The 72,089-nt window shown below is 41.1% G+C and overlaps 1 long non-coding RNA gene and 1 pseudogene across 2 annotated transcripts; one reads left to right on the top strand and one right to left on the bottom strand.

The window, feature by feature from the left end:
• Positions 1-33,257: 33,257 nt before the first annotated feature.
• Positions 33,258-36,676, bottom strand: LOC112446999 (uncharacterized). 2 transcript variants are annotated; one of them, XR_003035023.2, is made up of 3 exons: positions 36,583-36,676; positions 34,811-34,927; positions 33,258-34,234 (listed from the first exon to the last, which is right to left on the bottom strand). It is a non-coding gene; the product is annotated as an uncharacterized lncRNA (long non-coding RNA). The 2 variants fall into 2 exon arrangements; XR_003035024.2 differs by having other exon boundaries at positions 34,811-34,984; positions 36,583-36,673.
• A 6,589-nt stretch (positions 36,677-43,265) lies between these two features.
• Positions 43,266-44,148, top strand: LOC101906426 (FUN14 domain-containing protein 1-like; annotated as a pseudogene).
• Positions 44,149-72,089: the final 27,941 nt, after the last annotated feature.

The following is a 72,089-nucleotide window of genomic DNA, read 5'->3' as shown; positions in this document are numbered from 1 at the left end:
TAATGAGGATGCAATGTTTGCAGTTTGCAAACTCAACATAGATAACATTGAGTACAGTACAGAATGGAAGGTACACTTGAGCTTCATGTCAAAGACCTTACATGTCATGTTTAGAAGTACAGATTTTTTTTCCTAAGGTGATAAGCAGTCACTGAAGGTTTATTGGCAGGTGTGTCAAATGAGATTTAGAGGCAAGATAAACACACACAGAAATAGTAAACACTCTAGCTTAAGGTGATAAAAAAATAATTTATTATTCAATGTTGAGTAGGGCAGAGACATTCTGGAAAGCACAGAGAGTCCAGACTTGCAGGCTTTGCCCAAGATTGCTCACCTCTACTGAGTACATACTCCCGCAGCCACACCAATGAACCTGGGCAGTAGTTGACCAAACCTCCACCAATCCTTTCAAGAAAGCCTATGACCTTGGACAGAACTGAATTCCACACAACACTTCCCTTCTCACATTATTGTCTTTCAAACCAAAGTCTCACACATATTCTTCTGAATGATGGAGCCCAAGTCACATGCCAGCACCATATCTGCAAGGGGGACTGGAAAAATGAATCTCTAGCTTCCATTTAGGCGGGAAGGACCCGTAATGTCAGAAATGCCCAAACCTACAACAGATGTTCTAAAACAGCTTTAGTTCAGTTCAGTTCAGTCACTCAGTCATATCCGACTCTTTGCAACCCCATGAATCGCAGCACGCCAGGCCTCCCTGTCCATCACCAACTCCCGGAGTTTACTCAGACTCACGTCCATCGAGTCAGTGATGCCATCCAGCCATCTCATCTTCTGTCGTCCCCTTCTCCTCCTGCCCCCAATCCCTCCCAGTATCAGGGTTTTTTCCAATGAGTCAACTCTTTGCATGAGGTAGCCAAAGTATTGGAGTTTCAGCCTCAGCATCATTCCTTCCAAAGAACACCCAGGACTGATCTCCTTTAGGATGGACTAGCTGGATCTCCTTGCAGTCCAAGGGACTCTCAAGAGTCTTCTCCAACACCACACTTCAAAAGCATCAATTCTTCAGCTCTCAGTTTTCTTCACAGTCCAACTCTCAGATCCATACATGACCACTGGAAAAACGATAGCCTTGACTAGGTAGAACTTTGTTGGCAAAGTAATGTCTCTGCTTTTGAATATGCTATCTAGGTTGGTCATAACTTTCCTTCCAAGGAGTAAGTGTCCTTTAATTACATGGCTGCAGTCACCATCTGCAGTGATTTTGGAGCCCAGAAAAAAAAGTCTGACACTGTTTCCCCATCTGTTTGCCATGAAATGATGGGACCGGATGCCATGATCTTCATTTTCTGAATGTTGAGCTTTAAGCCAATTGTTTCACTCTCCTCTTTCACTTTCATCAAGAGGCTCTTTAATTCTTCTTCACTTTCTGCCATAAGGGTGGTGTCATCTGCATATCTGAGGTTATTGATATTTCTCCTGGCAATCTTGATTCCAGCTTGTGCTTCTTCCAGTCCAAGTGTTTCTCATGATGTACTCTGCATAGAAGTTAAATAAGCAGGGTGACAATATACAGCCTTGATGTACTCCTTTTCCTATTTGGAACCAGTCTGTTGTTCCATGTCCAGTTCTAACTGTTGCTTCCTGAACTGCATACAAATTTCTCAAGAGGCAGGTCAGGTGGTCTGGTATTCCCATCTCTTGAAGAATTTCCACAGTTTATTGTGATCCACAGAGTCAAAGGTTTTGGCATAGTCAACAAAGCAGAAATAGATGTTTTTCTGGAACTCTTACTTTTTTGATGATCCAGCGAATGTTGGCAATTTGATCTCTGGTTCCTCTGCCTTTTCTAAAACCAGCTTTAACATCTGGAAGTTCACAGTTTCACGTATTGCTAAAGCCTGGCATGGAGAATTTTGAACATTACTTTACTAGCATATGAGATGAGTGCAATTGTGCAGTAGTTTGAGCATTCTTTGGCATTGCTTTTCTTTTGGATTGGGATGAAAACTGACCTTTTCCAGTCCTATGGCCACTGCTGAGTTTTCTAAAACAATCAGTTCAGTTCAGTCCAGTCGCTCAGTCGTGTCCGACTCTTTGCGACCCCATGAACCGCAGCACGCCAGGCCTCCCTGTCCATCACCAACTCCTGGAGTTCATTCAGACTCACATCCATTGAGTCAGTGATGCCATCCAGCCATCTCATCCTCTGTCGTCCCCTTCTCCTCTTGCCCCCAATCCCTCCCAGCATCAGAGTCTTTTCCAATGAGTCAACTCTTTGCATGAGGTAGCCAAAGTACTGGAGTTTCAGCTTTAGCATCATTCCTTCCAAAGAAATCCCAGGCTGATCTCCTTCAGAATGGACTAGTTGGATCTCCTTGCAGTCCAAGGGACTCTCAAGACTCTTCTCCAACACCACAGTTCAAAAGCATCAATTCTTTGGCGCTCAGCCTTCTTCACAGTCCAGCTCTCACATCCATACATGACCACATGAAAAACCATAGCCTTGACTAGACGGACCTTTGTTGGCAAAGTAATGTCTCTGCTTTTGAATATGCTATCTAGGTTGGTCATAACTTTCCTTCCAAGGCGCAAGCGTCTTTTAATTTCATGCCTACAGTCACCATCTGCAGTGATTTTGGAGCCCAAAAAAATAAAGTCTGCCACTGTTTCCACTATTTCCCCATCTATTTAGAGACCACAAATCATGAAACTGTCCCTACCATAGGGAAGAGCATAATTAGACTTACATCATAAAAAAATTTTTCAGTGTTGGCAGTGGACAGAACAGAGTAAACAGAATACAATATTCTACAGAGCAAGGATTTGGTCTGCCTTCTTAATTGCAGAAATAATAATGATTCCTTCCACATAGAAGGTACAAAACAAATTATTTTTCTCTTTGTAAAATTAAGAAAAATTTACATACAGTAAATTTCACCTTGTTTGCAAATTTTGACAAGTACATCCTATAGTATAACCACTACCACAATCAAGATGTAGACTGGTTCCATCACTCCCAAAATTTTCTCATGCTGCTCCTCTATAGTCCGTCTCTCCACCCCAACTCCTGGCAACCATATACATGCAGTATGTAGCCTTCTGTGTCCAGCTTCTTTCTCTTAGTGTAATACACTTGCGATTCATCCATGTTGTGTATATCAGTAGTCCTTTTTATTGCTGAGTGGTATTCCATGGTATGGGTGTACTAAAGTTTATCGATGCCCCAGGTAAAAAAAAAATATTAGAATTGTTTCCAGTTTGAGGGATTACAAATCATTCACGCTTTTTCCATGAAGATAATTTTTCAATTCGTTTGGGTGAATACCTAGGAGTGGGAGTGCTGAGTCACATGATAAGTACATGTTAAACAATAAAAAATTGAAAAACTCTTTTCCTAGTTTTACATCTACATTCTATGTTCCCATCAGCAATGTATGAGAGTTGCAGGTGCTCCACACCCTCATAAGCCCTTAGCATTGTCATTTTTAAAGCCATTCTAATAGGTGTCTACTATTAATAGTACCTTATTGTGGTTTTCATTTAATTTTCCTAAATATTAGTGACATAGAACATCTTTTCATATTCTTTTTTTTTTTTTTTTGAAGATACAATAAGATGGAGGGGGAGAAGTGAAAGGAGAGAGAAAGGCCTCTATTATAGGGATTTCTCCTCCACTCTGAGGAACTCTGAGTTTGAACATTTGAATTCACTACAGCATTTAATTTTTAAAGTCATTTTATATCCACAAACTGCCCTGGTTTGCCCAAGAATTCCATTGCTTTCTTGAGTACAGTGAAGCTGCATCAAGGTCTAATTTAGCGCAGGCTTGCAAGTTTGGGAGACTAAACCCACCCACTCTCCCCTGCCCCCGCCCTCCGAGATGTGACTCCGCTTCCTAGTTTAAGCTTAGCAATCATAATCAATCTGTAACACTGCATTAAGGTTAGAAAGGCTCAATATAAAAACAGGGTTGACTAAAGCCTGTAGGCTGTCAGGGTCATTTTGGGAATGCCAGCTCATCCCCGAGTCATACTAAGGTTTTGATGGTGATTTTAAAGACAGGTTGGTTTGAATTCCTCAGAGCTGCACACCTACTCTGTTCCTCCTCACAGTGGTTCTCATACTTGAAGGTACACAAAAATTACTTGCAGATTTTAGGCACAAAAACTAGTAACACTGTCCTGTATGGGTGCATTAAGGGACTTCCAAAGTTAATTTTGTCACCTCTGTGCTGACTTGACACCCCAAGCCCAGGGAAACTGTGTCCCCAAGGACACTGCTTGTAGGCCTATCTTTGGGATTAATAACAATAAGGCAAGTGCAAAACCTTGCTCCATTCCTCACTCAAAAGAAGAAATTCATGAAATGTCAGTGTCTAAAAGATTTCATAAAATATCCCTTTATCCATGTCTCTCATCCCGGTTCTCTGCCCTGCCCTAGGAGGTGGGAAAGGGACACAAAGAAACTACTTTAGGAAACTTTCCCAGGATTTGTTTGAGGTTTACTGAGAGACTTAGGCATCTTCACTATAGATTTGTTATTCATCTGAGCACATTTTACTGTATTTAAGAGCTTCATTTTGTCAATATTTACAGAACTGGATGGACAAATGAAAGTCAAAGGCTCTAAAATATGGCTGGAGTCTTGAAGTCCCAGAGTCAGGGCTAGAACACATGGTGGCAAACATTGGTAAATTTGCTAAATTATGCATAGAATTCGCAAGGCACCCAACACTGGCCAGCTCCAATAAAGTCCTCCATGAAATACCAAAGGGCTTGGTGGATGAGGGTCAGAGGGTGGTGAATAGTCTGTGAACAGGTGTTAAACCACTTATTCAAGCACTCCTCCAAATGGCCTAAAAGATTTTCCCACCATCCTCCTGCTCTCGATGAGTCACTGTGGGAATAGCAGTGAGGTTTGGAGTTGAGTTATAACCATTCAGTGAAGCATTTCCCTTCAGATGAACTCATACTATAGGTCAGGCACTGAGCTCCTGGAAGGATGCAGTGATGTGTAATATCAGACATGGTCCATGACTTCATGCCACTTACAAACTGATTCCAGTAGACCAAAGTTTGAACACACCAGTTTCCTAGTAAAGGACATTCACCTCCAATGTAGGACAAAAAAAGCAAAGTGGAGAGTCAGCAGCAGCTCTGCATCCCTTCTCTGTTCTTTCTTGAAAGTGCACCCTCTTTTCATATTCTTATTTGCCGCTAAGATACCTTTTTTGTTAAAATGTTCAAATATCTTGCCTATTATTTTTCAATAAATATTTAATTAATTTATAAATAAACTGATTTAGAGATATTTAGAAAAATAAATATATAAAGAGCTTCCCCAGTGGCTCAGTGGTAAAGAATCCACCTGCAATGCAGGAGGTGCTGGAGATGCGGATTCAATCCGTGGGTGGGGAAAATGCCCTGGAGGAGGGCATGGCAACCCACTCCAGTATGCTTGCCTGAAGAATCCCATGGACAGAGGAGTCTGTCAGGCTACAGTCCATAGATTTGCAAAGAGTCCATCGGGTTGCGAAGAGTTGGACACGACTGAAATGATTAAGCACAGAAAAATAAAATAACCTCCACCTGGTATAACATGACATTGCTAATAAGATAGAAAGACTTCTCAGGTGTCACTGAGGTTAATGAAACCACCTGCCAATGCAGGTGACTTAAGAGATGGGGGCTCAATCCCTGGGCCAAGAAGATCCCCTGGAGGAGGGCATGGCAACCCACTCCAGTATTCTTGCCTGGAGAATCCCATGGACAGAAGAGCCTGGCAGGCTACAATCCATATAGTCTCAAAGAGGCAGACACAACTGAAATGACAGCACACAGTGAGACAGAAAGGAGGCATTGAGGATGATTCCAAACTTTTAAGGTGAATATTGGTTAAGAAAGTTTAACTGACTGACTTAGCAAGCATAACCAAAGGTGGCTATTTCAATGCCCTCCAATTTGGGGCAGTAAAGAATCTGCCTGCAGATGGAGGCTCAGACAGTAAAGAATCTGCCCGCAATACAGGAGACTTGGGTTCGATCCCTGGGTCCGGAAGATCCCCTGGAGAAGGAAATGGCAACCCACTCCAGTATTCTTGCCTGGAAAATCCCACAGACAGAGGAGCCTGGTGGGCTATAGTCCATGGGGTCGCGGAGAGTCAGACAACTTAGCGACTAACACTTTATAGGCTTCCCTGGTAGCTCAGCTGGTAAAGAATCTGCCTACAATGTAGGAGACCCTGGTTTGATTCCTGGGTGGGTAAGATCCCCTGGAGAAGGAAACGGCTACCCACTTCAGTGTCCTAGCCTGGAGAACTCTATGGACTGTATAGTCCATGGGGTCCCAAAGAGTTGGGCATGACTGAGCGACTTTCAATTTCTTCAATTAATTTTTGTCTTTCAATAATTTGCAGTCAAATCTAAAATACACAGAATAATGTTCTTAAGTTTGGGGCATCTGCAAAAACAAGTAAACCTCAATTGTTTTTTATCTTTTGCTTGTAAGAGAAATAAATAAATCTCAAAACCCAATCCCATATCATCCCCCAGGAAATCCTGGAAGTGGCTCATTATTTCCCCCCTCTGAAAGAGTTCTAACTTAATACCAAACCAGGAGAAAGAGGAATGTGAAACAGAAAGCTGTGGGCCCTGGAAGTTAATTAAATGGCTGATCCTTTGTAATCACCTTCTCTACAGTGAAGAATGCTGAAAAGCAAGGTTGGGAGATGGTACTATTTTGCCTCCTGAATCACAGAAGGACCAAAGGCTCTTAGACAGTAGGGGGTAGCTGGTAGCTGATAGAGGAAGAGTTCCTTTCTTTCCATGGAACTGCCAGATTGTGAAACTAAAACTGTGAGTTGCATCTGAGCCAAGACAAATCAACACTCCATGGGGTCAACTGCTGCTGAAGGGGTGAAGCTCACCCAATGGCCAGAAGCACGTGACCATCGAGGGAAGCTGGAGCCATAGGGTGCACATAGATCTGCCAGGACTGAGGGACTTCCTCAAGGATCAACTAACCGTGGTCTCCAGTTCACATGGTTCTGATAGAACTTTAGACACCAGGGCAAACCAAGAGAAGAAAACAAGTTATTGAATAAGCAACAGAACATTACTTTAGAGAAAAACATTGGCTGAAAGAAATACACTGTGCCTTGAATAAGCCCAAGAAATACTCTGAAAACTGGTGGCTATAGATTCTCTCCAATCTCAAGTGATTCTTCCACTGGGGGAAACAATACGGAGAGGACCTCAGTGATTCCACTCCACCCCTTCAAAAATACAAATGACAGGTCACAGACAGGATTTATGACTCCCCGATACATGGGAAGTTGCTTAGTGGCATCACCAGAATTAGAACTTAGATCTGGTGATTCTACTCAGCCACTCTGTCAGCAATGTCAGCTGGGAAGAATGAAGCCTGAGCAGAGATTCCATATCTGGCACTTCCCAAAATTTTGTTCAGGGCTTTTGATGAAGCTTTTGCGTTACTCCCACTTCATCTCTGCTACCAAAAAATAAATGTTATCAAAGAAGTTATTTAATAATTTTTTAAATTTTATTTATTTAATTGAAGGATAATTGCTTTATAGAATTTTGTTGTTTTCTGTCAAGCCTCAACATGAATCAGCCATAGGTATAAAACGCATTTTCTACTTAGTATGATGAAAGTCCTATCAATATTTAGTACTAAGGGAAGAGAAAAGAAAGAGAAGAAACAAAATTAATGGAAAAGAGTCTCTGTAGCTCTGTCAGGTGCTACACTGTACACTACAAAGTACAGAATCTCTGTGCACTGTAGCACAGATGACTGCTTGTGTCCTAGATTTGCCACATGTCAGCTCATGAACTTTGGAAAATTATTTACTCTTCCTGAGGTTCAACTGGTCTGCTTCTAAAATTGATGTAATAGTGGGCTTCCCAGGTGGCTCAGTAGTAAAGAATCCACCTGCCAATGCAAGAGATGTGGGTTCGATCCCTGAGTCAGGAAGATCCCCTAGAGTAGGAAATGGCAACCCACTCCAGTATTCTTGCCTGTAGAATCTCAAGGACAGAGAGCCCGGCAGGCTACAGTGCAAAGGATCACGAAGAGTCAGACACGACTGAGTGACAAAGCACACGTACACACATTAGGGCTGTTTGATGGCTTCTCTGAATCTCTAGGATTCAGAGGCCCATACCATCTGAGCATAGAATCAGAAGCACCTGCAAGAGAGAAAGTCCCCTCTACTTAGAGCATCTGTTTTATTCTATATTAAGTAACTTTAATTATTATGATATATCAAAATAAATACACAGATAATGGATACAAATGCAAAATTCAGAAGAATTTTATAAATTATAGGATTTTCAAAAATTTGGAGGTCACAGCAAGTCACTTGGACGTGCCCTCAGACGTATTCACTCTCCAACAATAGCGAAAAAGAAATCACACTCCAGTGGAGTGCTGGTGGCCGTTTAGGGAGAGGTTTGGGGAAGGAAACACTCTGCTTAGTGTGTGGCATCCATATGGTTTCTTTACATCCTCTTGCAAGTTGTTCTAATGTGGGGGACCAGATGTCATGCATGAATTTGACACTGCTTGGAAATTATACAACTAATCAAAATTTCAAAATGACAGCATGAATGGAATGACAGGCCATCAGAGAGCCACAGAGGTGAGTGGGTGCCGTGGGGCCGGGACCAACTGAAAGAGAGGTGTGGTAAGCTTTGCAGCTGCTTTTGGACTGCAGTGGGGACAGAATTCACAGAGAGAAGCCCATACTTGGTGCAGAAATGACAGTTTTAAGATCTACAACAGCCCCTTGTTACTGAGAGGGCTTAGTTTCATATTCACAAGGGCTTGTCCCTGAACTAGATAACTGTCCACATTATTCTTCTTCGGTAAATCAAAGCCATCAATTACCACCTCCTAGTGCAGCTGCTCCAGCTGCTGTAGGACAGACAGGGTTGAAAAGGAAAATCAGTGACTGTGCATGGCTCCTTTTGGAATTGTTTGCTGCCAGTGATGGTGTCAGACAACTGCTGAAGGCACTGTTTAATCCCTGCCCCATCCTGAGCTGGGACCCCAACCGAGCGCTTACCAGGGCCTGCTATTCATCACTCGGCTGCAGGTGTCTGGACCCGGAAGACCTCTACAAAGCCTTCATGGAGGTGAAGAAGCAGGATTCCCTTGACCTCCTGCTGGTTTTGCAATAATTAAAGCTTCATTCACTACTTCCCCCATTAGTCTCTTGGTTTTAATGATACTACAAACACAGGTAGGTATAATGACCAAACTCAGAGTATATGGGCTCCTACAAACCCCAAAGGACCCAGATTAAGCTAGAAATTTCTAGAAGATAATTATGCAATGAAAGATTAAAAAGATATAGTTTTGTAAGTAGAGGTTTGAATTGTTTACAAATAGTTGTTAGTAACTATTAGAAATCATTTATTCAGACAATAAGTATTGGTATTACTACTTTAAGTCAGGCTTCCTGGCTTCCCTGGTGGCTCTGACGGCAAAGACTCTGAACACACGAGACTGGGGTTTGATCCATGGGTGGGGAAGATCCCCTGGAGAAGGAAATGGCTACCCACTCCAGTACTCTTGCCTGGGGAATCCCACGGACAGAGGAGCCTGGCGGGCTGCAGTCCAGCGGGTGGCAAAGAGTGGTACATGACTGAGTGACGAACACTTTCACTTTCACTTGAGTCAGGCATGTTTCTAACCTACACCCCAACACTCTTTGAAGATTGTGTGTGGGGACTGAACCTGAAAGAATAATAGTTTTATAAGTAAGCAATTTGTACATGCACGTAAAGAATAGGTACAAAATACTCGAGAAAATGAAAAGTATGTCTTCCCCATGACCATCATGCTCATCCCACCATTAGTAATCTATTAATTCCCCAGTAAATTTTCTCTGTGTGTGAAATGTGTGTTTAAATATAAACTAAATGATATTTTTTTCTTTTGACAAAATGTTGTTACACATTTACTTAAGTTTTTCATTTGATACTATATTGTGGACATTTGTCCATAAATCATATATATCTTTTTGATTCTTTTATAGCTATATGATGTCACAGTAAATTAATTTAGCATATTCAATTTCAGTTTCCTCTATCAATGCAAGTTTTAGCTGCTTCCAACTTTTCCCTATTACAAATAAGTCATCCATGAGCACCTTGCATTTATAACTTGTGCACTTGTGCGACTATCTCGGCTTGATGGTTTCTAGAAGTGAAGTTGTTGATACTATGAGTATACATAATTTAAAATTATTTTGAAAGGTTATACAAAGAGTTCTAAATTGTCCCGCCAAATACCATACAAATTTATACTCTGACTAATATTATATGGAACAGTTCAATTCCTCCCACCCATTTTAACATTGGACATTATTCATTTTATGAAATTTTTGTCAGTCAAAAATTATTTTAAAATACACGACTTAATAAGCATTTTTGTTGTCCTAAAATAATATTTCCTAATCACTATTGGAAGCTGATCATTCTTGCATTTTGTAGGCCATTGTTATGTTTGTTCTATAAATTGTCAATCCATATGATTTACTTAGCTCTTCCATTGGGCCCAGCTCCAAAGAACAAAGCTTTATCTTTTCACATTGATTTGCAGGAGCTCTTTGTAGAAATATTTACCCTTAGTCTTCCAAACATCTTTCACAAGTTAGTTTTTCTTTTTTCCCCTATTAATTCATTTTCTTCTTATTCTCTCTTCCATGTTGTGTACTTTCAATAATGTTTGCTCACCATTAACTGTTCTTATTTCAAAACAAGTCATTTAAAAGCAACTAGAAGCTCCGGTGGCTTCCCTGGTGGCTCAGTTGGTAAAGAATCAGCCTGTAATGCGGGAGACCTGGGTTTGATCCCTGTGTGGGGAAGATCCCCTGGAGAAGGAACTGAGTACCCACTCCAGTATTCTGGCTTGGAGAATTCAATGGACTATTCCATGGGGTCACACAGAGTCAGCGGATACAGAGGAGTGGAGTTCACTGAGAGATCCTAAGGAAAGCTGCTTCGGAGAATCCCAACTGTCAGTGCCTTCAGACCTTTTCTCTGAAGCTGCCCAGTTTTTCCAGAAAACAGTCTGTCTCTGCCTGAAAGAATTGGTGAGGTCAAAGACTTTCACAAGGGTCCTGGAAGCCCATCCAGAGAAGTAGGCTTGAGATTTTACTTTTCAGTATTCAGATTTTCATCCAATTCCCCTGTTTTCAGCCTGGGACCAACAGAAAAAACTCTAAACTGGATTCAATATACAGGCTTTGGTTTTGATTCTGCCAATTATTAGCCTGTATTTTTAAAGATACTCTTAAGGTGCTTCTGCTTCAGCAAAAATGGAGTTTAACTCCACAAGCACTTCTGTGATGGATATTTGAATAAAAGATGTTGAGACTGGCTGCAGGATGTTTCTGGAACACAGGGCAGTTTCCAAAGAAGGAAGGAACTCACAGGGCCCTGCCGTTTAAGACGCTGTTTCATACGGAGGCAAAACGATGCAGTAGAATTTGGGAATTTGGAATCACCGAGCCCTGCATTCAAGTCCTTGATTCATAAAACACAGCTATGCAATAGTTATGCAACTCCTGACAATTTCATTTTCCTCACCTTAAAATATAATTATAATATTTTACAGAAATGTTAAGTAGATTGAGGATCAAAATATCTGACACATAGTATATAATTGGTAACAGTGTTTGTTTATGTTTAATGTATCCTTGCTGATTGCCGCTTGGAATTCTCCCTGTAGCTACTTCTGAACAACTTTTCTGATACACCTCTGCTTTCTGAAGCCTGAGATTCTCTCTCTGTGGCCTGATGCACAGGAATCCAACCTAACTCAAGTTGGGAGCTTGGTTACAAGGTATGCTGGAATCACTAAAATATTTGTGCTACTAGATAACATGGAGTGGGGGGCTGGGAAACAGCAAGTCTGTTGGCCTGGAGGTAAAGAAATGGATCTGGTGATAGGGCTGCCCACTGGAGGTCAGCATCCAAAGGCCTTGACCAATCTGATTGTTCTTCTGTCAGCATTGAAAGGTCCAGTTCACTAGGTGAGGCACAGCTGCAGAGGTACAGATGATGCATGAGCCGTGGAATCAAGGGTGCAGAGACTTGGAGTAGGCAAGACTATTTGGAGCAGTATCAGTCTTTCTCCTAATGCGGTGACTAGGGATTAAAAAATCAATGCCTGAAGAGAGAGCAAGCAAGAAGAAGGCAGAAGGCCAGGTCCCAGCCAAGTATGCTGAGGCTATGAGGACAGGGTTGTGGTTGTGACAGGAACTTAGAAGTTCAATAAAATAAACTGAGGCAGAAAGCCAGCCAATCAGGGTGGGCATACAAGACTGGGTTAAAAGACGATGATGGCACATTATGCTTCCATGTGTCCAGGGCACCCAGCAGATCCATTTCGTAGGGAACACGCAGCCAGGATTAAATGCACTTCCTCTGGGTTCAGTGCACCGCCTGCCTGGCCCTGGATGTTTCATTCGCAGTACAGGGCTATATCTATCACCTGGACGGCTGGGCTCGGATGTGTCAGGCAAAGGACAGGCAGAACCATTACACCTGTATTGATGTTCCTGCTCAAAGAAAGCTCTGTGCTGTGCTTAGTCACTTAGTTGTGTCCGACTCTTTGTGACCCTATGGACCACAGCCCGCCAGGCTCCTCTGTCCATGGGGATTCTCCAGGCAAGAATAATGGAGTGGGTTACCATGCCTTCCTCCAGGGGATCTTCCCAACCGAGGGGTGGAACCCAGGTCTCCCGCATTGCAGGTGGATTCTTTACCAACTGAGTCACCAGAGAAGCCCAAGGATACTGGAGTGGATAGCCTCTCCCTGCTCCAGGGGATCTTCCTGATCCAGGAATCAAACTGGGGTCTCCTAATTGCAGGTGGATTCTTTACCTGCTGAGCTACCAGGGAAGACCCAAAGAGAGGACAGCAATAGGTGATTGTATTTTACCAGAAACCAAGGGAGGATCCAGAGAAAGGACTGTGACTCTTTCAGGTATTGCACAACATACTTGAAAGAAAATTGTTACAGGAGACTTCTTCATGCTTATCTCTTGCCTAGTAATTCTCTTCCCGGAAACAGAAGTAGCTAAATGAAGAAAATAGCTAGCTTGGTGTACTCCATAAGAAAACCTCAGAATTTGAAATTAGGAGAATTTCTTGGAAGGCGTGATCCCTGGCTTTTTGAGTTCACTGAGTCTAAGCTCAGAAGCAGCCTGTCTGTCTGGGACCATATCACAGGCTCCCAACGTGTAGTTTTGTGGACATCAGGCTTTCAGTGGAAACAGAAAAGGGCACCTTTTTTTTAAAAAAAGAAAGTTTCTTTTAATGTTGGTAATCAAGTTTATTAACATTCTCAAAGTTCATTTAACAATGAAATTTCAAAGAGCTGCTTCTTTTTCAATTACTCAAGCTGACAGGCCCATTTTTGACGTGTCGTTTCTGATGGATTAGGTCAGTCAAATTGCGTTAGATTTTGAGTGTGGCTCAGCACAGCATTAGTCATATAATTGAACAGGACATACATATCGGTGATGAGTATACCAGAATTGCTGTTTTTCTGGAAGACTTATGCATCTAGATATCTATTTCTCATCTCTGATTGCTTTTCTCAAACTTCATTTTCTCTGAGGTTTGCTTTTTCTCATATTTCTCTTAGTTTCTTGGGAGCATTTTCCTGCAGACTTGGCTTCCTCTAGTTTGTCCACCCTGCAGAGAGAACTGATTAGGGAAAAAGCTTCTTTTCTTAGCTTACCTTGCTCAGGCTCCATGTGAACACTGCAGGAGAAGAGGGCATACATGTGTGGCTTGATTTACCTTGTCAAAACTTAAATAGCATGATTGGAGATTCCAGAATTTCTACTGCTAATCAACTTCAGTTCAGGTTATTTCCCTTTAAACAACAAAAACCTATTCTGGCATCTCTTTTAAAGAAAAACCTAATGATATAATATGGGCTAATTCACAGCATAGAAAGGACAACTAAAAAATCAGTCTTCAAAAAGAACCAAAGACCTCTTGTGGGGAGATTGACTCCCATTGTGGGGATATGACTCTCATAAGAACTCCAGCATTTTCAGGCGTTGTGTTTCCTGCTCTATGTATCAATTCCAAGGGAGGTCTGATGGTCCTAATGAGTCTTTTCCCATCATTTGGCTAAGGGTGAAAAAAGCTTGATTCATCATCCTACCAAGTCTGTACTCATTGGAGGACAGGTGGCTCCCGAAGTGGTTGAGACAAGATGCTTGATCTGCAAACTTCCAGATATTCACTGCAGCCCCAAAGGAGCTGATTCCCATGAAGCCAGATCTGGTAAACAAAATGCGCTAGAATCCCAGTAGTTTTGTCCCACGTGAAGCCAGTGAAGCCATTATTAAAAGTACTAAGTGATAAGAGAAGCTGAGGATGAGAGTCAAGTCACAAACTCCAAATGAAGGAGATAACAATACCTACTTTTATAGAGGACGTGTGAGGAATACATGAGATAATGCCAGCATGGTGCACACTGTAACACCCGATACTTAGTAAGCAGTCATGTGTGCTATCCTCCTTGATACAGTCCCCAGATTGTCAAGTGAACTTTATTTCCCTGCAGCTTATTCCTTTCTGATGTTTTTATGTTCTTACTCCATCTCTCCTAGCATGGAAGTTTTTCTGCATAAGAGAAGCTGTACGCAGGAGACACTGTTAGACATCTGCATAGTTAGGTTTGGAATATAAAAGCAACAAAATTGTTCATTTTGCCCCCTCTACAGAAAACCTGACCATCGCCATGCTATATACACTTCCCTCCTGTCTGTCTTCACTCTGGACTTCAGGGCACCATATAGCGTAAAAATGTGGAATAAACATTTGACTGAAGTGGGAAGAGGGGAAGGAGTAGAGGAGAAGAAAAGTGGATGAGATCAGGAGTGACATGCATGATGAAGCTTTTTGAGAGTCTGCAGATTCTTAGAAGCCAAGGGGGAAAATAAACCTACTCAAGAACGCCCCTCACCCACAATCCTTTAGAGTCTAGCATCCTATGGTCAGGAATTTTTAATGAGCAATTGTCTTTGAAGGCACCAGACTTAGAGGACCAAGACATATGGAGCTTCCTTGCTGCCCAGTTTCAGCCTAAAAACTCTGGAGAAACGCTTGGTTCCTCAGCCCCAATTAGCTTCAGGCTGTTAAAATTCTCTCTCTGCTGATTGGAGAACTGCTAACAACTTTCTCTTCTCCAAAGGCCATTTAAGCTTTTAGGAGGTTGTTTTTCTACTAGGTCAATATTAATTGGAGCTGGTGCTGACATCTGTAGATATCAGAGTGACAGGCATTGAAATGACTGCTGGTCTTCCTTCTGATCTTATCCAGAAACATCTTTCCCTTGTGACTAACAGTTCTTACCTTCTCTTTCTCTATGACTGATTATAAAATTTAGCTCATTAATTGTGTTATATGGTGCTGTAAAATATCTGGGGAGAAAGTTCATATTATAGCTTGTCTGAAACCCAAAGAATATAAAGCACTGTTACTGGCAGAGGAGAGATACAATTATAGTGACTGAATTCAGGAGACAGCATGTTTTTCATAGCCTAGGGAGAGAGTACAATCTTAGGCTTTATGAAATTTTAATTAAATGAATATATAGGAGCAAATAATATATAGCAGACACAAAGCATGCAGACTTACAATTGATCCCCACTGAATTTTCTGTTCTTGAGATGCCAGAAAGGGAAATATTTGATAGATGGGCCATCTATGCGACACACGAGGCTGATACCCTCAATTTGTTTTACATACTACAGAAAAGTTGAATCTGAAACTATAGTTATATGTATCTAACTGACTATGCATAAATTTATTTAAACAATATGTTTACATAATCAAGAGAACCCTAAATACAAGGCAGTTTTTAGACCTAAATTCCTTAAATGTCCAGGATTTAATGTGCAGCTTAATTCATAATAACATTGCTATTTGAACACTTTTGGTAACCTGTTTCATAGGCTGCATCTTATAACTGGATTATAGATATCAAAACTTGGCAACTGTTATATCTAAACAAAATCTCTAAATGAGGATCAATTCCATTACCAACAAGAAAATTGGGTTTTTCCCAAATTTGTATAGTCTACCTGAAATCTTTCAGAAGACTGACTTTAATAATTAATTAGACATCATGAAGGCAATCTAGTCTACAGAGAAACAAATATTAAACTCCAGAAATACTAAAGACACTGCTTATTAATCACTATCATTAATCCTCCTGCTTAAAAATGAAAGACATAGCCATATGTTCTGGAAGCCCTATTGCTTCCAAACAGGGGTTTATCAAAAAAGTATCTGGACTACTGAAAATGTCACCTTTTGTCCTAATATTTTGGCACCAGAAAGATAACCTCACATGATATACTCTGCAACTGCATCAACCCTGCCTCATTTCAGAAAGAGTATTTGATCAGAAGTTTGAGCCTCACTCAGTCATGGCTCTGGCTTCCACTCCCAGTCACTTTGGATAAATTAATACTCCTCATCTAGGCCCTGCTTCCTTCAGCTCTGAAGGGAGATAATAGTACCTCCTCTGCTAAACCGATTTATGGTGTAAGAGCCAAAAGTGATCATAGATGGAAAAGCACCTGACAGTGATTACAGACGGTAAAACAAATGAATCTATTACACATTTGCAACCACAGTTCCTAGCTGTTGCAAATCTCTCTAAATTGTCTGGCTACCCTATTACCATCCAATAGTGAGTGTAAAGCCTTTTGGTTTGAAAATCTCTTATCGTTTTTCATTTTCTCAAGAGATAATCTCTCCAGTCTTCTTGGTATGGCTAACCAATGGAATTATGACATTTCCTGGTGTCCTGGTACACAACAGTGTACCAAGTTTTATGAGGTTATCTCCCAAACAACATTGACTTCTTTGCATCTTGCTCCTCCAGGCCCTGGCCCTCCTTCCTCTCAAATATCAATAGAACCTCACAGTTCTCAGAGAGGGAAAGCTGTCAGTGCTTTGCAATAGCTCAGGAGTCACAGTCACTTTATGTGTCAATGTGACATGTCTAGACATAACTGGCTTTATTGTTTGGATCTGCCTTGGAGATGGGGCATTGAGTGCCTTCCGGACAGGTGGTAGGTGTTAATGAATGAGATGGTTGCCATGCAGATAAACTAGGCTGGCAGGGAGAACAATTAAAATGATCTTGCTGCAATGCCAATGTTATTTTAAAATTTAATCATGCTGTAGGGTGGCTTAATGGGAATTTCTTTTCCATAATAAAGAAACCAAGCCAGATGCCAGTGCTGTGAATGAGTGTCTATCCACATGACACAAAGCAAAATGTTGTTTTGGTGATGAATCACATTGATTCATAAATGTAGACAGTAAAGCAGCATAATTCAGAACCCAAGGTTGGGTTTTCTCACTCTGATTTAAGTTTGTACTTTAGCGAAGCCAACCCAGTAATTACGAAATGTCTTCACTTTTACTTACAGACTCAGCCTAAAGAGGATTATACAAGGGTGAAAGAGATACAAACACATGGGAGAACTCTAAGAAACCAATTGATCAACTTTTAACTTCGAAACAAAAGAAAATAGTCCTAATAAGCAGTAACTTCTGATCATAGTAATTAGCATGGTCCTAAGTGGAATACGGGTTTCCCAGCTGGCTCAGTGGTAAAGCACTCACCTGCAATGTGGGAGATGCTGGTTCAATCCATGGGTCAGGAAGATCCTTGGACAAGGAAATGGCAACACACTCCAGTAGTCTTACCTGAAAAATCCCATGGACAGAGGAGCCTGGCAGGCTACAGTCCATGGGTCCGCAAAAGAGCCAGACACAGCTTAGTGACTAAACAACAACAAAGTAGAATAAAAATTAGTTATCTTTATTAGGTAACACCGTTAGTATAAGACTAACTGATTTTTCACTTTTCAGTCTGTGCAAGTGAGTAGGAGCACAGAGGCTAGGATCTTTCCCTATAGAACAGGAGTCCACAATCTGTGTGTGTCCTGAGGGCCAAGTGTGGCCTGCTGATTGTTTTTATATGGTCCATATGTTTAAATAATCACTACATTTTTAAATGGTTTTTAAAAATCAAAAGAAAATAATATCTTATGACAGGTAAAAATTACATAAAAATCAAGTTTGTGTCTGTAAATAACAGTTTATTGTAAAACAGCCACAGCCAGTCATTTATGCCCTTACTGTCTGGGGCTGCTTTTGCACTACAGCCGTTGAGTTGAGTAGCTGCAACAGAGACCACATGGCCGGCAAAGCCTGAAATATTTACCATCTGAAGATTTGTAGAGAATGGTTGCTAAACCAATGTCCTAAAACCATCCTGCATATTGGCGTGCGTTCTCAGTCATATCTGACTCTTTGCGACGCCATGGACTGTAGCCCACCAGGCTTCTCTGTCCATGGGATTCCTCCAGGCAAGAATACTGGCGTGGATTGCCATGGATTCTTTACCACTGTGCCACCTGGGAAGCCCTAAAACCATCCTGCTGAGATTCAAATCCTGCTCTCCACTGATTGGGTGGGTATTCTTGAGCAAGTTAGACTTCCTGTTCCTTAACTTCCTCATCTGTAAAATGAGAATTACATTAATGCTGCATAAGTTATTTGTGAGAACTAAGTAATTCAAATGTGTAAAATGTGCTTAACATAGTAAGAATTCTATAATCATTATTTGTCATTGCTATTACATTTTGTCTTCTACAAAGTTCAATGATTACAATTTATGCAGGTCTGGAAATTGTTAGGAGAGTCTTTATTAAGTGAGAAAATAACTGAAAATGCAAAATTGATTATAAACATACTGTTTTACATAAGTTCCACAAATAACAATGCATAGGAAAAAATAGTATATATGTGTTTATTATTCATGCCATCACTCAGAAATGTTCTTAGCCAAAAGTCCTAGTATAATTTTGAAGACCATTGATCAAGACTGAAAATATAGTTAGGCAAAACAGTTGCATTTGAGCATTGGCTATATTCCTTAGAGATAGGATTAAGGCTCTTGGAATTATTTCCCTAATAAAGTACATAATTAGGTATTGATTACTTGGCTAAAACACTAGCTGCAATTTAAACAGTTATGATCAATTGTATCCGCTCACTGTTACCTTAAATATTATAAAATACAGAACAAGTGCCTTGAAAACTAAATATATTTTAATTTCAAAATTTTGCACTAGAGGGCTTTAAACAAACACTGTCTATTCTTCTATCTTGAAGCAAATTTAATATAGGTTGAAAATATACATGTTTAAGAGAAAATAGCAAAGTAAAGGTGATGATAGAATATAATGGTCCACACAAATAAGTCCTTTGAAATTATTAATGAATGGAAAGTTAAAACTGGAAAGAGAATATGAATACAAATGTGGAGAAAGAATTCAAATGGTAAATCAATAAAGAACATAAGTGGTAAATAAATGAAAAATCACTGTTTTCATGATTAAATTAATTCTGATTAACATAAGAGATATTTGCTTATGGACTGGAAAATATCTTTTCTAAGTGATGTTAGTGCTGGGTACAATAATTACACAAAAGATTGATGCAATGTTTCCTGGAGACCGTATTGTCTTCTATATGTTTTATACATATCAACTCAAGTCAACCTCAGAACAACCACCTAAATTCTGTATTATTATTAAAGATATTCTAACACTAATTTACTAAAATAGAAATGAGGGCCCCAAATCATATATCTAGTTGGAGACAGAGCTGGCATTTGAGCCCAAGCTGTCTGGCTCCACAGTTGTTGCTTCAAACCACTATGCTATTGGTAAAATGATATGGATACACTCATACTTTTTCAGAGGAAAAAATATATACATTGTGAGTTAAGGACAGGTAAAGAGGGGAAAAGATGGTCTCCATTGATTTCCTCTTCAACTTAACCCCTTCTAAGAGAATATGTGCTCTTAATTTACAGTTTGTCCTGGGTCAATGGTAAATATGTTTTAAATGATATTTTTAAGACAATATAGCAAAAGTCTTGCCACACATATAGTAGTAGTTTCTGTCAAGTCAGACGTGCTACACAAATATGCTCAGGTTTAGGGTCAGAAGAGCAATCATGAATTAAAGTTACAAAAGAGTTTTTTGTGTGTTGATATGCAAAAGATTGGAGGGACAAATATTTTTGGAGGATTTGCCAAGTTCTGAGAGTTTAATGTGTGTGGACTTATGGTAACCTCATAACTCCATGAATTGAGTTATTAACTCCACTTAAAAAAAGACAGCTCAGATTAGCTGAGTTATTTAAACTTAACTAAGTGGCACCCCACTCCAGTCCTCTTGCCTGGAAAATCCCATGGGCGGAGAAGCCTGGTGGGCTGCAGTCCATGGGGTCACACAGAGTCGGACACGACTGAGTGTTGTCACTTTTCACTTTCATGCGTTGGAGAAGGAAATGGGAACCCGCTCCAGTGTTCTTGTCTGGAGAACCCCAGGGAAGGGGGAGCCTGGTGGGCTGCCGTCTGTGGGGTCGCACAGAGTCGGACACGACTGAAGCGACTTAGCAGTAGCAGCAAGCTCACACAGCTAGAAAATGTCATAACCTGGTTTATCTGAACCCAAGATCTCTACTCTTTCTGGACACAGCATTGCCTGCTCTCTAATGATTATTATCTCACTTTAATCTCTATACCATGAGGAAGTGGAATTCTGATGTGTGTTGCTGGGAGCTAGGGTATGAAACCAGGAGAGTGTGAAAGGAGGAACAAATGCAAGAGCTGGAAAGAGCATTGGAACAGAAAAGGGAGACGAGAGCCTGGATAAAAACTGGGGTCAGGAAATAGAGCTCACGGTTGGTTTTACATGTTCCTTTAGCATGACATGTGAACAGAGAAGATCAAAATGTTGAAGACAAGAAACATTGCCTAAAATGTGTCATTAATATGCTGGGAAGCAGCATAGAATGATTCCTGTCATTTGAACCACTCTACAGCTAAAACCTGATGAAAATATACAAAGAGAATGGCAATAAACACCCAGCCACTAGACAGAGCCATAAATAGAGGAGGATGCAGATGTTCAAGAGGGGGTAAGACTCCGCATGTGGTCAGAGATGGCTCATTAGTAAGTCAGGCTAATGGTGGGAATCCTGCCTAGTCAGCACAACTGGGAGGCAGGCCCAACCAGCAATCAGTGCCAGAGAACCTGCCATGAGTGGCCAGGATCCCATGATGGCAAGAATTTGGGTACAGATAACAGAACAAGAAGAACCAACTCATTGAAAAAGAATTTGATGCTGAGAAAGATTGAAGGCAGAAGGAGAAGGGGGCAACAGAGGATGAGATAGTTGGATGGCATCACTGACTCAAGGGATATGAGTTTGAGCAAGCTCTGGGAGATGGTGAAGGACGGGGAAGCCTGGTGTGCTGTAGTCCATGGGGTCTCAAAGAGTCAGACACAGCTTAGTGATTGAACAACAATAAGAGGTAAATGAAATCGCAGGTTGATTGTTACAGCTCTCTTAAGACATTTTAATAAGCTCTGTCCATATACAATGACGTGTCTGGACATATCTCTCCCACTAGACTAGGAACTCTTAGAAAGCAGATGCTATGATTTATCCCAGAGAAGGCAATGGCAAGCCACTCCAGTACTCTTGCCTAGAAAATCCCCTGGATGGAGGAGCCTGGTAGGCTGCAGTCCATGGGGTCGCTACAAGTCGGACAGGACTGAGCGACTTCACTTTCACTTTCACACAATGGAAAAGGCAATGGCAACCCACTCCAGGGTTCTTGCCTAGAGAATCCCAGGGATGGCAGAGCCTGGTGGGCTGCCGTCTATGGGGTCGCACAGAGTCGGACACGACTGAAGTGACTTAGCAGCAGCAGCAGCATGATTTATCCATCTTTAAGTACCCAGACCCCGACCCTGTAGATTTAATATAAATATTTTATGGAGAATGGGGAAATGAATGAAAAGAATTAATTAAATGAATTTGACGGAAAACCATTTACTATGATTGAGTCACAGAATCCAGAATAGTCTTAGCAGTCAGGCTGGCTTGTTGCTGAATCATAAGAGCTACCAAACCAGACCTCCTACGGGTCTGTTGACTAGGGTCAGAGCTGTTGCAATGGCCTTGCAGGGCTGGGTCCTCAAGTGGGGCAAGTGGGGCTAGTGGGCCACAGTAGTAGGATACGAGGGCCCTGGAGGTGGGGAATCAACCTGTGGAATGTTGCCAGTTACAGTCATTGCTTAACTGTAGATTAACAAAATAAACTGGAGCAAGTTCAAAGAAGTGAGGCACAGTGGTGCGGGCATAGGAACCCATACTGGGAGTAGGATAATGAAAAAGCTAGGGCCATATATCTAGAAGATAGAATAATTTGTGGAGATGGTATAGCTCACTTCAAGAAGATTCTTTTCTGCCTAATATTCCAGGGCATACCTGAGACCAGTAAGTGGAGAACAAACAGGTTGACTTCACTTGCTATTAGCATGCATAAGCCCATAGCAGGGAAATTACAGGTGTCATTCCTAAATGGACAAGAATTGGTGACATTGACATGTGGAACCACATGGTCTCTGAGGTTTTTTCTTATCCAGGGTTCTGTACCTCTGATTTCTCATGTTTTGAGGACACTCATCAAAATCTCAGAAAGACAAAAATCATGTTTCAGAACAACTGGAGAGAGAGAGAGGGAGAGTGGGAGGCAAAGAGAGACAAGAAAAAGAGAGAGAAGTATATGGCATCCAGAGCTGGAGTGTCTTTCTGCAGTTTTTAATCTGGATTCAATGAATATTAATAAGGCTCTCATTCTAAACAATGTAAGCTTTCCAGAGCTTTGTGCCACTTCACTGAAGTAACATGTCCCTTATGTTGCTCTTTAACTCTAAAAACTTCTGAATCTCAAATTTCATCCATCCATGTAGTAGTCATACTTTCACTTTTGAAATACTAATTTGCTTTAATGATCCTACTCATTACCCCCGTATATCTATGAAATAGTATGTCATACAAACTAATTAGCTGATGCCCCCATGACAAATATCATCCCTCCCTCTCAATCTCAAAGCTAATTTTAATTGTCCAGAATCACACTGAGTCAGTGGCAGACCCAGTACGTGAACTTGGAACTCTGACATCCAAAATGGGTGCCCTGCCCTTTAAGTGTAAGGATGATGCCAAGGTCTGCTGACAGCAGGGTGTGACTTGGTGACTTTTGTTTTCTTTAGATGATGAAGCTGTATATAATCACCAGCACTCTATGACCCAATCATTCATTCATTCATTCATTCATTTTTGCACTATGCTCGGCAAATACAAGAGGAAAACACTATTCAGTTCAGTTCAGTCTCTCAGTCACGTCCAACTCTTCACAAACCCATGGACCACAGCACACCAGGCATCCCTGTCCATCACCAGCTCTCGGAGTTTACTCAAACTCGTGTCCACTGAGTTGGTGATGCCATCCAATGGACTCATCCTCTGTTGTCACCTTCTCCTCCTGCCTTCAATCTTTCCCAGCTCAGGGTCTTTTCAAATGAGTCAGTTCTTTGCATCAGGTGGCCAAAGTATTAGAGTTTCAGCTTCAACATCAGTCCTTCTAATGAACACCCAGGGCTGATCTCCTTTAGGATGGACTGGTTGGATCTCCTTGCAGTCCAAGGGACTCTCAAGAGTCTTCTGCAACACCACAGTTCAAAAGCATCAATTCTTGGGCGCTCAGCTTTCTTCACAGTCCAACTCTCACATCCATACATGACTACTGGAAAAACCATAGCCTGGACTAGATGGACCTTTGTTGACAAAGTAATGCTTTTTAATATGCTGTCTAGGTTGGTCATAACTTTTCTTCCAAGGAGTAAGTGTCTTTTAATTTCATGGCTGCAGTCAACATCTGCAGTGATTTTGGAACCCCCCAAAATAAAGTCAGCCACTGTTTCCACTGTTTCCCAATCTATTTGCCATGAAGTGATGGGACCAGATGCCATGATCTTAGTTTTCTGAATGTTGAGCTTTAGGCCAACTTTTTCACTCTCCTCTTTCACTTTCATCAAGAGGCTCTTTAGTTCTTCTTCACTTTCTGCTATAAGGGTGGTGTCATCTGCATATCTGAGGTTATTGATATTGATTCCAGCTTGTGCTTCATCCAGCCCAGCATTTCTCATGATGTACTCTGCATATAAGTTAAAGAAGCAGGGTGACAATATACAGCCTTGACGTACTCCTTTGCCTATTTGGAACCAGTCTGTTGTTCCATGTCCAGTTCTAACTGGTACTTCCTGACCTGCATATCGGTTTCTCAAGAGGCAGGTCAGGTGGTCTGGTATTCCCATCTCTTGAAGAATTTTCCACAGTTGATTGTGATCCACACAGTCAAAGGCTTTGGCATAGTCAATAAAGTAGAAATAGATGTTTTTCTGGAACTCTCTTGCTTTTTCCATGATCCAGCGGATGTTGGCAATTGGATCTCTGGTTCCTCTGCCTTTTCTATATCCAGCTTGAACATCTGGAAGTTCATGGTTCATGTATTCCTGAAGCCTGGCTTGGAGAATTTTGAGCATTACTTTACTAGCATGTGAGATGAGTGCAATTGTGTGGTAGTTTGAGCATTCTTTGGCATTGCCTTTCTTTAGGATTGGAATTAAAACTGACCTTTTTCATTCCTGTGGCCACTGCTGAGTTTTCCAAATTTGCTGGCATATTGACTGCAACACTTTCACAACATCATTTTTTAGGATTTGAAATAGCTTAATTGGAATTCTATCACTTCCACTAGCTTTGTTCGTAATGATGCTTCCTAAGGCCCACTTGACTTCACATTCCACGATGTCTGGCTCTAGGTGAATAATAACACCATCATGGTTATCTGGGTTATGATGATCTTTTTTGTACAGTTCTTCTGTGTATTCTTGCCACCTCTTCATAATATCTTCTGCTTCTGTTAGGTCCATACCATTTCTGTCCTTTATTGAGCCCATCTTTACATGAAATATTCCCTTACTATCTCTAATTTTCTTGAAGAGATCTCTAGTCTTTCCCATTGTATTGTTTTCCTCTTTCTTTGCACTGATCACTAAGGAAGGCTTTCTTATCTCTCCTTGCTATTCTTTGGAACTCTGCATTCAAATGGGTATATCTTTCCTTTTCTCCTTTGCTTTTTGCTTCTCTTCTTTTCATAGCTATTTGTAAGGCCTCCTCAGACAGTCTTAGCCCCTACTTTCCCTGAGCCCAAAAACGTTTCCCAAAATTTAGAAAAGATGTCCAAGATCATAAGCTGAAACATGAGTAGAAATAATTTTCTAGGTGGGGGAAGATTTAGCACATAACTAGACACATTTGACAAAATGTCTAGCTTTTGTGGCAAGGCATTTATGTTATTGTTCAGTCCCTTATAATAAGACACAACTGTTTGTGACCCCATGGACTGCAGCTCATCAGGCTTCCCTGTCCTTCAACATTTCCCTGAGTTTGCTTAAACTCATGTCCACTGAGTTGGTGATGTCATCCAACCATTTCATCTTCTGTTGACCATCTCTCCTCCTGCCCTCAGTATTTCCCAGCATCAGGATCTTTACCAATGAGTTGGTTCTTCAAAACAGGTGGGCAAAGTATTGGAGCTTCAGCTTTGGCATCAGTCCTCGAAATGAGTATTCACGGTTGATTTCCTTTAGGACTGACTGGTTTGATCTTCTTGCTGTGCAAGGGACTCTCAAGAGCCTTCTCTAGAACCATAGTTTGAAAGCATCCATTCTTTAGCACTCAGCCAAGGCATTGTGATGATGCTAGAATATCATGTGTGAGAAGAGTTGCCAGTCCAGGTTCGATGCACAATGCTGGATGCTTGGGGCTGGTGCACTGGGACGGCCCGGGGGGATGCTATGGGGAGGGAGGAGGGAGGAGGGTTCAGGATGGGGAACACGTGTGTGCCTGTGGTGGATTCATTTTGATGTTTGGCAAAACTAATACAATTATGTAAAGTTTAAAAATAAAATAAAATTTAAAAAAAATAACAAAAAAAAAAAATAAATGGAGCTCAGGTTGAAGAATTGCCCCAGCACATTCTGAATCACTAAAAATTTAAAGGCCTTTAAACTGCATGGGAGCTCAAATTCTTAAGCCTTCATGACACAACTTTTTTAAAAAATTATGTATTTATTTATTTTTGGCTGTGCTGGGTCTTCATTGCTATGCCAGCTTTTTCTCTAGTTGTGGCAAGAGGTAGCAAGTAGTTCTCTGCTCTTTGTTGCACTGTGTGGCCTTCTCATTGCAGTGGCTTCTTTTGTTGTGGAGCACGGGCTCCAGGCTCTTGGGCTTCAATAGTTGTGTGACATGGGCTCAGTAGTTGCAGCTCCCAGGCTCTGGAGCACAGACTCAGTAGCTGTGGGGCATGGGCTTAGTTGCTCCTCGGCATGTGGGATCTTCCCGGACCAAGGACTGAACTCACATGCCCTGCATTGGCAGGGGAATTCTTTACCTCTGAGCCACCAGGGCAGCCCCATGGCACAACTTTTCAGTTCAAACTACTTTTGAGTTTTTATCATATGACAGGAAAATTTGCATTATATCCCCAAATAACCCACAAGGAATATACGTACAGTCAAGAATCTCTCAGACTCCAAAAGGCAGGAACAAACTGACAGAGGTAGGATGGAACCCAGAGCTCTTGGGTTTCAAAATCCATGGTTTCTTCACTCCTCCCAGCTATTCCCCTTATAGCAGGTTAACTACAACTGAAGTGGGGAAAGTGCGTCTCCTGAAGTACGTGGGTTTAATGCTGTCTGACTGTAGTGGTTAATGTGGTTAACTCTGGAGGCCCACTGGGAGTGTGCTCAGAGCTTTGGGGCCACTCCAGGGGAGTGGATCTGTGTGCTGTCATCAAGCAGCCAGGTTCTACTAACGGCTGGAGGAGAAGGAGACTAGGAAGTTGTTTGCTTTGTATTGGTACATAGGAGACAGAGGCATCCAACACCTTTACAGTAATCTACATTCAAAGGGGACATGTTTGAAGGGGATGTGATCTAATTAATACCTTTGAGTTTTGTAAGACAGCTCGACCCTGTGGAAAGGGTGAGAGTGGGTCCAGGGGAGCAGGCTAAGCCAGCAGTTGATGACCTGGGTTTAAGTCAAGCTCTGCTGGGATGCCAGCCAGCTATAGGCTGGTTCTTTATCTATCCTGTGCTGCTGGTCAGGGAAGCCACTCAACTGCATTAGGCTTCAGGTTACCCAATAGACTTAAATGCATGGGAATGATCTGATGGCACCTTGAAATAAATGCAAACAATGCAAAAGCACTACACAAACCCTGGAGCATTATTTTTCCTTTAATATTTTAAGATTGTCTGTCAGATAGGCTTGTCAGATAGCAGCTCAGGAGGGTCTATTATCCATCCCAGATCCAAGCTCATGCTGTAGTCTGTACTGCAGCCCACCTGTGCAGGCATGCTAAGTTGCTTCAGTCGTGCCTGACTCTTTGTGACCCCATGGACTGTAGCCTGCCAGGCTCCTCTGTCCATGGGATTCTCCAGGCAAGAATACTGGAGTGGGTTGCCATGCCCTCCTCCATGGGATCTTCCCAACAGAAATCGAACCCTCATCTCTTATGTCTCCTGTATTAGCAGGCAGTTTCTTTACCACTAGCACCACTTGGGAAGCCCATCTACCTCCATATATGCAAAGCTCATAACTAAGAATAAGACTTAGTTATCAGTATTTTCCATCTGACTGCATAATTACAAGAATTGATTAGAAAGTCTCTTTTTAGTTCATTCATATCTCCAGGGTAGACAGAGACTGAGGCAACTATAATTGCAGAGGCTAGAGAAAGTGTGAGGCTTTGAATTGGTGTATATAAAATGAAAAAAAAAAAAAAAAAGTTGTCCAGTTAAATTAGTGTGAGTTTTTATTCACTTGTTTGTGATTCTCTATTATAGCCTTGGAGACTCATAAACAAATTTTCATGTAATCTACTTTTTCTCTTTCTCTCCACATGTGCATAAGGATGAAATTGTTATAAGGATGAAATTTCACAAACCAAAATTAATCTCCTAATATGTATTTATTCCTAATGCAATAACTGGCTAGAACATTGGAAGATTATTTGAGCCATACAATATGATCAAATAAATATGCAGGGACCTAAATTGCAGAAATGAAATCTTGACGTCTAGAAACTTCCCTCAAGATGTGGCTTAAAGAATGAATCACGGCCCAAGAAGCATAGAGTCCTAAGTATATGGCAGAATTTGACCCTATTTTATTCTTACTCGTACTTTGTAGATTAAAATAGTATTTTAACTTGAAATAAACAAATACATGTATCTTGTTTATTTCTCCCTACCCCCCAAAAGATAAGAGCAAAATAAAGTTATCTTTAGTCTGCAGCTGCTCCCGGAACCATCAAAAGATAGCACCGGTAAATAATGCAGCCCATAAAAAGCTTTGAAGTCCACAAAAGATGTTCTTCCTTTGCAAGAGGTGGGGCAGCAGCATTAAGTGAACAGAATGAGAAACAGCAAAGCCCATCATCTCTAGTGACGGTCTATGCATCTATCCACAACACGACGTTCTTAGAAATATGAGTCCCATTATTTTAGTTGCTCTGCTCACCATAAATCATTAATTTAGCAAATACAAATGGGGTTTTACCCTGAACTAGGCAGGTGGGTTTTAATAGCAGTATGAGCACAGAGGAACCAAATTCGTCTATCCAGGTAAGTCAGGGGGTTCTTAAAGGAAGTGATGTTTTATGTGAGCCTGATGATCAAGTAAACAAATGTGGCACATGTTCCAAGGAGAGGGGGCAACATGAGTCAAGTCTTTTTCAAAAATACTTATTTATTTATTTGGCTGTGCTGGGTCTTTGTTCCAGCACACAGGATCTTTAGTTGTGGCATGTGGGATCTAGTTCCCTGACCAGGGATCAAACCCGGGGCCCCCTGCATTGAGAATGTGGAGTCTCAGCCACTGGACCACCAGGGAAGTCCCAACATGAGTAAAGTCTTAAAGATATACAAGTGCATGGGAGACTAAAGTAATGGGTGAAAAAACTCCAGTGTAGCTAGAGCATAAGATACCTAGCAGGGAAGGGTAGAAGATGGTGCTGGAGAAATACATGGGGATGGAAAAGTTCATATTGGAAGCTAAGGAATTTAAGCTTTAACTTGAAAGCTGTGCAGAACCATTGGAGGTTTCTATACATGAGGGTGACATGATCAAAACAGTGAGAGTTTTGTTTACTTTATCAATTTTGTTGAAGTACAATATATATAAACTATAGGTTATAGAATAAGTGTACACTTGTAGAATTGCACAAAGTGAATGCAGCCATGCGACACAGTACAAGTAACCAGGAACTATCTAACCAGTAACCAAGTAACCAGTAATCCAGTCAAGACACAGAATACTGTCAGCTCCACAGAAGACTCCCCACATTCTCTTCCTATCATTGATAGCCCCTCCCCCTCCAAAGGTCACCACCATTCTCCTAACTTCTAATACTATTGATTAATTTTGTTGGTTTTTGAACTCCATATCAGTGGAACACCATGGTACATGTGTTCGATTCCTTTTCCTCACTATTTGTAAGATTTATACATGTTGTGGCAGAATTGAAGTTTATTCATTTACATCGTTGTATTGTATCTCATGGTACTAATATGCCACAAATTAACACTTGTAATATTGAGAGAACCATTTGGGCTATTTCCAAATTGAAACTATTAACAAGGCTGTTACGAGCATCTCACAAATCTTTTGGTATATGCTTTCATTTCTGTTGAGTACAGAAGGAGTGCATTTACTGGGTCAAATGGTATGCCATTAATCAGCTCTAGTAGATACTGCTGAACATTTGCCCAAGACCTGCTCCAATTCACACTGCCCCCAGCAGTCTATGTGAATGCCCAGTTGCTCCACCACCTCACCGATCTTGGTGCTGTCTTTTTCATTTCAGCTTTCATCCATGTGTATGGTAGTATCCTGCAGTGTATTTTGAACAGTGTGGTAGTGGAGAGAGACTAGAGGTGACCAGTTAGAGAACTATGGAAGAAAATCAGGAATGAAGCATTGCAAGCATGGATCCAGGACAGTGCCAATAAGAAAGTCACATCCCCTTTTGTCACCTGTCATGCACACCCAGATGAAAGAGTACGTGCAGGAACTCCACAATTCTGTGTGAAATGCTTCTCACCGTCTCATGCATACCTGCACTTTCTACCTTCAGTAAGATAATTTCCGTTTATATGAAATCCTTAATCCCAAAGCCCTTTCAAATGAAGTAAAAGAAATGCAGCCCAGTCCATGTCAGTCAGCAGAAGAGAGAAAACAAAGGCCCAGGGGTGCTTTTCCCACCAGCCTGGTCAGGGCCAGGAGGCAAGGCTTGCCAGGTTGGGGAGCGCCTGCCTGCACCTTCCCTTTGCCTGCCTGCACCCCAGGCAGGCTTGTGCCCAAGTGCCAGCTCTTCATCAGACATCCAGGAGGGTGACAAGGAGCTTGTGGGGAGACCTAGGAGAGAAACAGCACCCAGCTAAGCCCCTTCACCAGGGCGACTGGGTGAGGACTAGGTGAGTTCAGTCCAGGCACCTGACTTGAGAGATGTCACTGTCCTCTGAGTAGCTTGACTAGTGATGATCACTCGCTATGGCACCAGAAAGGGTTTTGTTTGTGAATTTTAGGTGCTTTAAGACAGTTTTCAGGAAGTTGGCAGGCCATAGAATTTAGGAAACCACTTCAGAGGCCAGGGTCTGAGAGGTGTCAGAGAGGCAGTCTGCTCTTGGACCACACCCTGGGCTCCTGGGCCAGACGGAGGCAGCAGCCCCTCCAGTCGGTTCACTGTTCAATAATTTCCCTACCGTCAGCTTCAGAAACCAGTTCCGCTGGGGCACAGCTCTTTACCACCCTCACAGAGGGGCATTTCCCGAGCTGAGCCCTGACACTTGGTGTCCTGCAGGGGGTCTCCTTGGGAAGGTCTCAAAGGCAGCCCAGTCCATCAGTTAGCAGAAGAGAGAAAACAAAAGGCCCAGGAGTGCTTTTCCCACCAGCCTGGTCAGGGCCAGGAGGCAAGGCTTGCCTTTATATTTATGTTATAAAATAAATAAAATAACAATTCCACTATTTGGAATTGGAATAGTGAAGGAAGTTCATAAACGTCTTTCCTACTGGACCATCTTACAGAACTGGAGGGTATTCTTTTTTTAGATGCATGTAAAAGTAAGCTTCTTCTCTCTTTCTTTTTTTTTTGTTAACTTCTTTCAAATTGTATCTCTCAGTCCATCGATGTGTTTTTAGCTTTCCTTGTGATCCCTAAGTAATTTGAACTTTGAAGCCTGTACCTTATATTCTCTCAGCAACTCATCTCCTTTCTCAAATCTGCTGCTTTTCCTTCTGGGTTGCATTTCCTATTTCTACTGATAGCATCATTTTTGCCACCAGTCACTGACTCAGAGCCTTGGGGCATCTTTAATCCCTGCTTCTACCTCCAACCCTGCCCACATGCTCCATCCAAGTCCTCTCACATCACATCTCACCTTCCTGCTTCTACCCTTCTGGCTCAGGTCCTCCTGCCTGGGAACCTTGCTAGTCCCCAGGCTGGAGTGCTCACTTCCAATGTCACCATTCTGATTGTCTCACTGAAAGTTCAACCTTCCATATACATGCATAATTTATTTTCAAATTCTTATATTTATAAATGTCAAAGGTTCTCCAGTGCTTCCAGAATAAAATGCAAACTCTGTTACATTACCTTCAAAGCCTTCTGAGTAAATGCTCTAACTCACCCTTCCAACATTTTCCACTTCTCCTCATATGTACTTTAGAGTCTAGTCCAACAGACTTCAAATTATATATATTTTTGGAACCCTAGTGTTTATGGAAATGCTATAGAATCCATGTCAGGAACTAACAGTGGGAAAGGAGATGCTGAACAGCTAAACTTCTGTCTCTAATTTTATTCTATTTATTAAATTTAATATTTATATTATACTTACTGCATACAACTATTACACTTAACTCTTACATACAAAAGTCCCACTGTTTTAAGGAAATAGTAATGAGTTGTAAACCACCACTCTCCTATAACTGCAAACTTCAGAGAGAGCTCTGAACATCCGACCCCAGGTAACCATCTTTCACCACTGTACTCTCCAGAACTGCCTGAATTGCCCTTCATTCTCCCCACTCTGCTCCATATGTCCACATCAGCATCTCTTCTAACCCCATCTTAAATGCCTGTCTTCCATCACTAATGCCAGAGAGGCCCTTTCGGTTTCAACTCTGGAGCCCTGAAGGGAGAGGCTGCAGAAAAGCTCTGTATGTTGGCAGGTTTCTATTATGGTGCACACAGGGATCACAGGCAGGCAAGCTGGAGAATCCCCCCAAAAAGACAAAAAAGGGAAAAACCTCTTTGAAGCACTCTGCCTCTCCACTTCTTTCAAATGAAATTCTTATGTTATCAACAGAGAGGCAAACTCTGTGGTCAGAAGGCTCACTCATGTGGCCATTTCCAGCCAATCACCTTAGTTTCTATCCATGACTCTACTTTAACTCCTCATACCCATCACCCTTTTGGGGGAACATCCTTTGAAAAGAGATTCTTACCCTTATTATAAACTTTCCCTCCCTGTATGTGCTCTCGGCTATGCCCCCCTACCCATTGATCCAGCCATCTTTCCCACCTATCTTCCATAAATTCACCCAGAACCCTCCGTCTCAGTGTTTTGAACTAGAAACCTTCACACTTGGTTGAATTCATGTTTTTGATGGAATAATTTCAAAGACTCAAAGTATCAAGTTGAATTAGGGAAGATATCTGAGGTGCAAACTGGTCAAGAGTTAAGGAAATTCAACAGATAAAAAGGACCGAGTAGGAAACTAAATGAAGAGCCAAAAGGAAATGAATCAAACCTGTGTTGGACAAAATTGAAGACAAAGCAAGCAAAAACCCTAGGTATTCTGGAAGCCACGACAGTAGCATGAGACAGGAAAGACAAATATCTGACCTGATGCTAAAATGGGGGCAGCCCAGTCTCAGTCTTTTCCGTGGTTCTTCTGGGAATGAGCAGTTCTTACCAACAGATGTTAAAAGGAATGGCAAGGACTTAACCTGGTGTAACACCAAGTGTGGTAGCAGCAGGAAGTTCTATAATTCTTACACTACTTAAGTGAAAAAAAATATTTCCCATAGAGGCAGCATAAGATGTCATTAACTTACTTCATTCAGAAAGATTGCGTTCAGATGTTATTAGACTCCTTATACAACCACGAAAATAATGAGAAAGGCAAAGATATTAACATGCAGCTAAAGCCTTGTCTGTATACCCAAACCAATGTGATGACTTTTATTGATAATCAGTTGAACTCCAGGGAGGAAAAATGGTTACTTCATTCAACAAGCATGCACTGATCAATTAAGTGATGCATTAAGAAACAGTTCCATAAAAAATGGTTGACATTGTGTATGTCTCACTGTATGTTTGTCTATGTATTCAATCAAAACTAGGAAATGTCAATAAAATAACAAGCCTTTGGCTATCATGGCCAGCCAGAATGCACTTAGATGCTCTTGATCTATGACTTCTAAGGGCCTTTGGTCTTAAAAACAAGGGACCAGAACAAAGATTTGTTTCTAAATCCACTCTTAGGAAAAATAATGAAAATAACACAGTCTGGAAAAGATGAAGCTCTATGTGTGCATACGTGTGTGTGCACTTGTCCCACTAGGGGTGAAAGGACACCAGAGCTCAGAAATGAATCACCACCTCTAGAACCGAAGCACCTGCAGCCACTAACTTCATTTCCGTGGAAATGAGGTGGTTCAGCCATGCACAGAAATTAAAGTGTACAGGGGAAGAAAGTGCTAAACACAATATGAATTGCAGTAGAATCTAAAATGCCAGTGGTTCTATTATTGTGTGCTTTATGGGATCATGAGGCAAAACAGTCTGGGTCATGACAGCTAAAAATCAGACCACTGAAAATCGAGTGGAAACAGTCCCATCTGGAAAAGGCTGGCATCTGTATTACAGGAAAATGGAGAGAAATAGAGAAATCTTCTCAGAAATCTATTGTTTCAACAAAGAATGCCCTTCTAAATCAGTAGGGAAATTTCTGCTACGAGAACTTGTGTCTAAATCTCCTTCTACATAGACTCTAATCTTCTGACTTTCCGTTGAGTGAATCAGCCAGCTGTGTCTGTGCCATTCTTGGGAACATTCTTGGGTATGGCAAATGTGATCAGCATGGCCACGAGATGAGAGGCTGTGGTTAAGTAGTGTGCAGGAAGCCTGCCGAGGAAGAAAAGATGGCTCGTTAGGGCCAACAATCACCTAAGGCTTTAAAAATATTCAATATTACCTAAGGACCCCTGGTCCTCCCCCAATAGCCTGCATATACTCAGGGTGAGGCTAAAAAAGATTTAAGAGGGACTTTTCATGAAGACAACTTATTATTCTGAGGACCCTGAGGGGAACTGGGTTTAAGTAGGAGACGCCATGACTCCATGCAGACTTGGGAAGATCACTCAGGTGGGTTGGATGGTTTGCAATAGGAAAAGAAAAGACAGACAGCTCAGGTAGTTAGTGTATGTGTCCCTGCTCCCAGACAACAAAACCCTCCTGTTGCCCTCTGGCTACTCAGACCCAGTTCCGTGGTCCTCTGCCTCCTCTGAACTAAGCGTCAGGCTTTGGTTCAGAACTGGGGATCATAAATTAGAATTCTACAACAGTGATTTGAAACCAAGTGTGATCAGGCATGGGGGTTATGTCTGCAAGGGAGCACAGGAATTTCTTAGCAAGGAGATTTCAAATTACATCAGCAACTGATTGGACCCCCCACCTCCTCTGCACATCCCCTACACACACCTGGAATTCTGAAACCTCCTCTTGGAGAAGCCTGGATCTTCTTCGCCACCCTCACAAGGAGGATTCAAGCCATGACCAGCTGTGAGGATGATGGGAGTGTCATTTGCTCAGGTGTGACTGGAGGCAGGAGAAGACTGAAAATCAGCTGAATGTGGGGTGGTGTCGCTCTGCTCCCTGTTTTGAAGCCCAGAGAATAACTTATTCCATGTGGGCTATTGTCTTTCCCCCATTCTAAACAGAGCATTTTAGGATTTGAGGAAGAGGAGTCAAAGGATGGTTATCACTGGTTAACAGTGAATTCTATTAAGAGAGGTATTGAATCCTGATTGTGTTGCCTTTCAATAGCTTGTGAAAACAACAGGGGAGCTATGAAAGTAATTCACAAAACTAATTTGCTGCTTTGACTAACACTCTGTCTGTAAACCCATCTGACTCCTATTTCTGTGTCTTCTCCCTCATCCCCTATTTCTTCTCTTCATCTCTACCTATTCTTCACAATGACTTGCCTCTTCATCCAACTAATAACCATTTGAATAGTAAAACAATAACTAAAATTTGTCTTTATATGAAATTATCAGGTGAAAATATTCAAATTTAGACTCCAGAACATTCTATCTGCCGATATGGAGATGAACTGCATATGTACAAATTCTCACTGTCAACCAAAAGAAAATAAAAAAGAAAGAGAAGACTTTATCCGGGGTCCTAAGAACTGCAGTTCAGGGATTCCCAGTGGTTAAGACTTCACCTTCCAAACGATGTAGGTTTGATCCCTGGTTGGGGAGCGAAGACCCCATATGCTCTTGGCCAAAAAAACAAAAACCACGGAAGCAATATTGCAACAAATTCAATAAAGACTTAAACAAAAAAGAATTGCAATCCAAGATACACAGATTTGGGTAAAACCAAAAAGAGTGTCCCAGGGAAGAGACAGGGTCAGGGGTTTATAAAGGCAAAAGCCAGAAGTTGTGCTCTGACACAGGAAAGAAAATATTAGTCCTTAAGGGATGGCTGTCAGGAGATTTTTTCAGGGTAAGTTCCGATAGGCATCTTGAGTTCCTGGCAGATGTCTTAGATGCCTTTCTTAGGAAAATACGAGGTCAAAAGGACAGATTCCATCCAGGCTGAGACTGCAGAAATCACACTTTCTCAAGGGCCTCCTGGCTCCATTTTAGAGAGCTGTCTTAGCAATACCTAGTTCATTTGTATTTTATTTTCACATCACAAAGAACAGATGACTGAGTAAGAAATGAGCATACTGCCCATTCCCAGTATGATTGCACAAATGGCAGAATCCAGGAGACAGAAGGATCTGTCTCTTTTCACTTCCTAAATACATGCTCTTCTCTCTTCTCTGTGTGCCTCTGTGTATAGTTCACCGTATTTAAAAAATTCTTATTTCCCATTCCCCTTTCAATTTACCATCATATGTATTTCAGCAATTTTGACATATGATAACATTTTACTGTTTAATTCACCATCTTTCTCCTGTGTGGAGATCATCATACTGAGTTACAGGACATAATTTTTTACAAGTTTAGACTCTTATAAAATTCTTCTCTGTCCTCTGCAAGATATAGCTTCCCTTCCCTCCCTCATTCTGTCCTGTCAACATCCTTGCCATTATTCAAGACCTAGCTCAAATCACACATTCTCTAAGAAATGTCCCTAAATCTTTGAGTCAAAATTAATCTTTTCTTTCCATTTATTTTTATAGCACTATGGACTTATATTTTTTACTCCCCCTTCCATCCAGTCATGCATTCACTCACTGTTATGAACTGAATCATGTCTCCTTCAAATTCATACACTGAAGCTCCCATTGTGACTACATTTGAAGACAGAACCTTTAAAGGAGGTAATAAAGGTGAAATTAGGTCATAAGGGCAGGGCTCTAATTCTATAGGACAGTGTCCTCGTAAGAAGACGAAGAAACCTGTGGTGGGCGGGGCATGCACACAGAGAATGTGGTCATCTGCTAGCCTAGGAGCGAAGCCTCAGGAGAAACCAAATCTACCAACACCCTGATCTTGAACTTCCAGCCTCCAGACTGTGAGAAAATAAATTTCTGTTGTTTTAGCCACCCAGGATGTGGTGTTTTGTTATGGCAAACCTAGGAAACTAATAGGATTATCCAGCGTTCACTGTGAGCTTACTGTACCTGAGGCCTCTTCATCATGGCCCCTGTAGGACACAGCCTGATCTGCAGAAGTTACACTGATTCGTGAGACTTCTCTCCCCTGCCCTAAAGCAAGTTCTTTGTGGACAGGTCTGACTCAGAGCTGAGCACAGCCCTGTGGTAGACTAGACCCTTACTCATCTGCTGAACTCAGATGAAACCTGGCTCATGATACACATCGGCTCTGGGGAAGAGCCAGGCGTTCAGTTTGACAGACGACATTCCCTTTCCTTGCGGCGTGTCTCAGCCCCTTCTCTGAGCAGTCACACCGCACACTTCTATCTGACATTTTCTGCCTGAGCCCTCCTGACACCTGAACTAAGAAGTTTCTGAGCTCAGGGAGTACAGTTCATGATGAGGTTTTTGGCCATGGCCACAGTTACTAGCTTTGCCTTCCACCCAGGTGACTGTCAGCCTAAGAAAGTCAACAGTGTTTTATGTCCACTACTTTTCCTCTCAGGCACACCTTGCTTTCCTTTGTACTATTTCAGGTTGTCTCATTTGAAAAAGAAGAAACAAGATGTATAAAAACCCTCTCTCTTCACCCCTTTTAGCTTTTTACAGTTGACTGTGAAAGACTGTCCAAGTTCAGGAAAATTTATTTTTGCCATTTAAATAATCTAATCTTCACAAACCTTTTAACACTCAAACAAAAACCATTTAAGACACAGCAAGATAATTAATATTGAAAATAGTCTCCACAGGGGATCTGCATACCTACCCGCCCACACTTTGCATTTGGAGGAAGTATCCAGTTGTAGTTTTAAGTTGAAAGGTTTGTCTCACCAACATGAATTCTATTTTAATAAACCTTTCTTTCCACGTACTTTACAAATTGATTAATTTAACTGGCCAAATACTAATTAAAACTGCATTAGGAAATGGTTTGTATTCAACAGCTTTGCTAATATTCTTGTTAATGTTTTCAAAACCCATTGAGTCAGAAAATCAACACCATGGAGTCTATTTCTCTGCCGCAGCCTCCCTCGTACACTGTACAAACTCAATGGTGTTGATGGGAACTGCACTGGGAGACGAGAGCCGAACCAGGAGGAGGAGAGAAGTCATTATCTAAAGGCCAAATGCCACTGGAAGCATTACAAGCAAATTCAAGATGCATACAAGCATAAAAATATCCCTTCCCCTAGAATTCACCTTGACTTCCACAAATTGAGAGCTTTCAGTGGAACTGGAGCAAGACTGATAAAAACCCTGCCTAGTAGGAACCCCCTGCCTCCCCCTTCCTACACTGTTCCTCCCTGACCTCTCTCTGTGCCAAAACTTTTTTTTCTGCCAGAGAAACAGTTCCAATTCATCTGTCCCTAAGGCAGAAGTTCTTACTCTGAAGTTCATGGGCAGGCTTGTGCAAATCTATGAACTTCCAAAACTGGGAATGTATGAACATATTTCTGGAAAGAGGATGCATAACTCTCAACAGACCTTTAAAGATATCTATGACCTTAGAAACATCAGAAATAAGAAAAATCTCTTCACCCCACAGGATGCTCTTTTCTCCCTTACTACACTCCAGTTAAACTGGCTTATTGCCTTTCACAGACAAGGTAGGCAGTGCCTTCTCCCCATCAAGTCTCTGCACTTGTGTGTTCAGTTCAGTTTAGTCGCTCAGTCATGTCCGACTCTTTGCAACCCCATGAATTGCAGCACACTAGGCCTCCCTGTCCATCACCAACTCCTGGAGTTCACCCAAACTCACATCCATCGAGTCAGTGATGCCATCCAGCCATCTCATCCTCTGTTGTCCCCTTCTCCTCCTGCCTCCAATCCCTCCCAGCATCAGAATCTTTTCCAATGAGTCAACTCTTCGCATGAGGTGGCCAAAGTACTGGAGTTTCAGCTTTAGCATCATTCCTTCCAAAGAAATCCCAGGGCTGATCTCCTTCAGAATGGACTGGTTGGATCTCCTTGCAGTCCAAGGGACTCTCAAGAGTCTTCTCCAACACCACAGTTCAAAAGCATCAATTCTTCGGCACTCAGCTTTCTTCACAGTCCAACTCTCACATCCATACATGACCACAGGAAAAACCATAGCCTTGACTAGACGAACCTTTGTTGGCAAAGTAATGTCTCTGCTTTTGAATATGCTATCTAGGTTGGTCATAACTTTTCTTCCAAGGAGTAAGCGTCTTTTAATTTCATGGCTGCAGTCATGCACTCCAAAACCTGCAGTGATTTGGGAGCCCCAAAAAATAAAGTCTGACACTGTTTCCACTGTTTTCCTATCTATTTCCCATGAAGTGGTGTGTCCTACACCCAGAATATTCTCCACGAAAAGTGAAAGTGAAGTCGCTCAGTTGTGTCCAACTCTTTGCGACCCCACGGACTGTAGCCTAACAGGCTCCTCCGTCCACGGGATTTTCCAGGCAAGAATACTGGAGTGGGTTGCCATTTCCTTCTCCAGGAGATCTTCCCAACCCAGGGATTGAACCCAGGTCTCCCATGTTGTAGGCAGACACTTTACCATTTGAGCCACCAGGGAAGTAGAATATTCTCTACATCCGCAGTCTAATTCTCTTACTCATCCTTTGGGTATTTGCGTAACTATCAGTCTCACTGCCTCCTCCTCCACATTACTCCCCCTCTTATCTTTCAAGACACTTATCACAGTCTATAACTTAATATCTGTGTAATTATATGGCTACCATTTTGTCTCACATTAGACTGTAAGCTCCATAAGGATAGGAATCATGCCTGTCTCCTTCAACATTTTATCAGAACTTAGAACATTATATACAACTCATGTTTTCTGTGTAGATGGAAAATGCATGAATAATAAATGAATTAATGAGTATCCCAAGCCCTACTTTTCACAAAGCCTCCTATATCTAAACTGACTTATGCAATCTTCTTAATTTTATGAAATTCTAAGTTCTCAAGCACATAGAGAGTGACACCATTTATTTGAACACTGTTTCTTATCACCTGCTATTTCATCTAAGTAAGTGTACTCAGCTGACCTAAGAGTTCTTTGGGATGGAGATGGGCCTTACTCTCCTTTCATAGCTCCCATCTCACTTGGCTCATTGTTGCGAACATACTAGCAAATAATCAGATGCTGTCTGATACCCCAAAGTAAGTCAGCCAACTATAGCTCAGTCTGTTCCACACTAATTTACAGTAATGATAAAGAAAACATAAGACTTGCCTCCTCAATGATCATCAGCTTCCTGAAAGCCTGGCTTTTCCTTCTCCCCTAGAACATATAGGGTGGTACATGATCCTCAGCACATTCAGCCAGCTCTACAGAGGCCGTAACGTGTAGCACAGGACTAAGCAGTCAGTAGACATATTTTCCAGAGACCTTAAAAAAGGTTTAAATGGGAAAAATATTAAGACCAGTCTGAGTTTTCTTACCTCCTTTGCTTTTCCTGAGTTGCAACTTCGCCACTTGACTTCCCTGGTGGCTCAGTGGTAAAGAATCTGCCTGCAGTGCAGGAAACCCAGGTTTGATCCCTGGGTTAGGAAGATCTCCTGGAGAAGGAAATGGCACTCCAGTTCTCTTGCCTGGAAAATCCCATGGAGAGAGGAGCCTGGCGGGCTACAGTCTACGGGGTTGCAAAAGAGTTGGGTGTAACTTAGCGGCTGAAAAACAAACTTTCCCACTCAGAAGACTGAAGAACATCACAATATCCCCCACTGGGGCACCTGACTAGGCATCCTTTGGGGCGCCTGGCCCCGCGTCTTACAGCTGTATTTGACTCAGTTAATTTGTATCACTCAGTTCTCATGCTCCAACAATGTGTTCTTCTCACTTAGAAGCCTGCGATATGAACTACAGGAATAGTCCGTATCTTTCTCACTTACTTCCCAGCTTCTGTTCATGTTCAAGACAAACCTATATACTTAATCTGGCAGTAGACTGACTGATGGGTAAATTCTGAACAGGCTAGGAAGAGAAGGATCAAAATGGATTACTGTGCCTGGATGCCCAGAAACTCAGGCAATGGGCATATTTCATAACTCAATCAACAAGGACCTGAAGGCAGCATTTGTCCTGTATCATTATTTATGATCAACAAAGCAGGGGCAAAATGCACAGAGTTTGTGAACCAGAAGAGATCCTGTTTAATACCCTGAAAAGATATTAAGATAATATAGCAACTATAAAGTCGGTATTGTTCTTGCGCCTTGGGATGTACCATGCACTCAGAACTAGAACAGGCAATGGTACACCTCCTTTGGGAGGTCATGATATTAAATTGTGTGTCTTTTTATTAATGTTGGCCACATTTCTATCTAGGAGAGCACATAACAGTACCAATTTCCAGGTAGAACATCAAACATAAAAATTCTGCAGGTAGCGTACTATGTTTTGTCACAAAATTGCCCTAGTATAAACCCCATGTATTAATTTGCTTGCGCTGCCAGAACAAGATGCCACAGATGAGAAGACTTGAACAACAGAAATCAATTTTCTCACAAGTCTAGAAAAACTATGACTTGAACTATGAGTTCAAGATCAAGGTGTCAACAAGTTGGCTTCTGAGGCCCCTCTCCTTGGGTTGCAGATGGCCACCATCTCACTGCGTTCTCACAGGTCTCCCCTTGGTCTATGTGCTGTCTGTGTCCTAATCTCTTCTTCTTATAAGGACATCAGTCATGTTGGATTAGGCCCCACCCATAAGACCTCCTTTTACCTTAATTACATCTTTAAAAGCCCTGCCTTGAAATACTCACATTCTGAGGCATTGAGGCTAGAAATTCAACACATGAATTTGGGAGAGACAAAGTTCAGCCCATAACACCCTTCTTCCTTGGACTCGCATTATCTTCTCCTAACCAGTCTCTCCACACCTTCAATCCCTTCCCCATCAAAATCATACTGTGGTCAGAAATCCTTCTTAAACACAGTTCTGACCTCCTCATGCCCCTGCTTGAAAAGAAATTAAAAACAAATTGCCTGAAGACAATGGAATGAAGTCCACCCTCTAGCTAACTACACAGTGTTGCTTCAGGTTCCAGTCTCATGTGTGTCTCTTCCGTTCCCCAACTAACTGAAAACCCCGCCTTCTCTGCACAGGTCTCTCACTTTACAGCTTGTGGGCAGGTCCTTTGATCCAGACTTCTTTCTGTAATACCTTGCCCTCCTCCACCTCCATCCCAGACACATCTACCCCAAACATCCTCCACTACCACCACCCTCCAGCAACACTATCATCCATGCCATCTTTCTAAGTCCAAGTTCAATTCGTTTTTTGAAGAATTCTCAAATTCTTCTTTCTGAAGGTATTCTCAAATACCTTCTTCAGGTAAATATTGTATATCTTGATACCTCCAATAGAAAGCAATAGAAGCAATGTCTCCTTCCAAACTCCTATTCTAATCAAATTAAGGCAACAATAGAATATAGAAAAAAAAATATGTTCTCTTCCTTGAAGACAGGATCTGTATTAATTTCCTGAGGCTTCTATAACAAATTACTACAAATTTGATAGTGTAAACAACATAAATTTATGCTGTTCTGGAGGCAAGAATTTTGAAACAAAAGTAAAGGCAGGGCAGTGCTCTCTCTTGAGAAATTAGGTAGAATTAGTTTCCTTCCTTTTCCAACATCTGGGGCTGTTAGCATGTCCCGACCTATGTCCACATCATTCCAATCCCAGCCTCCTCTGCTGTCTCCCTCTGTCTGTCAAATCTCCCTCTGACTTTCTCTCATAAAGACACTTTAGTGGGTTTAGGGCCCACCCACATAAATAACCCAGGATTCTCTCCTCTTTACAGAATTCTTAACTGTATCTGCAAAAATAATGTCATAGATTTGGGGAGTTAGGATATGGACATTTCTTTTGGGGGGTCATCATTCAAACTACTATAGAATTCTCAAATCTGATCCCATATCTATATCTAAACTGTATTTAACAGTGTCTTATATAACAGGGGTGCAACAAATACTTATGGTGTGGATGAATAACCAGTAAAGTAACCTGTTAGTTCAATCCTAACCATCGACAAATTGTTCATTGAATGAACAAACCGTTAGTCTGAAATAACACAATCAGTGGATTGATTTAGTGTTGCCAAGATAAAGCTTTTAAGCATCCCTCAATGCAGCACTGAAGAATTCATGCTTTTGAACCATGGTGTTGGAGAAGACTCTTGAGAGTCCCTTGGACTACAAGGAGATCTAACCAGTCAATCCTAAAGGAAATCAGTCCTGAATATTCATTGGAAGGACTGATGCTGAAGCTGAAACTCCAATACTTTGGCCACCTGATACAAAGAACTGACTCACTGAAAAAGACCCTGAAAAATAGTAGGGGCGAGAGGCGGGTGGGTTGGGACCGCCTCAGTACAGGCTGCCGGTGGTATCATGGCGACCCGGAACCCCCCTCCCCAAGAATATGAAAGTGATGATGATTCTTACGAAGTGTTGGATTTAACTGAGTATGCCAGAAGACATCACTGGTGGAATCGAGTGTTTGGCCACAGTTCCGGACCTACGGTAGAAAAATACTCGGTAGCCACCCAGATTGTAATGGGTGGAGTGAGTGGCTGGTATGCGGGATTTTTGTTCCAGAAAGTTGGAAAACTTGCAGCAACTGCAGTAGGTGGTGGCTTTCTTCTCCTTCAGATTGCCAGTCACAGTGGCTATGTGCAGATCGACTGGAAGAGAGTGGAAAAAGATGTAAACAAAGCAAAAAGACAGATTAAGAAATGAGCAAATAAGGCAGCACCTGAAATCAATAACATAATAGAAGAAGCAACAGAATTTGTCAACAGAACATTGTGATATCCAGTGGATTTGTGGGAGGCTTTTTGCTAGGCCTTGCATCTTAAGAATATGTTCTATCACAGTGAAGTCACCTCTGAGAAGAGAAGTGGTGGTGACAAGATGGTCTCATCATTACACATTGACAGATTCTCCAGGATGACAAGAAACAACTAGCTGGACAATACCCAACTCACTGCTTAGCATTTTGCCATCTGAAATTTAGCAGACTAGTATCTGCTATAAAATAACCTGTATGGTATATGGATAATAGTATCCCTGAGCAAAACATGGCTTTCATTATTTTTTAAGAATTTGTGTTTGTTTAAAATTTGAATATAAAACACTACTGTTGGATGTAGATATGGAGAGAAAATGAATTGTTGGATGTATTCCCCAGTAAAATATTATCCTCATTTTATTTAAATAAAATGTTTTCCATTGTGAAAAAAAAAAAAAAAGAAAAAGACCCTGAAAATGGGAAAGATTGAAAGCAGGAAGAGAAGTGGATGACAGAGGATGAGAAGGTTGGATGGCATCACCGAGTCGATGGACACGAGTTTGAGTAAGCTCTGGGAGTTGGTGATGTACAGGGAAGCCTGGCATGCTAGCCCATAGGGTCACAAAGAGTCAGACACGACTGAGCAACTAAACTGAACTGAACTGATGCAAAAAGGAAATGAAAATAATTGGTGGATCCTTGGTACAAATCTCTAAGTCAGATAAATTACTTATTGATAATTTTTACATCCTTTTAAATTTTTCATCTAGACACTTTTCACTCTTAATCAAAGAGAATTTTTTGTATGTTTTCATTACTGTTTCAGTATATTCTAAACACTTTAGTGCCAAGAATCCTGAAACATCTGATGACATTATTCTTATACAAAACAAAATAAAATTGACTCATATTGTTTTAATTCCACATGTTTATGAACATTTCTTACAGAGCACCAGATTTATATATTCCAGTAATAAAGTACATGTCATTAAGAATTTAAAATATAGCATCATTTTGCATGAAATCATCATTTATTTTGTAGGCAGATATTATAAATAGCATATATTGCAGCTTATAGTGGATATTTTAAAAAATAAATAAACTTTTATTTTTATTTTAGCATATCTATATTTTTGCAATGTAGAAAAACCTTTTTAAAACAATACCTTATGAGTGGGCAATACTTTATACCCTTCAACTATATTCCTGTGCTAATTTATCCCATTAAATCACTTAATAATCTTGAAAGGAAATTAAAACCCACTTTATTCAAATACCTAATCACTGACAAGGATCCTTTCAGAATGTAGTCTTATAATGATAAAATCCATTTCACAGAGAAGAAATATTCATCAGAACAAGTAAAGATAAATAAAAATTTTTCTAGAGTGTCTTAAAATCCAAGATCTCTCCATTCTGTCCCAAGATAAAAAGACATGTGACCCAGAAAAAAATCAGTGGAAAAGGTACATCTTTGGCATAACTGAATAATGACTTCTAGAGTTTCTGAAAGAGTCTTGGGAAACCCAAGGGCTCAGACTTAGTTGTATCTCTAAGGGGCTAAGTGACTTTTCCAAAGTCACAGGGTTCTTGGAGAATCAGAACCACAACTGGAATCACCTGATTTCCAGTCCCACGAACACACAAGGACAGTCAGAATCTGCCATAGACTTCAAGGTACATTATCAGTATTATTACAGGGAGCAACCGGAAGATGAGATTGTACAGCTCTTGTGTGTTATTTGGGTTCAGGAAGAGAAGAAATCAAGGTGTGCTGAAGGTGGCTCCTATCGACTGCAACAGTCACTTGTTAGTATCTCTTCAGCTCTGTGTTCACTGATGTCAGATTGGTAGACTGAGTGGTCAGAGTGGGAGAATTTATACCATGAGAATCAACCAACGCTACAGACTAAGCCTTTCTTGGGGGAGAGGAAGAGGCTAACCACTTGTTAAGTTTTATCAACTCATCACTGCTAAACCCTCTCTTTCCCAACTCTGTAAGAGCAGTGTGTACCTTTGTTTCCCTGACACCACATGCATCCAGCCTGGAATGCCATTGTGTTGCTTTTTCTACTGTTAGCGTGGTAAATTGCTGTTCATCTCCCAAATCTCAGCTCAAAAAAGTCCTCTCCGTGTCTCTCTCACACACACTCACATGCCCTCCAGTGTAGTCTTCTTACCGTCCCTACACTCCATAAGTACTTCCACAAGGTCAAGAAAGATTGGATTGCAAACATCTTATATGTCTATCCCCTCTTACACACACACACCAGACTGTGAGCCTTTGAGGTCATAGACACAGGAGTTTCTTCCCTATGATCTCGGCACTTGATAGAGGTAAACATCTCTTGTCTTAGTGGGTAGGTCTAGAGTCAGGCCATACCTGTTTCCTCCTGTCCACCTGCTCTGGGTTGATAACTGGAACTGGTCAGACGATAGAACAGCTTGTAGGGAACTTGTGAAGGAACAAAGGAAAATAGATACCCAGGGCAGCAGAGGATCACATTTTACACATTGCACTCTACTCCACCAGGCATCGAGGAGGCAAGAAATTGCATGAGAGAGTATCTACTTGCTCCTATGTTAACAGTTATTGTGCTGTTTTGTAATTTAATTATCTCTTTATTAAATCATAGTCTTTATGGGGTTTAGGACTGTTTGCTATTTTGTTTTGTGTTCCCCGATCCATCTCAACATCTAGCCTTAGAATGAGTCCTGAGCCATTGATGGCTCCAGCTAAGGGCCACTCTCCACTTTCTGTCACCATGCTGCAGTTACCTCACCTCCCCCAAGGAATTAGAGGGAGATGTATTAGGGGGCTTTGGGGAAGACTGAAGTGTGCCCCAAAGTGGGCCCTGTGCACCCCCTGAGACTTAAACTCCAAGAATAGCTGACCTTTTATCTCTAGTCAGTATCTGGAAATGTACCTTTGATTTTAAGGAGGGCACTGCATCTTGGAAAAGAGACCTGCCACCCCCAGAAATCTCAGGTTTCTACTGGGACAGGAGGGCAACACAAGGGGTGGGACAATTAAGACATCACCTAAAAAGGAAAGAATATTCGGCTCATCTCCCAACTTCAAAAAAACACAAAACCCATCAGCCTAAAGAAACTTTAGAAGTTTATGATGCAGAAATAAGTAGCTTGTGTGTGACGCATTTCCAACTTATGGCAAGGCAGCTATTAGAATGAAATGCTCTCCAATGGATGGGACCAGATTAGACTCCATTGCTACCAGCCAAACATGGTTTAGGAAGATTGGCAATTGCATGCAAATGTGAAGTGATTAGTATTACCTCTGCTGTTAGACTCTTCCCAATGGGAAGGTGACAGAGCATTCGTTTGCAATAGACTATTAGAAAAAGCAGACATGTGTCTGGGCTTTCTTTTAAAGATGTCACTTTTTCTCTGCATCTTTTCCTGGATAGTGTTAGATTATTGTTTCATCATTTATTCAGCAACATTAACTGACCATCCCCCAGTGTCAAGCAAAGTGCTTTAACCTGTAACTCAAAAATAAATAAGATACTTACCCTCAAGGAGTTTATAGACTAGTGGGAAATAAGAATAAATAAGCAATAAAAAATTACAGTAATGGAGGCATGCTCAGATGCTAGAAAGCAAAAAAGACAAGACCAGCTAAATCAGACTTTGCTTTTAGCAGGGAATGTAGAGGAGAAGTGTCCAGAGGGGTGGATAAGGTGTATGGTTTTCTTGTGGAATCTGTTATTATGGTAAATCCTGAAGTATATGCAAGAATTAGACAGGCAAAGGAAGGTTGGTACACCAAGGTGTGAAGGTGAGAGAGAGTCAGGCTACAGGCAAACCATAGCTCTTCAGATAGGATAGGGGAAGAAAAAAGGCATGGGCAGGAGAGAAGCAAGGATAAGGTGGCTCCATAATTCAACCCCCAGAAAATCTGAAGAGATTCTGCCCAGCTGAGGGTTTATTTTAACCTAAAGACAAAGGTAGTATTTGAAGTAGATATTAACAATCCATTATCAGTCTGAATGTGGAATTTGTATCTGGGATGTAGTCTATTTTTCCTTGCTTGCTTTGTTTTTGTTGGGGAGAAGGAAAATGGATAGATACTATTTATAATCCCCTCTGGTATCAGTGCTTCTCATCTCATGGGTATCAGAACCGCGAGGGACCTTAAAGATTGTTTAACTCAGTCTTTCTCCTTATTTTACAGATGAGGAAACTGACCTCTACAAAGGTCAAAAGACTCACTCAAGGTCATATAAATAATGATAGCAATAGAATCCATTTCTCTTTCATCCCAAATCCTTTGAGTCTACGAGAAAAATTTAGAAACCAGCCTGATTCTTGGAGTGAGCCTCATTTCTCAAGAAGTTAACCTCTTCTGTTAACTCTCCATTTATCAGCTTTCACTTCAGGTGCTGCCTTTGACCTACATGCTTCTCCATATTCCATACTCCATGTTCCTTTAGTAGGTTATGAAACATCTCCTTCCTGCCCCCACTCTGTCAGATCCACTTGGCATACAAAAAGCACAGAAATAAATCCTTATCCACCAGGCATGGCTCAAAGAGGCAGGTTGCCAAGATGTGGGGGTGATATGGCTATATGTGCTTCAGCCCTCATTAAGTCATTTGGCTGGGTTTTTTAATAAAATGTAAGTAATCGTCTCTGATTTAAACATTCTCTGGAAATAGGAGACTCCCAGACCCAGATCTTTGAACTCTTTCCAGCACCACTCAGGGATCTTATCCTTTTCTTTGGCCTTCATGTCTTCCAAACAAAGGGTTCAATCTAGTAAAATGTAAATATTTCTTGATCTAGTTTCTTCATTTCACAACTTTGAGGACATTCTTATAGTCTTTGTAAAGTTTGGTTCTCTACCATGCTTATCATTAAAAGTGAGTCAAAATAGTTTTTTTTTTTAAAATTGTAAGCTAGGTGGAGCAGTGGTAAAGAATCTGCCTGCCAGTGCAGGACATGCAGGAGATGTGGGTTTGATCCCTGGGTCAGGAAGATGCCCTAGAGGAGGGCATGGCAACCTACTCCAATATTCTTGCCTAATAAATCCCAAGGACAGAGGAGCCTGGCAGGCTACAGTCCATGGGGTCACAAAGAGTCAGACATGACTGAGCTACTGAGCATGGCAAGCTATATTTTAAGGAAGTGATTCAGATAATGGAAAATTTCAGCTAGGTTGGCTTCCTTTGACAAATCTCATATCAGAACAGTGTTCAAGAATAAAATCTAAAAGAAACCCTCCTGGAATGATGTGGAAGTGTCCTTGTTTCTTTCAAGATAAATGGCCAGAACTCTGGTATATGCATCACTTTTAAGATGGCAGCTGTGAACTTGACCATCAAAATCAGACTATAGCCTGCCCCACTTCATCCCAGCTAGTGAAGGCTGAAGAAAGTGAAATAGTTATCTATGCTTATATAGCAAGTTCAGTTATTTCTTCAAAGGTTATCTAATACATAGTAAGACTGTAAAATAAAGGAAATGAAGAATAAGAAGGAAACTCGCCAGGCTTGAATCATCCTGACACGGAGGTATACTAATAAGCCTAGCATTACAAATGTGTCCCTTGGAGAATATATTTATGTAAAACATGTCTCTTGAGATCTGGGAGTAAAATTGTTGCCATGAACTTCTCATCATGAACTTCAGATTCAAGAGTCAAACATTTGTGGTGGAAACTACATAGATGTTTTTAGGCCTGTTGCCCACAATGTCCCATAAGAGAAAATGTTATGCTGAGAGTGTGTGCGCTCATGCTCTTTACCACTGAGACTTGGATCCCTGCTTTTAGAAAATTCTCCAGGGAAAGCATTTGCCAGCTCCTTGGATTGGTTAATAAAATGGAGTTCTTTAGGATTTTCCCTTGGGCACTGTGTTCAAGAAACCAGGTACTGATTTGACGGTTATTTTAGAAATGTGATTTCCAAAATTCTCAATAGGGAAGTAATATCTTGCCTCGGTTCAGTTCAGTTCAGTTGCTCAGTCATGTCCAACTCTTTGCGACCCCATGCATTGCAGCATGCCAGACCTCTCTGTCCATCACCAACTCCCAGAGTTCACTCAAACTCAATAGGAGATGTTAATTTTTTCCACTGATACCTGGATCTAAATCTCATCTAAGATCCAGGCTTCCTACCAAGGTAGAGACACTCTTAGGTCATTCTAAAATTAAAATAATATAATTGTGAATGTTGACACAGAAAGATACAATTTAACATAGGATAGCAATGAATACAGTTCCACATATTAAGGAGTACTTTTATGGGTACTTGTAGGGAGTATGGGTGGGGTTGGAAAGATGGTGAATGATACTACTGAAGCATCAGACGGACAAGAGCACAAAGGGCTTGAAACCCATAAAGAATCTGGGATCAACTACTCCTGCCCTCAAACTCAGCCTGTGCTGTAGTCAGTGTTATCAGTGTATTTGGAGACTTTATTGCTCTCATTTATTTATGTTTGTATTTTCCTGCTAGACAGTAAGCAACATGAAGACAGAGCCTGTATCCAAGTTGTCTTTTTTTCCTCCAGTGCTAGCAAAGTGATCAAGGTAACCATCCATAAACATTACCTAGTATCAATATTTCTATTATAAAGATGCAAAGTAAGGTTGTTTTAAGAACATATTTATTAGATAAATTAAGGTATGCTTTATCATTAAAAATGAATGCAAATAGATGCATGGGGAGAGAAAAAACTGGGGGAAAAAACCCCCAGATATATCCATTTTGAACTGGAGATGTAGTTAATAATGTATCCAAAAGTTTTTTAAGTTTTGAACTATTACTTCCCCAAAATCAAAGATTTAATTTTCAAAAGTAAAAAGTTGCCTACAAGAAATTTTAAAAGAACTTAAATAGGGAAACTTTGAGAGGGTGGAGGTATTATTCCAGTGCTCTTGTGTTGGAAATATGAATAAAATTTAAGTTAATAAGCAAAAAATGAGAGGGAGAGAGTGAATGCAGAGTCTGAGTATCTGCTGTGTGTGGGCGGGGCGGAGCAAATATCTGACGGGGTGGGACAAGTTTAAGCGTTTCTCACAACAGCACAGCAGTATACATTGCTCTACAAAAGTGGATCGACCCAGAGGAATGGTATGGGGAGGGAGGAGGGAGGAGGGTTCAGGATGGGAGCACATGTATACCTGTGATGGATTCATTTTGATATTTGGCAAAACTAATACAATTATGTAAAGTTTAAAAATAAAATAAAATTTTAAAAAAATAGAAACAAAAAAAGTGGATCAGAAAGGAAACTTTCACTGAACTCAGGCTACCTTGGTCACCTGAACTGAAGTAGTTCACTTCAGTCGTGTGGGATGTACAGCAAAATTCCATGCAGTAAAAGCTCTTTGCTCATTGACTTTTACATTAAAAGTAGATGAAAAGGGGAGTTAATGGATTCTGCTGTGCTGCTTGTACTAACCAGCTCCTGAAGAGTGTCATTTAGGCAGATTAATCCTATGGGTCAGTATTCCATCTGACATTCTAAACTGAATTTTACTCTATATACTGGTACGAGATTCTCCTCAACCTCATGAAGTAAAAGCAGAACTTATAGACTCTCTCCCTTACAGGAAATGTTTCATTCTTAACTCAGCCAAAACAGAAAGAGCTAAGTTCTTTGACTTTTTCATATTTGGGATCTTTGCTAACAACAAACAAATAATAATAAAATAACAAAAACAACAATGATGATGTTTTTGTTTGGTTGCTAAGTCGTGTCTGACTCTTTGCAACTCCATGCACTGTGGTATATCAGGTTCCTCATCCTTCACTATCTCCTGGAGCTTGCTCAAATTCAAGTCCACTGAATTTGATGATGCTATCTAATCATTTCATCCTCCACCACCCCCTCTCCTCCTGCCTTCAATCTTTCCCAGCATCAGGGCCTTTTCCAATGAGTCAGCTTTTTGAAGCAGGTGGCCAAAATACTGGAGCTTCAGCAGCAGCATCAATCCTTCCAATGAATATTCAGGACTGATTTCCTTTAGGATTGATCTGTTTAATCTCCTTGCAGTCCAAGGGACTCTCAAGAGTCTTCCCCAGCACCACAATTTGAAAGCTTCAGTTCTTCAGAACTCAGGATTCTTTAATGGTCCAACTCTCACATCCATACGTGACTACTGGAAAAACCATAGTGTCGACTATATGGACCTTTGTTGGTAAAGTTAATACAGTCTAGGTTTGTCATAGCTTTCCTTCCAAAGAGCAAGCATCTTTTACTTTCATGGCTGCAGTCACAATTCAAAGTGATTTTGGAGCCCAAGAAAATAAAATCTGTCATTGTTTCCATTTTCCCCCCTTCTATTTGCCATGAAGTTATAGGACTGATGCCATGATCTTGGCTTTTTTAATATTGAATTTTAAGCCAGTTTAGTCACAATCACAACCACTTTTGAGCACCTGTTATGCATCAGGAACTTTGCTAGGTGCTACTCAATAAGAATATTATTCCTGTTTTCCAGATAGGGAAAATGAGTCTCAAAACAAGTTAAAAGTATTTGCATAAGATCAGCTAGTAAATGACAGTACCAGGAGTAAATCCCTTGGTCAGTCTAGTTCTAAGCTTGAACTCTTTCTATTATGGCACTTCCATTGTTGCACCCTTTCATGTCCTTTCTAACAAAGGGTTCTATTCAAGTCAACAGATATGGCCAGTATTTAATATGGGTCCAATCCCAATGAGGATACAGGAAAATTCACAAGCCACTGGCAGCAAGGATCTTGGTATGAGGAGTGAGCATGTTTGGGGTGATATTATGATAATCTTAGTTGAGTCATTTGGCTTTATTGAATTTATAGGGTCGCAAAGAGTCAGACATGACTGAGCGACTGAACTGAACTGAACTGAACTGAGGGGAGCAGGAGTTCAAGAGAAACAAAGCAGTACAGGGGGAAAGCACAGGTGATTTCTTTGGCCTTGCCTGTAATTTCAAAGACCACAATACCATCAAAAGGAAAAATAAAACTACCAATACATACAAGATAAATGGCAACCTGAGAATATGTACATCCTATGATAAGCTCTAATATACTTGCCCCAACATATGGAGAATAGGGATTGGAACTGGGGGGAAACAGAGAAGTGTGTGAGTATGTGTGACAGAGTGTGTGTGTGTGTGTGTGTGTGAGAATGGGGAGCAGGTGGGCTTTTGTTTGTGTGTCTCCAGCATGTTTACATGCTTAACAGTAAATACAAAGAGCATGTCATCTCTTTATATCAAGTCACATCAGCTGAGGGTTTGAGGCTCAGTCGTGTCCGACTCTTCACGACCACATGGACTCCTCTCTCCATGGAATGTTCCAGGAAAGAATAATGGAGTGGGTTGTCATTTCCTACTCCAAGGGGTCTTCCCAACCCAGGGATCAAACCATGCCTTGAGAACCCACATCTCTTGCATCTCCTGCATGGGCAATCAGATTCTTTACCACTGCATCTCCTGGGAAGTCCATTGAGACCAGTATCAGCTCTTCTTAAACTAAGAAACCCAACCACATTAATAAACATTTCTTATATATGTCCAAAAATTTGCATTTAAAAAAATATTTATTCAATTTTTTCTATATTAGAACCCATTGCTTCTTATTCATACTTAAATATGTTCTGAGTAATTTAACTTAAAATATATATATATATATATTTTTTTTTTTTAGAAAGAAGCAGAATGTAGGCAAAAGTTCTCAAACAGAGAACTTAGATTCAAGTTCTTGCTCCAGGACATTCTAGAGACATATGTGACCTTGGGCAGTTAGTTTAGCCACTCCACTCATAATTTTCCTCCATTCCAAAATGCAGTTATTATAAAGTGTGATAGGCTCCTGACTGATTAAATAAATGAAAAGGCAATGAAACAAAACAAACATTAGACAGCATTTGTCTATCATAAAGTAATATACAACATAAGGGACTATTTTGTTATTTATTGTTTACTATGGGAGAGATTAAGAGAAGGCAATGACATGCCACTCCAGTACTCGTGCCTGGAAAATCCCAAGGATGGAGGAGCCTGGTGGGCTGCAGTCCATGGTGTTGCTGAGAGTCGGACACGACTGAGCGACTTCACTTTCACTTTTCACTTTCATGCATTGGAGAAGGAAATGGCAACCCACTCCAGTGTTCTTGCCTGGAGAATTCCAGGGATGGGGGAGCCTGGTGGGCCGCCATCTATGGGGTCTCACAGAGTCAGACTCGGTTGAAGCGACTTAGCAGCAGCAGCAGCATGGGAGAGATTAATCATGCCCAGCTTAGAAATATCTGTCTCTCATTCAATAAAATGATTTAAGTGACACTATAAATCATTCATGAGGATTCCAATATCATCAAAACATTATCTGAAAGTCAAAATTAAAATATAAAAGCATGTCTACTTTTGGTGCATGCACCAAATTCTTCTACTATCCACTAGATATAATTATTTTTAATGAGACTCTCAAGAAATTTATCAAACAGTGATCAGAAATTAGATTCATTGTCTTTAAAGTAAAAGGAAAACATTTAACTGTAAGCTAAAAACTCAACTTCTTCAGTTTTTAACTGTCTTAATAAAATGAAATTTGAAAGGGAGATAGTACAGGATGATATTTAAAACATATGATTTAAAGGATATCAAAGAAGCCTCAACCCATCCATTTGTCCTCACCCAATGGCATCACTGACTCAATGGACATGAGTCTGAGCAAACTCAGAGAGATAGTGAAGGACAGGGAAGCCTAACATGCTGTAGTCCATGGGTTCACAAAGAGTCAGACATGACTTAATGACCGAACAAATTTTCTCTCCTACTCTGATAACTTTTTGCTGTCAACAAGTTCTTGTTTTTCATTAAATATTGTTCTCCACCATACTTTTCTTGCATTTGTAAAAATTACTGGGGAACTCACATTACAACTTATGAAAACAAGCTGGAAAGAGACAACCAGCCAATTGACAAGAGGTGACAACTTGTTTGTAACTAGCACTTAATTGATCATTTGGAAATACTCTTTGGATTGAAAATGACAATAAAGCCAGACACTGTTCTGTGGGCCCTAGATCCATGCCTGATCCATACCATCCATCAAGGATGTAGGACAAAAGAGAAGGGTGCACTTGTCAAGAGTCGCTCTCCCCATTCCAATACACTCAGGTGAGAACACCTCAGCCCAGACTAACAATGGTTTGCTTCATGCCCCTCAGCCAACCTGGAGACTCGACAAGGACATTAAAAGCAAAAAAACATGGAGCTTTTTAAGTGGCAAGCACAATGTTCTTTTACCTCTAATATATTTTATTTCATCTTGTTATACCACTTTTTATTTTGACCATATGAACAGAGACACTATGTAGTGGAAAGAAGTGAGGGGAAAATTGTAAAACCTCTGAAGTTTTGGGCAAATAGTTCTGTCTAGAGTTGGTTGGTCCAAACTCAGTATAACAGACTTTATTTCAAAAAGAAGACAATGAGATCCCAAAACACTGTGAACCCTAAGACAAACATATAAACTATAGGTGCCCATGGAACATCATATTCTGAAATGATGGGGCAGTTTGTACAAGCAATCTAAGTAAATATAAAAAAACATTCTTATGGCATTTCCCAGACAACTGACCTATGGGATAAGCAGAAAAGAAGTGGGAAATATTGCATGCCTCTGCGGTGTTGTCAAAGATGAAACATATGAGAGGAAAGTGTTACGAGGAAAAAGAGAGGGGAAAAGAGGGGGGAACCTATCTCTGAGTTTCATAAAAATAGCTTATTATTGATGTACACATAAAGGTCTCATATACAACTTCTGTACATGATTAGGTACATTAGCTGATTTTGCAAGATAGACTCCCATATCCCACTGATGAGAATCAATTGACTCGTCTAATTTATTTAACAATAGCAATACACTTAATCATCTACAGGACTGACTCAGAGCTTTTCTAAGAGGCACACATTTATCCTGACTTAGAAAATCACAAGTCCTCAATTTTCAAATAGTGCTTTGTTTGCCTCCCAAAACTATTCCTAAGACTATCTAAAAATAAAAGCTGTACCCCGTGAGGATGTTTGATTCATACATCCATGCACCAATCCTGAGTAGTAAGTGACACAGAAAGAGGGGCTCTTCAAACGCCCTTCTACAGGACATGCCCCAGGCTTGGCATGTTCAAACTGGTCACCTGGAGAGGACAAATGCTGATGGGATACCCCAGGGCCAGTGCTTTGTTCACCTTCCAGAGGGGAGCCTTTAGAAGAACAAAGACTGTATTGACAAGAAGGAAAAAAACTCTAAATTCTCATATGTAATATCTGCCCACTGTCTTTTATGATGTAAGTATAAGCATTGCAAACATAGCAACATGCCTAATACAAGTATTTAATTTGAAGTATTCAGTGAAGAACAAATTACAATCATATCATAGCTTGATAGAGAAAGTACATGGCTTTTATAGTAAATTGATCTTCACGACCCAGATAATCATGATGGTGTGATCACTCACCTAGAGCCAGACATCCTGGAATGTGAAGTCAAGTGGGCCTTAGGAAGCATCACTACGAACAAAGCTAGTGGAGGTGACAGAATTCCAGTTCACCTGTTTCAAATCCTGAAAGATGATGCTGTGAAAGTGCTGCATTCAATATGCCAGCAAATTTGGAAAACTCAGCAGTGGCCACAGGACTGGAAAAGGTCAATTTTCATTCCAATCCCAAAGAAAGGCAATGCCAAAGAATGCTCAAACCACAGCACAATTGCACTCATCTCACACGCTAGTAAAGTAATGCTCAAAATTCTCCAAGCCAGGCTTCAGCAATACGTGAACCATGAAATTCCAGATGTTCAAGCTGGTTTTAGAAAAGGCAGAGGAACCAGAGATCCAATTGCCAACATGTGCTGGATCATGGAAAAAGCAATAGAGTTCCAGAAAAACATCTATTTCTGCTTTATTGACTATGCCAAAGCCTTTGACTGTGTGGATCACAATAAACTGTGGACAATTCTGAAAGGGATGGGAATACCAGACCACCTGACCTGGCTCTTGAGAAATCTGTATGCAGGTCAGGAAGCAACAGTTAGAACTGGACATGGAACAACAGACTGGTTCCAAATAGGAAAAGGAGTACGTCAAGGCTGTATATTGTCACCCTGCTTATTTAACTTCTATGCAGAGTGCATCATGAGAAACGCTGGACTGGAAGAAGCACAAGCTGGAATCAAGATTGCCAGGAGAAATACCAAAAACCTCAGATATGCAGATGACATCACCCTTATGGCAGACAGTGAAGAGGAACTAAAAAGCCTGTTGATGAAAGTGAAAGAGGAGAGTGAAAAAGTTGGCTTAAAGCTCAACATTCAGAAAACGAAGATCATGGCATCTGGTCCCATCACTTCATGGGAAATATATGGGTAAACAGTGGAAACAGTGTCAGACTTTATTTTTTGGACTCCAAAACCACTGCAGGTGGTGACTGCAGCCATGAAATTAAAAGACAGTTACTCCTTGGAAGGAAAGTTATGACCAACCTAAATAGCATATTCAAAAGCAGAGACATTACTTTGCCAACAAAGATTCGTCTAGTCAAGGCTATGGTTTTTCCAGTGGTCATGTATGGATGTGAGAGTTGGACTATGAAGAAAGCTGAGCGCCGTAGAATTGATGCTTTTGAACTGTGGTGTTGGAGAAGACTCTTGAGAGTCCCTTGGACAGCAAGGAGATCCAACCAGTCCATTCTAAAGTAGATCAGTCCTGGGTGTTCATTGGAAGGACTGATGCTAAAGCTGAAACTCCAGTACTTTGGCCACCTCATGCGAAGAGTTGACTCATTGGAAAAGATTCTGATGCTGGGAGGGATTGGGGGCAGGAGGAGAAGGGGACGACAGAGGATGAGATGGTTTAGACGGTATCACTGACTCAGTGGACATGAGTTTGAGTAAACTCCGGGAGTTGGTGATGGACAGGGAGGCCTGGCATGCTGCAGTCCATGGGGTTGCAAAGAGTTGGACATGACTGAGCAACTGAACTGAACTGAACTAATGGATTTAAATCCAGATTCAGTTACTCGCTATGTGAATGCAGGTTTATTGCTCAAATTCCAAAGACTATTTCGCCTCTATACATGGATCACGCTCAATGCTAAATGAATGGACAGTATTATTTTCATTATGATTGCAGAGACTATGCTAAAGCCTTTGACTGTGTGGATCACAAAAAACTTCTTTAAGAGATGGGAAAATTCTTCAAGAGATAGGAAACTAGACCACCTTACTTGCCTCCTGAGAAATCTGTATGCATGTCAAGAAGCAACAGTTAGAACCAGACATGGAACAACAGACTGGTTCCAAACTAGGAAAGGAGTACATCAAGCCTGTATATTGTCACCCTATTATTTAACTTATATGTAGAGTTCAGTCTAATTCAATTCAGTCACTCAGTCATGTCTGACTCTTTGCGATCCCATGGACTGCAGCACGCCAGGCCTCCCTGTCCATCACCAACTCCTGGAGTTTACTCAAACTCATGTACATTGAATCAGTGATGTCATCCAACCATCTTATCCTCTGTGTCCCCTTCTCCTCCCACCTTCCAATCGTTCCCAGCATCAGGGTCTTTACAAATGAGTCAGTTCTTTGCATCAGGTGGCCAAAATATTGGAGTTTCAGTTTCAACATCAGTCCTTCCAATGAATGTCCGGGACTGATCTCCTTTAGGATTGACTGGTTGGATCTCCTTGTAGTCCAAGGGACTCTCACGAGTCCTCCAACACCACAGTTCAAAAGCATCAATTCTTCTGCACTCAGCTTTCTTTATAGTCCAACTCTCACATCCATACATGACCACTGGAAAAACCATAGCCTTGACTGCTGCTGCTGTTGCTAAGTAGCTTCAGTCGTGTCTGACTCTGTGCGACCCCAGAGATGGCAGCCCACCAGGCTCCCCCATCCCTGGGATTCTCCAGGCAAGAACTCTGGAGTGGGTTGCCATTTCCTTCTCCAATGCATGAAAGTGAAAAGTGAAAGTGAAGTCGCTCAGTCGTGTCTGACTCCTAGTGACCCCATGGACGGCAGCCTACCAGGCTCCTCCATTCACGGGATTTTCCAGGCCAGAGTACTGGAGTGGGTTGCCATTGCCTTCTCCAATAGCCTTGACTAGACAGACCTTTTTTGGTAAAATAACGTCTCTGCTTTTTAATATGCTGTCTAGGTTGGTTATAACTTTCCTTCCAAGGAGTAAGTGTCTTTTAATTTCATGGCTACAATCACCATCTACAGTGATGTTGGAGCCCAGAAAAACAACGTCAGCCACTGTTGCCACTGTTTCCCCATCTATTTGCCATGAAGTGATGGGACCAGATGCCATCACCTTAGTTTTTGAATGTTGAGCTTTAAGTCAACTTTTTCACTCTCCTCTTTCACTTTCATCAAGAGGCTCTTTAGTTCTTCTTCACTTTCTGCCATAAGGGTGATGTCATCTGCATATCTGAGGTTATTGACATTTCTCCTGGCAATCTTGATTCCAGCTTGTGCTTTATCTAGCCCAGCATTTCTCATGATGTACTCTGCATATAAGTTAAATAAGCAGAGTGACAATATACAGCCTTGATGTACTCCTTTTCCTATTTGGAGCCAGTCTGTTGTTCCATGTCCAGTTCTAACTGTTGCTTCCTGACCTGCATACAGATTTCTCAAAAGGCAGGTCAGGTGGTCTGGTATTCCCATCTCTTTCAGGATTTTCCACAGTTTATTGTGATCCACACAATCAAAGGCTCTGGCATAGTCAATAAAGCAGAAATAGATGTTTTTCTGGAACATATGCAGAGTACATCATGTGAAATGCTGAACTGGATAAAGCACAAGCTGGAATCAAGACTGCAGGGAGAAATATCAATAACCTCAGATGTGCAGATGACACCACCTTTATAGTAGAAAGCAAAGAGGAACTAAAGAGCCTCTTGATGAAAGTAGAAGAGGAGAGTGAAAAAGCTGGCTTAAAACTTAACATTCAAAAAACTAAGATCATGGCTTCTGGTCCCATCATTTCATGGCAAATAGATGGGGAAACAATGGAATCAGTGAAAGACTTTGGGCGGGCTCCAAAATCACTGCAGATGGTGACTGCAGCCATGAATTAAAAGACACTTGCTCCTTGGAAGAAAAGCTATGACCAATCTAGACAACATATTAAAAAACAGAGACATTACTTTACCGACAAGGGTTCATCTAGTCAAAGCTATAGTCTTTCCAGTAGTCATGTATGGATGTAAGAGTTGGACTATAAAGAAAGCTGATCGCCAAAGAACTGATGCTTTTGAACTGTGGTGTTGGAGAAAACTCTTGAGAGTCCCTTGAACAGCAAGGAGATCCAACCAGTCCATTCTAAAGGAAATCAGTCCCGAACATTCATTTGAAGGACTGATGCTGAAGCTGAAACTCCAATACGTTGGCCACCTGATGCGAAAAACTGACTCATTTGAAAAGACCCTGATGCTGGGAAAGATCAAAGGCGGGAGGAGAAGGGAACAATAGAGGATGAGATGGTTGGATGGCATCACCAATTCTATGAACATGAGTTTGAGCAAGATCCGGGAGTTGGTGATGGACAGGGAGGCCTGGCAGGCTACAGTCCATGGGATTACAAAGAGTTGGACACGACTGAGTGACTGAACTGAGCTGACTGATTATTGCAGTGGGATGCCAGTGCTAATATCCATTTCTAGAGAATGGAGGAGGGTCTGCATTCGTTTTGAAAGAGTAGCACCCTTTCATTCTTTTCTTGAATGGACCCTTTTCTCAGCCTTGATCTGACATAGTTTGGAATTCAGTCTTTGCAGTTAAGCAATGTTTGATTTCAACTGTACAACTGCATTTCTATTTTCAAAAAAAAAAAAAAAACCCACAGTAATATAAAACAAAGTAGTGCTGTTGTTGTGCAGGAAGTCTCCTCCACCCTATCTTGCTCTATTCAGTGTTCTCTAAGACAAAGGCAGAACCCCCAGTACTTTTTGAATTATGTCCAGTGGTTTTCAGCAAAGGAGGTAGTGACCCGCAGAGCCATTTGGAAATGTACACAGGCCCTGATGGCTGAAACAGTGGTGGGCGGGGACTGTCAGCCGGGCAGGGAATGAGGAAGGCAAACATCTTGGAAAGTGAGGGCTGTTCCCTCACCACAGGGGACTATCAATTCCCATCTGCCATTAATACCCGCACTGAGAGAGCTCCTCACACTTGCCATTCTTCTCATTCTTGCCAGAACCCCACAAAGTAGATGAATCATTCTTGCAACACTTTCCACATGGTGCCCTCTACTCAGCTCTGCTTTAGGATGAGGGCTGCTGTGTATTCCCTTGGCTTTAACCTGGAACAAAAGACTGTCCTCTAGGGCAAGTACCACCTACCTATAAGGTCTTGTAGTCTCAAAATTGTGATAGCAAAGCAGGGCCAAGCAGAAGTCTGGGAGAAATGATTTAGCTTTTTCCCAAGGTGACACACATAAGATGGAGGACCTAGATCTACTGGACCCCAAAGACCATTTTTCTACTCTCCAACAAACTGCCTGTCAAGCAAATGATATTAATCTCCATGTAACAACAGATGCTCCATTCTAAGCACTATGGAAAATTCAAAATAAAATGAAAGCACAGTCTCTGCTCATAGGAAGCTTACATTCTGCTTGGGCCTACGAGACTACAAATCTGACACAAGTTCCAATGTGCGTTTTTTTTCCCCCACACTAAGTGATCCTTGGAACCAGCTGAGTGTCCTATAATTCAACTCTCTTCTGACGGTATCTAGCCAGAGACAGCATTGCCTAGCAATGCACAATGAGCACTTGCTGTCGCCTATGCTTCTGGACCATTGGCATTAGGCTGGAGGTTTTATAGCCTCCCCTGGGAAGGGAACAAGACCCTCCCTTGTCCTCCTCTCTGCACTTGAGCAGTTCACAGAACTCAGAGAAACATTTTACTTACTAACTTAATGGTTTATTATAAATGTATATAACTTCAGAATAGCCAAATGCTAGGTATGTGGAAAGGAGAGAAAGTTTCCATGTTCTCTGGGCTCAACATTCCCCACATCTCCACGTGCTCTGCAAACAGGAAGCATTCTGAATCCCAAATTTACATATTGACACCCTTACCACTACTACTTAAGAATGTGACCTTATTTGGAAATAGAATCATTGCAGATATAACTAGTTAATACGGGGTCACCCTGAAGTAGGGCAGGCTTTAAGTCAACATGACTGGTGGACTTATAAAAGGGGAAACTTGGGCACAGACATACACACAGGGAGCAAGCTCTACAAAGATGAAGGCAGAAATTGGGGTGATACTGTCACAAGCCAAGGAAAGGCCAAAGATTACCCGTAAATGAACAGAGCTAGGGGAGAGTCCTAGAACAGATCTTCCCCTTCAGCCTTGAGAAGGAAACAACCCTGCCTCACCTTGATCTTGGACTTCCCATCTCCAGAAGGCAATACGTTTCTGTCCTTTAAGCCATCCAGTCTGTGGCACTTTGCTAGGTCCATGCTAGGAAACTGATACATACCCCAAACTTCATCTCAGTGTTTACTGCCAAAGAAACAAAATCTGTGACAATATTATTTTAATAAAAAATTAAACTGAAAATGTTAAACAATAACGTGGCATCCCCTAAAGAGTAAAACACAATCCTAAACAAGGTTTAATGTGGACTTTTACATTAATACATAAGATTGCTGGGAGAAATATCAATAACCTGAGATATGCAGATGACACCACCCTTAAGGCAGAAAGTGAAGAGGAACTAAAGAGCCTCTTGATGAAAGTGAAAGAGGAGAGTGAAAAAGTTGGCCTAAAGCTCAACATTCAGGAAACTAAGATCATGGCATCTGGTCCCATTACTTCATGGCAAATAGATGTGGAAACTGTGGAAACAGTGTCAGACTTCATTTTTCTGGGCTCCAAAATCATTGCAGATGGGATTGCAGGCATGAAATCCTTGGAAGGAAAGTTATGACCAACCTAGACAGCATACTAAAAAGCAGAGACATTACTTTGCCAACAAGAGTCCATCTAGTCAAGGCTATGGTTTTCCAGTAGTCATGTATGGATGTGAGAGTTGGACTGTGAAGAAAGCTGAGTGCTGAAGAACTGATGCTTATGAGTTGGAGAAGTCTTTTGAGAGTCCCTTGGACTGCAAGGAAATCCAACCAGTCAATCCTAAAGGAGATCAGTCCCGGATATTCATCGGAAGGACTGATGTTGAAGCTGAAACTCTAATACTTGGGCCACCTTATGTAAAGAACTGACTAATTTGAAAAGACCCTGATGCTGGGAACGATTGAAGGTGGAAGGAGAAGGGGACAACAGAGGATAAGATGGTTGGATGGCATCACCGACTCAATGGACATGAGTGTGAGTAAACTCCGGGAGTTGGTGATGGACAGGGAGGCCTGGTGTGCTGCGATTCATGGGGTCGCAAAGAGTCGGACACAACTGAGCGACTGAACTGAACTGAAAACACCTTCAGATTATTTTTAGTTTACATAATGAAAGATATTGGTAGGTATGTTTTTTAAAAGAAAGCAAGTAAAACATAAACAGAGGCCAAAACAAAAGTAGAGGAGCAGAGGCAAGAATGTGGGAAGATAATCAAAAGCATAATAACAATATTTTCCTAAAATATCAGAAGTATGGGTTAATTAGGTAACATGCAATTGCTGATTGTGCTGAGTATTCATAATGTAGAGAGAAAATATGGGTAAGAAATTATGCTTTGGTCTATCTTTATATAGAAACCACTGAGTTCCAAATTATTTAATATATTCACATTATGAACTTCCTACTAAGCTTTTTCTGCTAGAGGCAGTAGTGAAGATGCTTTCTTTGTTTTAAAATGCTTAGACAAAACATAATGCAACTGATTTTTCCATACATATATAGATAATTTCTTCAAAAGTTGTATTTGTGATACACACTTGTGGTTCTGTTACCTGGTGGTGATAAAATTAGGTGTTACCAAACTGCTTCAAAGGTCTGAGTCTACCTTACTGTCACCCAAGCAGATCAAAGGTTAAAGTGGATGAAAGAAGTAAGAAAGAGAATATGGCATTTAAATATGACTGTCTGGATTCTCAGAGAAGGCAAGGGCACCCCACTCCAGTACTCTTGCCTGGAAAATCCCATGGACAGAGGAGCCTGGTGAGCTGCTGTCTATGGGGTCGCACAGAGTCGGACATGAATGAAAGACTTGACTTTCACTTTTCACTTTCATGCATTGGAAAAGGAAATGGCAACCCACTCCAGTGTTCTTGCCTGGAGAATCCCAGGGATGGGGGCTGCCATCGATGGGGTCGCACAGAGTCAGACATGACTGAAGCGACTTAGCAGCAGCAGCAGTCTGGATTCTATCTCAAGTAAACCTCAGATGAACATGTGACCTTAAGTAAGTTACTTCTCCTTGAGTGTTCATCGTCTCATTTGTAAACTTGAGGATTGAACCAGATAACCTCTAAATGGTGGTGGTTGTACGATTTAGTAACAGTGGACAATGAGCAAAAGAAAATAGAAAATACACATACAGAATTTAAGGGAAATGCTTGCAGAGCACCAATGTACAGCTGGAAGCCATGTCCCTCCACAGCCCATCACAAATTCTCATGCTCCAGCAGGAAAAACCCCCCCTCTGCATGCTCAGAGTAAACTAGATCACTGATCTCACATTCCTTCTCATCCTCCAGTGGTCAAGTTATCTCCCTCAAAGGGAACCTAATGGACAACACACAATCCTTTAGGTAAATAGATCTGGGCTTGTGTAGTGCTTTTACCATAAACAAGAGGTTCCTTTGAGCATATGACATAAATTGTGTAAGAGTTTTAATCCTTGTTGCTAAAAAGAAGATGACAGTGTGAATAATATCTCAATAAAGCTAATTTTCTTTTTAAAAAGATGGCAATGCCTACCTTAAAAGGTCACTGTGAAGAGGGATCATGATATGTATAGAGAATCTGAACCTAGAAGGTAGTCAACAAATCAGCAGCTACCAAGAGTCTCCTCATGATAACACATGTTAACACTGGCATTTTTGAGTTTTTAATTCTTTCACTAGCATTTGCTTACTTAATTTTCTCAACAGAATTAATCAGTCTAGAAAGCAAATAATAAAACTAGGGAGAATTCCAAAAATATACCCACAGAGCACATAAAATCAGGAAAGTAGCTTCTCTTTCTCTCTCATGCCTCAGCTGATTGGGGAAATAAATAAATCTTCAGTAAATATTTCTGGCATCAGATGATATTTCCAAGCATTGTATTATGCCTCCAAATGCCTAAGTTAATTATGTTCATGAATTTTGGTAATTATTTGGAAAGTGTGATCCTGAATCTACTTGTAGCAACGTTGAGGACTCAATTAGGAGGGCAACAGTCTATTTGTACTCAAAATGGATCTGAAATAAGTGTCTGCTCTATATGCACTCTAATTTCACATGAAAATAGGGTGATTGGTAGAGGGTACAGGTTTATGTTAGTGAAGGGTTTTGAGGTCTTTTTAAAACCATTGAGTATTAGACCTGGGAGAAAATATAGACATATAGTAATTTTGTTGACTGATTTTTATTTGAAGTCACTGGGGCACATGGGGTGGGGATGGAGGGTTAAATGATTTATCCAAGGCCACATCTTTGTGGTGGTGCAACCTGGACTAAAATCTTCATGGCCTAACTTCCCAATTAGTCTCCTTTCCACATACTACCCGGCTTCACCATGACAAAATAAGAGAAAAAAAATAACACACTCTTCATGTTTTAGGGCCACATTAACACCTGGAAGTATAATCTTATTGTTGTTGTTGTTCAGTCACTAAGTCATGTCCGATTCTTTGAGACTGTAGCCTGCCAAGCTCCTCTGCCCATAGGGTTCTCCAGACAAGAATACTGGAGTGGGTTACCATTTCCTTCTCCAGAGTATCTTCCCAGACCAGGGATCAAACCTACATCTCCTGCATTAGCAAGCAGATTCTTTACCACTGAGCCACCAGGGAAGCGCATAACCTTATCACGTAACTATGTATATTTCCTCTCATCTTCACTTTGATGTTAAAAAAATGAAAACAAGCCAGAAGATATAGGCATGCCCTAAAGAACTATGCCATATCATGGGAAGAGCCTGGGCTTTGGCTCCAGAAAGAATTGAGTTTAAATGATAGCTCAGTGCAACTCCGAGCTAGTTACTCAACCACTATGATCCTCAGTTCCCTGTGGTTCCAATGGAATGGAGACAATATCTATCTTGAGGGCTTTACAAGAGAGCAGAGATTGCACATGTAAGGATTATGACATGTAGTAAGCATTCAATAAATATCAGCTATTGTTATCTCTGAGGCCTTTTCATGGTTCAGCCATTTGGTTCCCCAGTGCACCCACAAGGCAATGTGGAAAGGATTAAGAATATCAAATTGAGAAAAACCTCAGGCTCAGGTCTAACTTCCACCAGCTGTCACAGTTAAGAGATGGTGGCCTTGCTCTAGTCTTGACTCCTATCTGTCAATGGGAGCTAAATTCCACCATCTTCAACAGGTTTTAAGCTATCTGGGAGATGCTATTGTTTCCCTACTGCCTTTTCTGAGTAATACAAGAAAAACACAGTGGAGCCCAGGGCAGAGGAGAACTGCTGTCCCGTGTCTCCCTCCTGTCCCTGGAAGGCTCCTCAAGGAGGCATTCTCATAAGCACCTTGAAGACCTCTACTCTGAGATATCAGGAATGTTACTGTCCTTGCTTTGCTCCATTTCAAACTCATACACCTGACACAGAATCCCACCACACTCATGTGTCCAATTTCATGTGAAAAAGTCAGGTTTTTCTCAAGAAAATCAAGTTCATGTGCTTATGCAATTAAAAATAACTTCCTTGTTTACTCATTTCCTCCTCCATTTCCGAGCCCCATATTGCATGCCTTGGTTTGATTTGCAAAAGCTGCTCTCAACAACTCCTCCCCCTGACATCTCTTCATTCAAAATATAGCATGACATTAGTAACCAAAAACACATCTGCCATCTGGTGAAGTCCTATTTTTACTGCCAAGGAACCTAAAATATTAATTACCTTAAAATAGCAACACCTTTTTTTAAATTTTTACTGATCCTCTTTATCCTTTTTTGTAAATTTCTCTCAAATATAATTATTTGTCAGAAAATGTGTTGGCATGGTATTCAAGACTAAGAGAAGGTCACCCAAACACAAAAGGCTGTGGATATTCCTGCAATTTAATTATCACCCAAGTGTTTACATAAGATAAAGGCCCAAGACACATATTTAGACATTCAGAAAATAAATGATAAATACACTGTCTAGATTTACATAGAATGGGCTTTCTATCCTCAATGCTGTTACTAGAAAGCCTAAACAGTGAAGCTTTCAGCTGTTTTTTGCTTTTTGAGAAATTTGAAAATTAACACTGTGAAAGACTGCAATTGTTCCCATCCTAAGAGGTGGAATTTGTTTTTATGAATAAGGATTTGAGTTCTCCAGTCAAGGAATGTGCCTGTCAGGATCAACCTACCAGTTAAAAAATTTTATTCTCAATTCCTCCTCATCATCATTTACCAAGAATTTACCATGATTCTAAAATTGTACTGAGTCTTACTTGCAGTGACATTTAATTTTGACAATAACTGTACAAAGGAGATAACGTCAACCTTATTTCATAAATGGGCAAGCTGAGGCACAGAGCAGTTTCTTCCCCACTCATGAAGCTAGAACACTGCAGTTATTGCTGTTCAGTGCTTAAGTCGTGTCCAGCTCTTTGCAACCCCATGGCCTGCAGCACGCCCAGCTTCCCTGTCCTTCACTGTCTCCTGAAGTTTGCTCAAACTCATGTCCATCGAGTCAGTGATGCCATCCAACCATCTCATCCTCTGTCACCCCCTTCTCCTCTTGCCCTCAATCTTTCCCAGAATCAGGGTCTTTTCCAATGAGTTGGCTCTTCACATCAGGTGGCCAAAGTGCTGGAACTTCAGCATTAATACTTCCAAAGAATATTCAGGGTTGATTTCCTGAATTTCCAGGGAATTTCCAGGTTTGACTAGTTTGATCTCCTTGCAATCCAAGGGACTCGCAAGAGCCTATCTTCTTCAGCACTACAATTCATGTCAATGTATGGCAAAACCCACTATAATACTGTAAAGTAATAAGCCTCCAATTAAAATAAATTAATTAATTAAAATGGAGGGGAAAAAGCATCAATTCTTTGGTGCTCAGCCTTCTTTATGGCTCAGCTCTCACTTCCATGCATGACTACTGAAAAAATCATAGCTCTGACTATACGGACCTTTATCAGCAAAGTGAACATGGGAGAACCCAATTCAAATATAGTTAAGTCTGGCTCCCAAGCTCACGGTCTCACCACTACCAGATCCCTCACTGGGAGCTTGATATCTGTGACTGATATCTTCTAGACTGTTAAGAATTCAGCTATAAATTGAAATATCCATAATTTATTTGTTAACCAAAGGACTAATAAAATGATGAGGCACTGTAAAAATCATGACATTTTTAGATACACAATTAAATCATAACACTAATAAACTTGTTGAGAGTCTAAGGCTTTTTAAAAAAATTAACTAATATGTGCTTTTTAAACTCACTGCTTGGAAGGGAGTCTTCTTTAACTGTCAGGGACTAGAGATTTCCTGCTGCTGATGTTTGCTAACACCCCAGTCAGCCTGTTAGGAACATGTTGACAACATTAAAGACAGCTGAATGTACTCATGGAAAGATTAATATTAAAAACAAGCTGGAGGGAAAGAGGGAGACTTTCTGCTGTTGTTTTTAACACAAGCCATTAGGCAAACGATGCAGTTTTCTGTTGCTCTATTTGCTTCTGAAACAAAAATGGTGGTGGATGGAGGGAGTCACGTCCCAGAGATCAGCAGCTTCAGTGTTGGGAACAGATCATTAAAATCCTCAACAGGCATCACAGGCTTCATTCAAAGGACAGAAACAGAACATGGGGAGACAATGATATGGTAAAGATTTTTTCTGTTTCCCTCTGGTCAAATTTGCCTTGAGGAAAGAGACTTACAGAATAGAAAGGACACATTTGTGCATTGTAGCCTTCAAAAAGACAAGTGCTGGCTTCCCAATCATCTCCATTGTAAATACGTGACAATACGAAAATTTCATCACTTGTTCACCTTTTGGACCATTTCAACAGAGGAGGCCTCTTGCAGGTTGCTCAGGGTGAAATTGTGCCCTTCAGGCTGATTCTGTCTCCATCATGCACCCTCAGCACACTGATCCAAGCAAAAGAAAAGTAAGTGCTGGGGTTTAGCGTGAGATAACAAAGGATCTTAAGGTTGAGAGGGACTGTCTAGCTCCTCCCCTGTAGGTGAAGGGAGGAAAGGATATGCCTAATTGTTACTAGCAAAGACTGGAAACTCTTAAAATTCAGCTGAAAATATAATACCCTGTGTACCTGTGTGGTACACACCAGGGAATGCACACATTTGGAGGTTCATTTTTGAGTTAAATGCCAGGCTTTTTTTTTTAAATCTATCCACAATAAATCTTGTCCTTATATACTTACCTTCATTCACTCCTTCATTTAATCATTTAATAAGTATTTACTGAGCACACACCATGTGCCAGGTACCTTTCTGGGTGATTACAATACAAAGATAAATAAGATTTTATCCATACCTTCAGGAAGCTCACATTCTAAGTCTATCCACTGTGATTAATGAACCTCTAACAAAGGAACGTACAAGATGCGGCAGAGGCAAGCACAAAGGATGTAACTCTTCCCAGGAAGGTCAAAAAGGGCTTCACCCAGAAGCAGGGCTTGAGCTGAGACCTGAAGCATGAGGAGCAGCTCGGCAGGAAGACAAAAGGCAGTGGGCCTGTCTGAGAAGGAAGTGAGTTTAGACAAAACAGCCGGTCTCTTATGCACAGTACCCTAATGAATGTAAACTTAGGGAATTCCTTATACAAGAGATGATAGGGGCTGAAAATTAGGGTACCCTAAAATACTTGGCGAATTTCTAAATAAATCACAAATCATTTTTTAATAAAAGGGTAAGACAGTTGGGAGGAGTGGTGGTATAGCATTCACCTTTCAGATAACTGCACTCTCCCATGTGTAATTCATCCCTCTAGCACCCATCTTAACCCTCTGCAGAAGTAATCAGGGGAGGTATCCTAAACAAGTATTTTCAGGTATTTAATCAGAGGCAGAATTCTGAGTTGAGAAGACCAAAAGGCTCCCCAAATGAACCACCCAGTGTGGCCTGCCCAGTTCTCCCTCTAAGAAGAGCTGCACCCTCGGCTTTTGCTCCATGCCACCTTCCTGCCTTGCCCTGCAGCACTCAGCTCTCTTTCTCACTGCAGTGCCGCATTGCTGACTCACAGCAATCTGTAACAACCCAGAACCTCACTCTCTCTTTCTGCTTCCTCACACATAGCCTGGTCTTTTCCCCATAAATATGGGCACATCTGGGCCTTGTTCCCATCCTGTGTCTACCTCTGCTCCTAGTTGGACAAAACTCATTGAGTCTTTTTCTGATCTCTTTTCTAAACCACCAAGGTCACTCTGAATTCTGAATTTATCTTTTATCAAAGTAGCAGAACCCAGTTCATACAATCTTGTCACTGGAATACTTAAATAACTTAGTCTCACTGAACTGTTTGTGTGTCATTGATTGAAACTTACCTTGGTGAGTTACCCTGGTTCTAAGACTTCTTCCCATTGAACATCACTTACTTACCTCCCTGGACCACCATTTATTTTTAAGGACCATGTCAGATTATGTTTCCAACCAGGTGTTAGAAACATACTAAGGAACTGTATGTGCTCTCAGTCATATTCCCATAAGGGTTGATATTGTGCAACAAAGCTCCATTTAGAAACATTGCCAAGATCAAGGGAAATGACATCTACAGGAAGCAAAATTGTCCTTCTGCTCTAAATGAGATTAGATTTTTTTGACAGGATTTGCTCTTGATAATCAATAACCATAATGCTAACTAACTAGCATTTGTATGATGCTTTAGAGTGTTAAAAAATAAAACTTTCAAATAACTTAACCTAATGACATCCCTGTGTTATAAGTCCCATTTAATTGATGAAGCTGAAGTTCCAATATTTTGGTTATATGATGCGAACAGCTGACTCATTGGAGAAGACCCTGATGCTGGGAAAGACTGAAGGTAAAAGGAGAAGAGGGCAGCAGACAATGAAGTGGTTAGATAGCATCACTGACTCAATGGATATGAATTTGAGCAAACTCCAGGAGATAGTGGAGGACTGAGGAGCCTGGCAAGCTACAGTACATGGGGTCACAAAGAGTCAGACACAACTTTATGACTGAATAGCAACAATTGATGAGAAAACTGAAATATGTGGAAATTAAAGAGTTTTCCCTGATTTACATAAGAGCAAATGGCAAAACTCAGATTCAAAGGCAAGTATTCTTAGACCAAATTCTATATCAACTCTAGGGATCTGGAAATGTAAATTGTATGATGGTTTTCTCCATCAAACATGAGGATCACAGGCCTATAATTTACCATTTAATCTGAAGCATGTTTCCAGACTTCTATTAGTTTTGTTAATTGAGCTAATATCCCATCAACTGCAGCAGGCAACTATTTTATTGTCCTGGAATGTAAGCCAGCACAGCTTTTCAGGCAAGAAACAAGACCAGAAAGTGATCCTTAAAAATAAATGCTAGCCTAAGTTCATAGCAAGTGATGTTCAGTAGAATGAATTCTTGTGACCTAGGTAAGTAATGTTTGAATCAATGACATCTCAAAGAATTTAGTGAAGAAATCTGCAACGTTTTTACAAATCTTTCTTTGAACTCATCTTTACTGAATTTTTGTTTCTGCCCTCCAGTCTCTTCTGTCTGCCCATTTTCAAAGAACTGGTCTGTGCTGTTTTATTATATTCAGTTTTTAGTATGTTGGTTTTAAAACACCAAGTAACAATGATTTTAAAATGGCAATAAGGAGATGAGATCAAAGGAAGTGAAATAGATCTTGAATCTTTTTTTTTTAAGATAAAAGAAATAAATTAGTCCCTCATACTTTGATAAGTACGGCTAGTTGGCATGCATGTGCCTGCTAAGTCACTTCAGTCATGTCCGACTCTGTGTGACCCTATGGACTGCAGCCTGCCAGGCTCCTCTGTCCGTGCGATTCTCCAGGCAAGAATACTGGAACGGATTGCCATGCACATCTCCATGGGGATCTTCATAACTTAGCGATCGAACCTACATCTCTTAAGGCTCCTACATTGGCAGGTGGGTTCTTTACCGCCTGGGAATCCCACCAGTTGGCATAAAACTAATTTAAGGTCATAGACAAAAATGTCTGTTCTACGTGATGAAGAAAGAAGTTCAGAGACCAGATACAGACCCTGTGTA

The sequence above is a fragment of the Bos taurus genome, chromosome 1 (assembly GCF_002263795.3).
Source record: "Bos taurus isolate L1 Dominette 01449 registration number 42190680 breed Hereford chromosome 1, ARS-UCD2.0, whole genome shotgun sequence".
In the NCBI taxonomy this organism is placed as follows: domain Eukaryota; kingdom Metazoa; phylum Chordata; class Mammalia; order Artiodactyla; family Bovidae; genus Bos; species Bos taurus.
This window is presented reverse-complemented; position numbering and strand designations above follow the sequence as displayed.